The sequence below is a fragment of the Thalassophryne amazonica genome, chromosome 6, assembly GCF_902500255.1.
Source record: "Thalassophryne amazonica chromosome 6, fThaAma1.1, whole genome shotgun sequence".
In the NCBI taxonomy this organism is placed as follows: Eukaryota; Metazoa; Chordata; class Actinopteri; order Batrachoidiformes; family Batrachoididae; genus Thalassophryne; species Thalassophryne amazonica.
This window is the reverse complement of record NC_047108.1, coordinates 60,190,163-60,258,601: the sequence shown is the minus strand read 5'-3', so window position 1 is coordinate 60,258,601 and position 68,439 is coordinate 60,190,163. Positions and strand designations below refer to the sequence as shown.

Below are 68,439 nucleotides of genomic sequence, written 5' to 3'. Positions count from 1 at the left end.
ACATACACAATATCACCATTTCCCTCAAATATTGTTCACAAACCAGTCTAATCTGTGATAGTGAGCACTTCTCCTTTGCTGAGATAATCCATCCCACCTCACAGGTGTGCCATATCAAGATGCTGATTAGACACCATGATTAGTGCACAGGTGTGCCTTAGACTGCCCACAATAAAAGGCCACTCTGAAAGGTGCAGTTTATCACACAGCACAATGCCACAGATGTCGCAAGATTTGAGGGAGCGTGCAATTGGCATGCTGACAGCAGGAATGTCAACCACAGCTGTTGCTTGTGTATTGAATGTTAATTTCTCTACCATAAGCCATCTCCAAAGGCATTTCAGAGAATTTGGCAGTACATCCCAACCAGCCTCACAACCGCAGACCACGTGTAACCACACCAGCCCAGGACCTCCACATCCAGCATGTTCACCTCAAGATCGTCTGAGACCAGCCACTCGGACAGCTGCTGAAACAATCGGTTTGCATAACCAAAGAATTTCTGCAAAAACTCTCAGAAACCGTCTCAGGGAAGCTCATCTGCATGCTCGTCATCCTCATTGGGGTCTCGACCTGACTCCAGTTCAACGTCGTAACCGACTTGAGTGGGGCAAATGCTCACATTCGCTGGTGTTTGGCATGTTGGACAGGTGTTTTCTTCACGGATGAATCCCGGTTCACACTGTCCAGGGCAGAGATGGCAGACAGCGTGTGTGGCGTCGTGTGGGGTGAGCGGTTTTCTGATGTCAGTGTTGTGGATCGAGTGGCCCATGGTGGCGGTGGGGTTATGGTATGGGCAGGCGTCTGTTACGGACGAAGAACACAGGTGCATTTTATTGATGGCATTTTGAATGCACAGAGATACCGTGACGAGATCCTGAGGCCCATTGTTGTGCCATACATCCAAGAACATCACCTCATGTTGCAGCAGGATAATGCACGGCCCCATGTTGCAAGGATCTGTACACAATTCTTGGAAGCTGAAAATGTCCCAGTTCTTGCATGGCCGGCATACTCACCGGACATGTCACCCATTGAGCATGTTTGGGATGCTCTGGACCGGCGTATACGACAGCGTGTACCAGTTCCTGCCAATATCCAGCAACTTCGCACAGCCATTGAAGAGGAGTGGACCAACATTCCACAGGCCACAATTGACAACCTGATCAACTCTATGCGAAGGAGATGTGTTGCACTGCATGAGGCAAATGGTGGTCACACCAGATACTGACTGGTATCCCCCCCCAATAAAAACAAACTGCACCTTTCAGAGTGGCCTTTTATTGTGGACAGTCTAAGGCACACCTGTGCACTAATCATGGTGTCTAATCAGCATCTTGGTATGGCACACCTGTGAGGTGGGATGGATTATCTCAGCAAAGGAGAAGTGCTCACTATCACAGATTTAGACTGGTTTGTGAACAATATTTGAGGGAAATGGTGATATTTGTATGTGGAAAAAGTTTTAGATCTTTGAGTTCATCTCATACAAAATGGGAGCAAAACCAAAAGTGTTGTGTTTATATTTTTGTTGAGTGTAGAAAGAAATAGCACATCATTATTTGGAGATATTAATGAGTCTTCATTGTTCAAGATGATTTATCCTCCTGGTTCTCAAATAACACAGAGGTGCAGAAGAGGTGCCTGGGGTGAGTGTGAATGAAGCGTGTGACAACATCCTCAGTATTACGTTCCATCATCTTTGTGTGGTGTACTGCCATCATGATCAATCCTGCCAACCTGACCTCACACACGTTTGGTCACAGATGTGTTTTCACATGTCCCACTCATGTGCCACCAAATGCCACCAAAGACAGACTAAAATGCCAACACTGCCTCCAGGTGGATAACAGGAGGAATGACACCCCTCTTATGGGTCAGGACTGTGTGCACTCTGTCTTGTGTTGGACAGGAATTGTTTTTGTGTGGCACAAATAATTTGTGTGGCATCTTATTGTTTTGGAAAGAGTTGTACAAAAAACTAAAACAAAACAAAATAAAGCCTGAAGCATTTCCTGTAATTTAATGTAAATAGTTGTATATAACTTTGTTTGCTATATTTGTACATGTTTTTAGAATATACAATTTCTATTTGCATTCTAAGTTATAAAAAATTTTTTAAACATGTTTGTGTTTTTCACAGTAAAAAAATAAGTTTTTTCTATTTTGATTTGTGTGACTTTAGGTTCTTGTGTTAATAAAGTATGTCAGAATGAAAGGAAAAACTATAAAGTCACACAGGTGAGGTTGTGCTGAAAAAAAATGACACAAACAACAAACAAACAAGTCAAAGCAAAGAGTTTTTAAGGTAAATTATGACAGTAAAACCAAAATAAACTGCAAAGCAATGTTCACCAGTGTGCAGCAACGACTAGAAGACCAATGCACATCCACAAGCTGTACCTCCAGCAAGTCACAAACAACTGTGTTTCCAAGACGATCTGGCAGCTTGATCATTTCTTCTCCACGGATTGAAAACTGCTTCATTTGCAGCAAGAAATGCAATCCAAAGAGGCCAAAAGAGTGGTCTATGGTTGAGTCAGCCATAAATGCAAAGTCAGCAAACATTTACACATGGGTTTTGGAGGCAGCAGTTTTCAGTCCATGGAAAAGAAATGATTGAGCTGCCAGATGGAACCACAGTTGGTTGTGGCCACAGAGGTTAATATGAGTACTAAAGTCCACACTCCCAATGCTGCCTACGAAATGCAAATGTCCCTTCATGGACAGTAGCATGACACCTCCTAACCGGGCAAAATATTGACCAAGTGCCCAAATGTTAATGCATTTTCAATGCAGACATGCACGTGAACACACATGGAAAAAAGCTGTAAAAATACATGTTAAAATGCTATTAAGACTTGAATGAATTTACATTAAATTATGTAAGGAAAATATTAAACTTACTCTGACACTCACATATTCCCAAACATTAGTGCTGAAAGTTACATGGATCTGATCTGTTCCAGCTGTGATAAATTAGCAGCTCAGCTGCTGAAAGGAGACGTCCTGCTGCTGCTGCTGCTGCGTTCAGTGCTGCATGACACATCACACACTCACTCACCTCCAACCGCTTAGTCCAACTGAGGGTTGCGGGGGGCTGGAGCCTATCCCAGCAGTCATAGAGCACGAGGTGGGGTACGCCCTGGACAGGACGCCAGTCCATCGCAGGGCCACAAACAGACAAACAAACACATTCACATTCTACAGACAATTTAAAGAATCCAATCCACCTTGTATGTGGGAGGAAACCCATGCAAACACGGGGAGAACATGCAAACTCCACACAGAAAGGCCACAGGTGGGAATTGAACCCATGACCTTCTTGCTGTGAGGCAACTGTGCTAACCACTATGCCACTGTGCTGCCCCATGACACATCAATCATTACTATATATATACATATACAATTAATAATATATACTACATATATATATATATATAACTATCAATCAATCAATCAATCAATTTTTTTTTTATATAGCGCCAAATCACAACAAACAGTTGCCCCAACGGCGCTTTATATTGTAGGCAAGGCCATACAATAATGATGTAAAACCCCAACGGTCAAAACGACCCCCTGTGAGCAAGCACTTGGCTACAGTGGGAAGGAAAAACTCCCTTTTAACAGGAAGAAACCTCCAGCAGAACCAGGCTCAGGGAGGGGCAGTCTTCTGCTGGGACTGGTTGGGGCTGAGGGAGAGAACCAGGAAAAAGACATGCTGTGGAGGGGAGCAGAGATCGATCACTAATGATTAAATGCAGAGTGGTGCATACAGAGCAAAAAGAGAAAGAAACAGTGCATCATGGGAACCCCCCAGCAGTCTACGTCTATAGCAGCATAACTAAGGGATGGTTCAGGGTCACCTGATCCAGCCCTAACTATAAGCTTTAGCAAAAAGGAAAGTTTTAAGCCTAATCTTAAAAGTAGAGAGGGTGTCTGTCTCCCTGATCTGAATTGGGAGCTGGTTCCACAGGAGAGGAGCCTGAAAGCTGAAGGCTCTGCCTCCCATTCTACTCTTACAAACCCTAGGAACTACAAGTAAGCCTGCAGTCTGAGAGCGAAGCGCTCTATTGGGGTGATATGGTACTACGAGGTCCCTAAGATAAGATGGGACCTGATTATTCAAAACCTTATAAGTAAGAAGAAGAATTTTAAATTCTATTCTAGAATTAACAGGAAGCCAATGAAGAGAGGCCAATATGGGTGAGATATGCTCTCTCCTTCTAGTCCCCGTCAGCACTCTAGCTGCAGCATTTTGAATTAACTGAAGGCTTTTTAGGGAACTTTTAGGACAACCTGATAATAATGAATTACAATAGTCCAGCCTAGAGGAAATAAATGCATGAATTAGTTTTTTCAGCATCACTCTGAGACAAGACCTTTCTGATTTTAGAGATATTGCGTAAATGCAAAAAAGCAGTCCTACATATTTGTTTAATATGCGCTTTGAATGACATATCCTGATCAAAAATGACTCCAAGATTTCTCACAGTATTACTAGAGGTCAGGGTAATGCCATCCAGAGTAAGGATCTGGTTAGACACCATGTTTCTAAGATTTGTGGGGCCAAGTACAATAACTTCAGTTTTATCTGAGTTTAAAAGCAGGAAATTAGAGGTCATCCATGTCTTTATGTCTGTAAGACAATCCTGCAGTTTAGCTAATTGGTGTGTGTCGTCTGGCTTCATGGATAGATAAAGCTGGGTATCATCTGCGTAACAATGAAAATTTAAGCAATACCGTCTAATAATACTGCCTAAGGGAAGCATATATAAAGTGAATAAAATTGGTCCTAGCACAGAACCTTGTGGAACTCCATAATTAACTTTAGTCTGTGAAGAAGATTCCCCATTTACATGAACAAATTGTAATCTATTAGACAAATATGATTCAAACCACCGCAGCGCAGTGCCTTTAATACCTATGGCATGCTCTAATCTCTGTAATAAAATTTTATGGTCAACAGTATCAAAAGCAGCACTGAGGTCTAACAGAACAAGCACAGAGATGAGTCCACTGTCCGAGGCCATAAGAAGATCATTTGTAACCTTCACTAATGCTGTTTCTGTACTATGATGAATTCTAAAACCTGACTGAAACTCTTCAAATAGACCATTCCTCTGCAGATGATCAGTTAGCTGTTTTACAACTACCCTTTCAAGAATTTTTGAGAGAAAAGGAAGGTTGGAGATTGGCCTATAATTAGCTAAGATAGCTGGGTCAAGTGATGGCTTTTTAAGTAATGGTTTAATTACTGCCACCTTAAAAGCCTGTGGTACATAGCCAACTAACAAAGATAGATTGATCATATTTAAGATCGAAGCATTAAATAATGGTAGGGCTTCCTTGAGCAGCCTGGTAGGAATGGGGTCTAATAAACATGTTGATGGTTTGGATGAAGTAACTAATGAAAATAACTCAGACAGAACAATCGGAGAGAAAGAGTCTAACCAAATACCGGCATCACTGAAAGCAGCCAAAGATAACGATACGTCTTTGGGATGGTTATGAGTAATTTTTTCTCTAATAGTTAAAATTTTGTTAGCAAAGAAAGTCATGAACTCATTACTAGTTAAAGTTAATGGAATACTCAGCTCAATAGAGCTCTGACTCTTTGTCAGCCTGGCTACAGTGCTGAAAAGAAACCTGGGGTTGTTCTTATTTTCTTCAATTAGTGATGAGTAGAAAGATGTCCTAGCTTTACGGAGGGCTTTTTTATAGAGCAACAGACTCTTTTTCCAGGCTAAGTGAAGATCTTCTAAATTAGTGAGACGCCATTTCCTCTCCAACTTACGGGTTATCTGCTTTAAGCTACGAGTTTGAGAGTTATACCATGGAGTCAGACACTTCTGATTTAAAGCTCTCTTTTTCAGAGGAGCTACAGCATCCAAAGCTGTCTTCAATGAGGATGTAAAACTATTGACGAGATACTCTATCTCCCTTACAGAGTTTAGGTAGCTATTCTGCACTGTGTTGTTATATGGCATTAGAGAACATAAAGAAGGAATCATATCCTTAAACCTAGTTACAGCGCTTTCTGAAAGACTTCTAGTGTAATGAAACTTATTCCCTACTGCTGGGTAGTCCATCAGAGTAAATGTAAATGTTATTAAAAAATGATCAGACAGAAGGGAGTTTTCAGGGAATACTGTTAAGTCTTCTATTTACATATATATATATATACACACATATATATATATATATATACACACACATACATATATATATATATATACATATACACATACATATATATATATATATACACATACATATATATATATATACACACATACATATATATATATATATATATACATATACACATACATATATATATATATATACACATATACACATACATACATATACATATATATATATACACATACATATACATATATATATATACACATACATATATATATATATATATATATATATACACATACATATATATATATATATACACATATATATATATATATATATATATATATATATATATATGTATGTGTATATGTATATATATATATATATGTATGTATATATATATATATACACGAGGTCTATTAGAAAAGTATCCGACCTTATTTTTTTCAAAAACCATATGGATTTGAATCACGTGTGATTACATCAGACATGCTTGAACCCTCGTGGTATGCGAGAGTTTTTTCACGCCTGTCGGTTACGTCATTCGTCTGTGGACAGTCTTTGAGTGAGGAGTGGCCCACCCTCTCGTCGTTTTTTTCATTGTTTAGGAATGGCTCAGAGACTGCTGCTTTGTTTGATCAAAATTTTTTCAAAACTGTAAGCACAACTGAGTGGACACCATTCGATAAATTCAGCTGGTTTTCAGTAAAAATTTTAACGGCTGATGAGAGATTTTGGTCTGGTAGTGTCGCTTTAAGGACGGTCCACGGCGCCTGACGGCTATCTGCGCTTCGAGGCGGCAGCGTCTCGCCGTTTCAAGTTGAAAACTTCCACATTTCAGGCTCTGTTGACCCAGTAAGTCGTCAGAGAACAGAGAACTTTCAGAAGAAGTCGGCATGAAAGAATGTGCGGGCAGAGTCGCATGTCGGGCCGGACCCGACCGCGGGGGGTCGCGATAGGAAAAACACCTCCGTTGGAAACCTTAATGGGCAAGTTGGAACATGCCCAAACTATTAATCAATTTCTCAGTTACTCACTTGTTGAAAGCCATCAAAAGCCGCCTGAATTTTACAAATGGTTTTCAACACAGAGGTGTTTTTCCTGTCGCGGCGCACACAGATTTGCCGAGTCGTCACGGAAACGACTCAGCGAATTTGCGCGCACGTCTTTCATTAAAAAATGTCCTTAAACAATGAAATGTCCGCATAAAGTCCTCATGCCGGCCTCTTCTGCATCTTCTCTGTTCTCTCACGATGTCCTGGGTGAATTAAGCCTTAAATTAGGATGTTTTCAGGTCGAAACAGGCCGACGACGGCGCCTGGAAGCGCTGCAGGACGTCCCGCTCCGTGGGAAGTCCTTACAGCGACAGAAACACCCCATAATCTCTCATCAGCCATTAAACTTTTCACCGAAAACCAGCTTAATTTCTCGAATAGTGTCCATTCGGATATTCCTCACAGGTCCAGAAAAATTTTTGATAAAGCAACGCGCGCCGTCTGGAGCAGCGTGTGAAACAAAGGAATTCAGCCGAGAGGGCGGGACCACATCTCACTCAAGGCCTGCCCACAGGGAAATGACGTCACCGACACACATGAAAAACTCACGCATGCGCACGAGGGTTCAAGCATGATTGGTGTAATCGCATGTCATTCAAATCCATATAGTTAAAAAAAAAAATAAAAGGGTCGGTTTATTATCTAATAGACCTCGTATATATATATATATATATATATATATATATATATATATATATATAAAATAAATGATTAACTTTGACAAGATAACAAAAAAGTTCTCCACCGTGTGACGTGAATGAGACACCTGCAGCTGTAAACAATTTCTGATTCTATGAGCGAATGGTTTCATCAGCCAATAGTTCTGAAAGCAAATGCGTCATCAGCTACAAAACTATTATTTTATTTTATTTTAGTGTTGTAAGTTTAAGCAGATCCAATATGTTCCAGCTTCCAAATTCTGCAGACATGAACACACAATATCACACAATCCAGATGGGCACACAGAGTACATTAAATAATTCCACATGGTGCGCATAAATTAACAAATTCAGCTTTGAATAAAATTTCATTCAAGGTGATTTCAAATCCTCAAATTTCATACACAGGCATGGTGCTTTACACTAGTTTATTGCCCAAAAGTTACAGAAAAAGTAACAAGAATACCCAAAACTGTTTAATTATGGAAGGAATGTTTCCTTCTTTCCTCCGTTTGTGGCTTTGCCAACATGCGCAGCTTTCCAGCATTTTCCACCTGTTTCTTGATGAGACTGTGGTGTGGACTTCTGTGGTAAAGTAAGTTTACTTGCCCCGACAGTATGGCATCCTTGTTTTCCAAAATGACACGAGCTGCATCATTCATCTGTCTGATACATGCATCAAATAATGAGGCAATTTTGCTCAAGTCTGGCTTGGAAAGTTTTTTAATGTCAAAGCTGTTTCCACAGAAGACACATGATAATCCAGCCTGGATCATATGCTGGCTACCTGACTTTGGGACATAGAACTCTGTCATCCCTTCGGGTAATATTTTAGTTCCCGAGGCACAAGGCATCATGCTTGGGGGATACCTTTAGCACCTGAAATAAACCAAAATACTGTCAGCTATCCATGCAATACATCATACAAACGTACATAATGTTATGTGAGGTTGAGCCAAGATAACAGGTGATTGAATCCATCATCTTGTGACACCTACAAAATACTAAAGAAACATAATTCATATTACTAAACTCAAACAGGATAGTACATCTTGATCAAAAACAGCTGATGTGATTCGTACAACCTGGAAAGGCAGCTGAATTCTGATTCCAACTGTATGTATTATGAAATGACTGAAATATTCTGGACACAGTAACAACTGTCGGTGTAAGCATACCCTCCAAAGTAACAGTGACGGCGGTGAGCAACAAAAAAAATCTCATCAGATGACAATACGGCATTGTAAAAGAAAAATCAAGAGGAAGGTGAATGTTGATCAGAAATACGAGGTCTATTAAATAATAAACCGACCCTTTTATTTTTTTTTTAACTATATGGATTTGAATGACATGCGATTACACCAATCATGCTTGAACCCTCGTGCGCATGCGTGAGTTTTTTCACGCGTGTCGGTGACGTCATTACCCTGTGGGCAGGCCTTGAGTGAGACGCAAATTCGCCGAGTCGTTTCCGTGACGACTCGGCAAATCTGTGTGTGCCGCGACAGGAAAAACACCTCCGTGTTGAAAACCATTTGTAAAATTCAGGCGGCTTTTGATGGCTTTCAACAAGTGAGTAACTGAGAAATTGTTTAACAGTTTGGGCATGTTCCAACTTGCCCGTTAAGGTTTCCAACAGAGGTGTTTTTCCTGTCGCGACCCCCGCGGTCGGGTCCGGCCCGACACGCGACTCTGCCCGCACGTTCTTTCATTACAAAATGTCCGTTAACAATGGAATGTCCGAATAAACTCCTCATGCCGACTTCTTCGGAAAGTTCTCTGACGACTTACTGGGTCAACAGAGCCTGAAATGTGGAAGTTTTCAACTTGAAACGGCAAGACGCTGCCGCCTCAAAGCGCATATCGCCGTCAGGCGCCGTGGACCGTCCTTAAAGCAACACTACCAGACCAAAATTTCTCATCAGCCGTTAAAATTTTTACCGAAAACCAGCTGAATTTATCGAATGGTGTCCACTCAGTTGTGCCTTACAGTTTTGAAAAAATTTTGATCAAACAAAGCAGCAGTCTCTGAGCCATTCCTAAACAATGAAAAAATCGACGAGAGAGTGGACGACTCCTCACTCAAAGACTGCCCACAGGCGAATGACGTAACCGACAGGCGTGAAAAAACTCTCGCATGCCCACGAGGGTTCAAGCATGTCTGATGTAATCACACGTGATTCAAATCCATATGTTTTTTGAAAAAAATAATAAGGTCAGATACTTTTCTAATAGACCTCGTACACCATATACCAATAGAAAGGTAATTCAATTCTAATTCCAGTGGTGCATAACATGAAATGATCAGAGTATCATGGACAAAGAAAGATAATTTAGTGTAAGCATACCCTTCAAAATGCCATTTTTCAACCCAAAATCACATTAAGCAGCATGTCACTGACTGTGAAGGTAACTATGGCAATAGGAAAGTGAATCTTGGGTAAATACAAGACCCAGATATAATTAGGCAATTGCATTAGCTTTCTACTGGTGTACAAGATGTGATATGTTCAATAGTTCAGGAGCCACAGCTAGCTGAGCAGCCCTACCCCCAAAATTACGTTAACTGATTTATCACACAAAGTGTTAAACCCCCATCACATATAACCAGAATCATGCAGAATGGTGTCAGAATGACGAATCTGTACACATCCGAAAAGTGTCGGGTTTTAGTTCCAAAACATGCTGACAGTCATCTGCGAGAGTCCACATAGTTGGTCAAAATCAGCCGGCAGCCCCGAGTGTGATGCACATGTTCAAAACCCTCCGGGTGTTGTTGAGATGGGACACCTATCCAACGGCCGTCTGAGTGCCATCTGACCACAATTTACATACTGTATTCTGAAGGTGGCATAAACAGGATCCAAAATGATTTGAGCGTGTATGAGGGAACCTTGAGATGGATTGGGCATGGCAAAGCAGGGGATGTGAACACAGTGGGAATGAACTGAAAGCACCGTGTCCACTGTGGGTTAATGTGATCTGGACAGGCTGTTGTATCCATAATAAAACTTACAGTACAGATAATATTCCTCCCCACAGGCGATGTAAATAACGTGAAATATTGTGCCCATCAGATCTGCGACACCATGGTTGATGGCGGGCAGCTGCACATGCTGTCACCTCACGTCAGAGGCTCAGAGCTGAACGGATCTCACCGCAATTATTGCTTGATCACATTTAATTCTGTTGGACATATGACGTGGAACTGTTTCGCCATAACAACATATGAAACATGAATCTCAACTCCAGGAGCATTTCGCAGCTTAGTGCGTTAGGAGCCAGAACACAGCCTGTGGTGGAATGCTGGAAACATCGATGCCAAACATAAATCACATGTGATAATCCAACCAGAAATCATGATGTAGAGTTGCGTTGTGGGAAAAAAAAAAGAAATTAAAGTTTGCTGGAAAGGCTGTGTCTGGCGAATAGTGGGAGAGCTCACTGCAAACATTTAAGCAAAAGTGTCCTTTGACTCTCAGCAAAGTGTGCCTGCACGTGTATGTGCACACACATGCAGCAACCTTTGCTGAGAAGAGCCCTTTGACTTTCATCTAAACTTTGCACGCAGCAAAGTTTAGCTGGCAGTAAAATTCAGCATCAAAAGCTGTCAAGTGACAGCTGAGCACATGCGCACACACATGTGCTCCATGCACATGTAGCAGCTTATTATGAAAACACACACACTAGGCGGTCATTTCCTCATGTCAGCACTTCTATGCACACACATGCATGTGAGGTCAGTGAGCCTGGGGAAAAGAGGGCGAGCAAAGGAGTGATTGAATGGAAGTGCACGACCACACAGATGGACACATATGGCGTGAGTCTGGTCCATACATTGGTTGTTCTTTGAGGTCCAGTACAGGTCCTGTGCAAAGGGACAACAGAGCGCTCCCTCCCACTCCGTCCCGTGTTTGCCATCCAGACAATTTGACATTGGGCAGTCTTCATTGCCTTTTATGGCCACCTGACAGCAGTCTGTGTCATCTACATACACTTTGGATGTGATCTGACAGGTGTGCACAAGGCAGTCTGGCTGCGTTCTGAGATGGCTGACTGTGCCTCTTTTCCTCCCGACTGCATCCGGATTATGACCATTTTTGCCGTGTTGGGCTGCTTCCTGCACATTCTGGCTATGTGTGACGGGGGCTTTACATACGGCACCCTATTTCAAAAGCCCATAACTTTTTTCCCTTAATTTCTGGCTTGGCATCATCGAGTTTCATTGACTAGACATATATCCCTGCAGGAAAATCAATGAGGACAAAAATAGTACATTCATGATGGGTCCCTCAAAAATTAGGCCCCTTTTCAAGCTTTTTCTGCAGCACAAGTAGTCAAAACAGCCAATTATATCCTGGACCCCAGAGGGTTAAGCTTTTGGCTTGCAAGTTGTAACATAGCCATTTCATTTTGTGTGCAGCTCAAAGGGGGGTTAAACCCCCTACTCCCAATCCCCTTAGATCCGCCAGTGCTAAAGAGAATGCCTAAAATTATATACGTCTGATGAAAATTCCTTTCAGCTTCTCCATTTTTTCTACTCTGGCTCACAGCACATGATTGTTGATGATGATTTGGCACAAGTTTTATACCAAATGCCTTTCCTATCACAAAACCACATTACATGGACAATGGGCAGGGCTGACCCGGCTGACCTTCCACTCTGGAAACAAGCACACCAAGATTTATTGTTCCTAAACTTTTGAGCAATGCTCTCACTCAAAATAAATAAATAAATAAATAAATAAATAAATAAATCCACAATTGTTTAAAAAACTAACAACCAAACAACCCCCCCCCCCCAAAAAAAACAAACAGTGGCCCTAATGTTTGACAAATTAATAAACGAGTTTTCACACACACAAAAAGAAAATGTTAGAATTTTTTCTAATATTTTAGAAAAAATATTTATAAATAATTTAGAAATCGAAAATATTTTAGATTTCTAATATTTTATAAAATGAAACTCTTTCAGAAGTGACCTTTTAAAAATATTTTCGTTTTATTCGTGCATTTTTAACATAAATATTTTATTTAATTTTGCACATGGTTGTTGTGTTGTTACTGAATTTGCAAGTGTTCTGATAATAAATTAAGATTAAAATGAAATGTATCCGAATAATATTTTTGGCGTGCGCGACCTCGCAGATAAGCAGGTACGAGCTCGTGCAGGATGCGCGCTAACTTACTTAATGCTAGCTCGTGTGCGCGCAAGAGCAGCAATGGCCGCTGTGGATCGGCGAAATTCTAATCTCGACGATTTTGTCGGATTAAACTGGAGTTATTGGATAGATGGTGTGAATATTTTACCGTCTGATGGTGAGTCGTATTTGTTCGGCGGCACTTATTTTTTTAATCACATCATAATCTCACAGCTCTGTTTATTTTTGTTACACAATAAAATACATAGAGCGGCATAAAGCTCAACCCAAACAAAAGACCTGCTGGGTCTTAGTGCTGGGCATGTTTCTGTTCATGCTAACTGGCATCAAACAAAAACTAAATAAAGTTTTTATTTATGAAGTATAAATACAGCGATAGAAATAGAACACACTCAGTTGCGGGCAGGTGGAGTTCCTGTTGATGTTGGTTTGTTATCACACAAAAGTCGAGAAGGATTGGCTGACTGACAACAACACTGGCAACATTAGCTATGACAAACCGGAACCTCTTTTAAAAAGCATCTGTTTTCTCGGCTGTGACTTTTAAATCCACTATCCTGAGTTACGAACTGATGTTAAATGACCTCCCCTGGTGTTGCGCCACATTCTGTGACATGGCACATTCATAGCAGCTAATTTTTAATGATAAATGATTTCTTTGCTGGTGTAGATCAGTGATCATAACAGTATTAATCTCCATTTCGTCTGTCGTAGAGTTGGTTTTAAAATTTCAGTTCCTCCTCTGGAGGGTGAAATACAGGAAATGACTGATTGGTTGACCACATATGTGAAGTGTTTCTGCCTAAAAGTTTCTGCTGGTACATTTGTGAAGTCTTGTGATCTGATTTGCTCACTGTTTTTCTACTAGTTATGAAATGTCAGGTTAAGCCAAATCATATTTGTCTAAAACGGTGGTAAAACCAGCACATGTGGAAGTAAAGGCTGAGATATGGGCAGTGAAAGGAGTGCAGTAGAAGTGGTATAAATCAAGATACAGAAATGGATGTGTGGGCAAAGTTGGCCAGGCTAAGAATGGGGCAATCAGAGGTGCAACAAAAGCTGAAAAATGTATATGAATATAGGCTGAGGTGGCTTGGGCATGTAATGAGAAGAGATGATGTAAATGTCAAAAGTGCAGTGAGAATGTAAGAAGACAGGAAGACCAAAGTGGTGGTGAAACGATACTGTGAAAGAAAGCTGAGGAGGTGCAGGTCCTGGCTGTGTGGAGGTTGATCATCAGACACACGTCCCAACGAAGTGAGAAAAGCTTAAGAGAAAGAAGAAAACAGTTTACAGCATCTGCTGCAATACCTGGTTTTCAATAGGAAAGGTATCCTAGTTGTGTCTGGAGTATTACTTTTTCAAGAAAAATGTGGTCTGTGCCATTTCATGTTTTCATGTGGTGTTTTTTCCTTTTGTATACAGCTGGCTTGACCATTGATGAAAGTACTAAGTATGGGAAGAGCTGCACTGAGACCATGACCCTCAGGAAAGAAGGTCAGCTAACTGAAACTTGACAAATGTCAGTATTACCTAATGTATCAAGAAATGCATTTCACTGTCATTATTATTATATTTTGTATTTTCTTTTACAGATATGCCCATCTATGGCCACTGTCCAGCGTATGATGATTTCTATCTGGTTGTATGCAGCCATTGTGGTCAAGTGGTGAAGCCTCAAGCCTTTGAGAACCACTGTGAGAGACGCCATGGTTCTCTCACTAAAATGTGTGGCAAGTCGTCCACTTCAGCTCCACAGCAGCGACCTCGACCTGGCCGTCCAGCTCCCAGTCTCTCTTCCTCTTTTACTAGAGAGAGACGTCATGAGTCTGGTGCCCCATTGGCAGCGCTGCCCGTTCATCAGCACAGGCCTATAAAGGCCCAGAAGGAGGCGGTCAGGTAGCATCTGAAGTTGTTTATACTGGATTTGTTTTGATGAGCTTCCTGATTACATCCTTTTATTTCTTTGTATGTTGACTGCTCATTTGTTGAGTTGTTCAGGTTCAGGTTCAGGTAACTTTATTTGTACCCGTAGGTAGATTTGGTTTGCAGCAAACAGAAAACAGAAAAAAGGCATCCATGTTAGTCAACACAACAACAACAATAAAAAAAACACTAAAAATACTAACAAAGAACATACACAAAACAAGTTAACAAACACCACCAAGGACTCACAACCTTAAAACCACTAAAAAGATGGTCAGCTTAAAACTAGTGTGCAAAGGGCAAATAAATAAATAAGTATATAAATATCTAAATATAACCATATGCAAACCTACTAAGATTTGTTCAGTTGCACAATTGCTGCTGGGACAAAACTACTCCTGTAGCGTTTTGTTCTACACCTTGGGACTCTAAACCTACGGCCAGAAGGTAAAAGCTGAAATTCTTTAGCCAGGGGGTGGGAGTCATCAACTATAATGCAGTTGGTTATCCGCTGTAATTGTTTAGTGTACAGGGACTCTAAACTCAGCTGCGATTCACCAATCAACCGACTGGACCATTTAATGATCTGACTCAGTCTGTTCCTATCCTTCAATGTCAAACTCCCAAACCATGCCACCAAAGAAAAAGCTAAAACAGATTAAATAAAAGCACGATAAAATAGTGTTAACATGGTTTGGCCAATATGAAAATACGACAGTTTCCTGAGACAGAACAAGCGCTGATGTCCCTTCCTACACACCGCCTCACAGTTTGCCTCAAACTTCAGCGAGTCATCAATAATAGTCCCAAGGTATTTATAAGTTTTAACAATTCCAACTGGTTGACCATTCATTGTTGTGTTGCCAGGTGTGCTACCATTCTTCCTAAAATCAATGACCATATCTTTAGTTTTAGATATATTAATCTGAAGATATGAGTCCTCACACCATTTAACAAAATGGTCAACTACAGGACCGTGGCTACTCTCGTTATCCCGCAGCAGACTGACAATCACTGTATCATCCACGTATTTTAAAATAAACCTGTTTTTAAAAGTCCTCTGACACATACTGGTATAGAGAATAAATAACAGAGGTGAGAGCACACGCCCTTGTGGCGAGCCAGTAGAAGAACACAGTGTTTGATAAAATCCCGTTCATTCTAACTTTCTGTGTTCTGTTTGTTAAAAAGTCTAAAATCCAACCCACGAGATTACTACTTAATTTAAAATGTTCTAAAAGCCTTTGGGTTAAAATACAGGGTTGAATTGTATTAAAAGCTGAAGAGAAGTCAACAAATAAAAGCCGGGCATGACACCCGCTGCCCTCCAAATGCCTGAGAAGCAGATTAAGCAAAGTGAGTGTGGCGTCCTCCACTCCTCTATTAGGCCTGTAAGCAAATTGTAACGGATCGAGTGCATGCATAGTATTTTTTAGCATTACCGACCATACCAATTTCTCAAAAATCTTCATCAAAATTGATGTTAGAGCAACAGGCCTAAAATCATTCAAGGATGTAGGATTACTAGATTTAGGAACTGGGACCCCATTTGTTGAGTTGTTCAAACAGTAACAGGAAATGTGAGATAACTTGAGCTGACTGTACTGTATATTGTGATGCAGATGTGCATTACTGTAAATCAGACATAAATAGCATTGTGTATGGAGCAATTCCAGAAGAAATGTGTGTGTTGTGGGCATGTGGAGATTAATCGATACAAATTGGTATCTAGATACGAATGTGCGCGATGTAAGTGTATCGATTCATTCAGTGTGAATCGATTCAATTGACGGGTGAAATCACGATCGCATCGTTCGCTGCATGTTTGCATCAATTTTTTTTTTTTTCCCGAGGCACATTGAATGCACCATCCCTGCTTCGTGTTTTGTTTTGAACACGGGCGGAAGCCAGAAAGCATAAGGGCCTTTGGGCAAGGTCTTTAATCCCCTACTTGCTCCCAGTGTGTAGTGAGCACCTTGTATGGCAGCACCCTGACATCGGGTGAATATGAGGCATTATTTGTAAAGCGCTTTGAGCGTCTGATGCAGATGGAAAAGTGCTATATAAATGCAGTCCATTTAAAGCACATTTCTACCACAACAAAATGGAGGTCCATGAGTGGTTGGAGATTTTTGACGCACCTACAACATTTAAATCAGGCATTTGGAGATACTTCAGCTGTTTTAAAGACGATGGGAAACTTCACAAGACGCAGCTCATTTGTAAAGAATGCCGTGCTGCTAAACCATATGGCTGCCGCTGCTCCACTTGGATATTCCTCAGATTGTAAATCTCCAGCAAAACTCTGGTGAGAAAAGTATTTCAGATTACTTTTGCCAAGGCGGTAGTCTCTCAATGAGTGACTTACTTTAAGTCACTCATTGAGAGTGATGTTGTCTTACTGTTTACTGTTTAAGTTCTGACAATGTGATGAAGCAGGTTCCACATATGAGGGAACTGATTCCTGTTCCATAATGTTGAATCTGGTAAATTTGCTGATAAGGAGTAAAACAAGTCCTCTGCTTCTAGTAGAATCAGAAGAAGAATACCTTAGTACCATACTGAATTGCAGCTTCTTATTTCCTATTAAAATTTTTGGTATAATTTCTTTGCATCATGTTGAATCACATCGTATTGCACCAAATCGCTTCACATCGTATCACATTGTGAGGAATTGAATCGCCATCAAATACGTATGAAATCGCATCGAATCGGGAACAGGGGTGAATCGTATAGTCAGTATTGTCATGTATTGCTATATGTATTGTATCGCTGGTAGTGTATCGAGATGCGCATCGAATCATTGTCATTGATGAGCTTCACATGCCTGTTGAAGTAAAACCGCATCGCAGCAATTTAGAGCATGCTCAAAGCTTGAAAGCTTGTGCTATGCGAGCGGTGTTACGCCATAATGTGCATTGTGTGATAATGTGCACATACAGAGCGAGTGTGCACAGGAAATGATGATATCCTTTGGGGGATGAATAAACAACTGGACTGCATTTATATAGCGCTTTTCCGTCTGCTCGAAGTGCTTTACACAACTAGGGGATTAAGGACCTTTAGCCCAAGGGCCCTTAGTGATTTTCCGGTCAAGCTGGGATTTGAACTGAGGATCCTCTGGTTTCAAGCGCAATGCTTAACCACTAGAAATGACATCACCTCCCCTACTTTTCCTCCCCCTACTTTTCTTTCACTCAAGCCCGCATCGGCCACAGATGAAACATCCTATCCAGTGCTGATCAGCTCCTTCTCTGCACTGATAGAGCTGCATACCATAACATGTATTCTGTGGTTTGCTGTCCCTCTGCAGTATGTTCCTGCCTTACATTGATGAGGCGCTATTACATTGTATCATTGTGTAGTGTACGACCAGTGTCGCACACCGAACGGTCCGCCCTAAAAATCGGTCTGCCCTGCCTTCACTGCGCATGTCAATCAATCAATCAATTTTTTTATATAGCGCCAAATCACAACAAACAGTTGCCCCAAGGCGCTTTATATTGTAAGGCAAGGCCATACAATAATTATGTAAAACCCCAACGGTCAAAACGACCCCCTGTGAGCAAGCACTTGGCTACAGTGGGAAGGAAAAACTCCCTTTTAACAGGAAGAAACCTCCAGCAGAACCAGGCTCAGGGAGGGGCAGTCTTCTGCTGGGACTGGTTGGGGCTGAGGGAGAGAACCAGGAAAAAGACTGCTGTGGAGGGGAGCAGAGATCGATCACTAATGATTAAATGCAGAGTGGTGCATACAGAGCAAAAAGAGAAAGAAACAGTGCATCATGGGAACCCCCCAGCAGTCTACGTCTATAGCAGCATAACTAAGGGATGGTTCAGGGTCACCTGATCCAGCCCTAACTATAAGGTTTAGCAAAAAGGAAAGTTTTAAGCCTAATCTTAAAAGTAGAGAGGGTGTCTGTCTCCCTGATCTGAATTGGGAGCTGGTTCCACAGGAGAGGAGCCTGAAAGCTGAAGGCTCTGCCTCCCATTCTACTCTTACAAACCCTAGGAACTACAAGTAAGCCTGCAGTCTGAGAGCGAAGCGCTCTATTGGGGTGATATGGTACTACGAGGTCCCTAAGATAAGATGGGACCTGATTATTCAAAACCTTATAAGTAAGAAGAAGAATTTTAAATTCTATTCTAGAATTAACAGGAAGCCAATGAAGAGAGGCCAATATGGGTGAGATATGCTCTCTCCTTCTAGTCCCCGTCAGTACTCTAGCTGCAGCATTTTGAATTAACTGAAGCCTTTTTAGGGAACTTTTAGGACAACCTGATAATAATGAATTACAATAGTCCAGCCTAGAGGAAATAAATGCATGAATTAGTTTTTCAGCATCACTCTGAGACAAGACCTTTCTGATTTTAGAGATATTGCGTAAATGCAAAAAAGCAGTCCTACATATTTGTTTAATATGCGCTTTGAATGACATATCCTGATCAAAAATGACTCCAAGATTTCTCACAGTATTACTAGAGGTCAGGGTAATGCCATCCAGAGTAAGGATCTGGTTAGACACCATGTTTCTAAGATTTGTGGGGCCAAGTACAATAACTTCAGTTTTATCTGAGTTTAAAAGCAGGAAATTAGAGGTCATCCATGTCTTTATGTCTGTAAGACAATCCTGCAGTTTAGCTAATTGGTGTGTGTCCTCTGGCTTCATGGATAGATAAAGCTGGGTATCATCTGCGTAACAATGAAAATTTAAGCAATACCGTCTAATAATACTGCCTAAGGGAAGCATGTATAAAGTGAATAAAATTGGTCCTAGCACAGAACCTTGTGGAACTCCATAATTAACTTTAGTCTGTGAAGAAGATTCCCCATTTACATGAACAAATTGTAATCTATTAGACAAATATGATTCAAACCACCGCAGCGCAGTGCCTTTAATACCTATGGCATGCTCTAATCTCTGTAATAAAATTTTATGGTCAACAGTATCAAAAGCAGCACTGAGGTCCAACAGAACAAGCACAGAGACGAGTCCACTGTCCGAGGCCATAAGAAGATCATTTGTAACCTTCACTAATGCTGTTTCTGTACTATGATGAATTCTAAAACCTGACTGAAACTCTTCAAATAGACCATTCCTCTGCAGATGATCAGTTAGCTGTTTTACAACTACCCTTTCAAGAATTTTTGAGAGAAAAGGAAGGTTGGAGATTGGCCTATAATTAGCTAAGATAGCTGGGTCAAGTGATGGCTTTTTAAGTAATGGTTTAATTACTGCCACCTTAAAAGCCTGTGGTACATAGCCAACTAACAAAGATAGATTGATCATATTTAAGATCGAAGCATTAAATAATGGTAGGGCTTCCTTGAGCAGCCTGGTAGGAATGGGGTCTAATAAACATGTTGATGGTTTGGATGAAGTAACTAATGAAAATAACTCAGACAGAACAATCGGAGAGAAAGAGTCTAACCAAATACCGACATCACTGAAAGCAGCCAAAGATAACGATACGTCTTTGGGATGTTTATGAGTAATTTTTTCTCTAATAGTTAAAATTTTGTTAGCAATGAAAGTCATGAAGTCATTACTAGTTAAAGTTAATGGAATACTCAGCTCAATAGAGCTCTGACTCTTTGTCAGCCTGGCTACAGTGCTGAAAAGAAACCTGGGGTTGTTCTTATTTTCTTCAATTAGTGATGAGTAGAAAGATGTCCTAGCTTTACGGAGGGCTTTTTTATAGAGCAACAGACTCTTTTTCCAGGCTAAGTGAAGATCTTCTAAATTAGTGAGACGCCATTTCCTCTCCAACTTACGGGTTATCTGCTTTAAGCTGCGAGTTTGTTAGTTATACCACGGAGTCAGGCACTTCTGATTTAAAGCTCTCTTTTTCAGAGGAGCTACAGCATCCAAAGTTGTCTTCAATGAGGATGTAAAACTATTGACGAGATACTTTATCTCCCTTACAGAGTTTAGGTAGCTACTCTGCACTGTGTTGGTATATGGCATTAGAGAACATAAAGAAGGAATCATATCCTTAAACCTAGTTACAGCGCTTTCTGAAAGACTTCTAGTGTAATGAAACTTATTCCCCACTGCTGGGTAGTCCATCAGAGTAAATGTAAATGTTATTAAGAAATGATCAGACAGAAGGGAGTTTTCAGGGAATACTGTTAAGTCTTCTATTTCCATACCATAAGTCAGAACAAGATCTAAGATATGATTAAAGTGGTGGGTGGACTCATTTACTTTTTGAGCAAAGCCAATAGAGTCTAATAATAGATTAAATGCAGTGTTGAGGCTGTCATTCTCAGCATCTGTGTGGATGTTAAAATCGCCCACTATAATTATCTTATCTGAGCTAAGCACTAAGTCAGACAAAAGGTCTGAAAATTCACAGAGAAACTCACAGTAACGACCAGGTAGACGATAGATAATAACAAATAAAACTGGTTTTTGGGACTTCCAATTTGGATGGACAAGACTAAGAGACAAGCTTTCAAATGAATTAAAGCTCTGTCTGGGTTTTTGATTAATTAATAAGCTGGAATGGAAGATTGCTGCTAATCCTCCTCCTCGGCCCGTGCTACGAGCATTCTGACAGTTAGTGTGACTCGGGGGTGTTGACTCATTTAAACTAACATATTCATCCTGCTGTAACCAGGTTTCTGTTAGGCAGAATAAATCAATATGTTGATCAATTATTATATCATTTACCAACAGGGACTTAGAAGAGAGAGACCTAATGTTTAATAGACCACATTTAACTGTTTTAGTCTGTGGTGCAGTTGAAGGTGCTATATTATTTTTTCTTTTTGAATTTTTATGCTTAAATAGATTTTTGCTGGTTGTTGGTGGTCTGGGAGCAGGCACCGTCTCTACGGGGATGGGGTAATGAGGGGATGGCAGGGGGAGAGAAGCTGCAGAGAGGTGTGTAAGACTACAACTCTGCTTCCTGGTCCCAACCCTGGATAGTCACGGTTTGGAGGATTTAAGAAAATTGGCCAGATTTCTAGAAATGAGAGCTGCTCCATCCAAAGTGGGATGGATGCCGTCTCTCCTAACAAGACCAGGTTTTCCCCAGAAGCTTTGCCAATTATCTATGAAGCCCACCTCATTTTTTGGACACCACTCAGACAGCCAGCAATTCAAGGAGAACAGGCGGCTAAACATGTCACTCCCGGTCCGATTGGGGAGGGGCCCAGAGAAAACTACAGAGTCCGACATTGTTTTTGCAAAGTTACACACCGATTTAATGTTAATTTTAGTGACCTCCGATTGGCGTAACCGGGTGTCATTACTGCCGACGTGAATTACAATCTTACCAAATTTACGCTTAGCCTTAGCCAGCAGTTTCAAATTTCCTTCAATGTCGCCTGCTCTGGCCCCCGGAAGACAATTGACTATGGTTGCTGGTGTCGCTAACTTCACATTTCTCAAAATAGAGTCGCCAATAACCAGAGTTTGATCCTCGGCGGGTGTGTCGTCGAGTGGGGAAAAACGGTTAGAAATGTGAACGGGTTGGCGGTGTACACGGGGCTTCTGTTTAGAACTACGCTTCCTCCTCACAGTCACCCAGTCAGCCTGCTTGGGATCTGCCAGGGGGGAACTAATGTGTCATCTGCCGCCCGTGGGACACCAATTATCACCTCGTTTCTGCTTAAAACTGCACTCCACTCATCATCTATCTCAGCGACAGATATCTGAAGCTTTTGTACAACAATCATTTCCACATAAATAAATTCAGCAGTATTTCATCATAAAAGACGGCGTAAGTGATCAGAGCACCTCAGCTATACAAGCTGCTAGCTGATGCATTCACTGCGAGCCTGTCATTTCAAAGACTCACCAAGTTTCCCTTGTTTCTGCTTAAAACTGACTTTAGAATGATGTAAGAGGTTTTACCTTGTCATTTGATGTTTAATAATACCGTTCATTCATTTGATCACTTTGGGTGAAGAGACTCCATCTCAGCGCTCTGAAATGACGCAATGCGCAGTGGAGCCATGGCGGACCAATTTTTAGGGGTGGATCGTTCGGTCTGCGACACAGGCTTTACGGAGTTGTTGCACACTGGCACAAAGCAGTAAGCAGCACAAGTGTCATTTTTACTTTCTAGCTGGCATAATTGTCATTTTCATGGCCAACGTCCATGTTGTCTAAATAGCAAGATTACGTGCAAGATTCTTGCACTTTTAAACAAGGTGTGGTCAGATGCAGTGCTGGTGTGTTGCTGTAATGAGGCATGACTGTAAAGTGTTTTGAACATAAAAGCGCTATATACATAAATGCAGTCTGTTTAATATTTGGCATTTCCCTGAGGGAGCTTTGGTTCCTGGTTCTGTAAGTAATCCACTTGTGCCCTTTGGTGCTTTGCAGATGTTTCCTCACTGAAAAAGCTCTCACTTGAGTCTGACATCTAAATAGCATTGCATCAGGTTCCAACACATCCAGCTCTCCAAAGAAATTACAGTGTGTTTGCTTGGTTTCATTATGCTCCAAACACACCCATGATTAATGAAGAGACTAAACACAGCACCTTTCCACCCTCCACCTTAGTTTGTTGAAAAATGATGCACTGTATAAATGGCAAAATGGAGTTGGTCCAGGTGAACTTGTGTTATGTATTTTAGACAAAGAGAATGTAGTACCAAGAGGTGAAGCTCAATAGAACGCCCCATAGCAACAGATAACCCCCATGGCTCCATTCTTCCGCCGCCATGTTGGACTGTTTTAAACTTGTCAGACCCACACAGTCTGTGGTCAGACCACATGATGTGGCTGATGAAAGAAACCAAGGTCACCACAGCTGCTGCAAAAGTTAACATTTTTCTTTTGTCTTTTCCACATACTTTGATACTTTGAATAAGTAAAATAAGTACATTAATGCATGGGCAGGCTGAACACGTTCATAACATGTAATGATTCCACAACGTCACAGTCAAACTAAACTGTCAGTGCAAACTGGTCACATCCATAAAATTTTATGATTTGATGTATTGACGGCACTGTGAAACTTCCTTAGGAATCAAAGCTGACATTGGAATATTATGCTTTATTTTGCATTTGCGTTGCTTCACGTTGGTCATTAGAGTGGAACTTTTTGAACTGTGGTTCAGATTTCTCTCCATATCTGAACCTGACGCTGTTAACATTTGAAGCAGACGTGTTGGCTGCACACAGAGTAAATGAAGGTTTTTAATTTTACCTGTTGGTGTTCTTTCTCCTGGAGTCAGAATCAAAGCCTGATGAAAACTTGTCCACAGAGTATGTCTAGAAATACTTTAATTCCTTATTATGGGAATTGCTTGTGAATAACCGCAGTGCTTTTAAAGAAGTAGTATGTGACACCGGGTGCATTTCTCAGCCACCAACATGAAGAAAAACAAATCACTTAGTTTAAGAGCTGAAACTCTTTTTGTAATTATTTTATTAGTCACAATGGTCCCAGCATTCACCACGGCGATCCATCGTTTTTTCAGTGTTCTACTCGTGATGAAAATAAATCCTATTAATGATCCATCAATACAAAAATGTATCTTAAACTACTGTCCGGAATGCTGATGTTATTATCAGCCATTCAAGATGGTGACCGCTCTTCCACAGTGCCGCCAGTGGCTGTTGTGTAAAATGCATCGGAGCGTCGCCTCGTGGTATTGCATTCGCTTTACTTTAGACTGTCGCAGAGCATCAGGGAATACATGTATATCATATATGAACTTATTCTTTGCACAGAGAATTTTGTGAAAAGTTAGGGCAGGCACGATCCTTAATTTCTGTACTTGATGCATCTTTATTGCAAATGTGAATTGCATGGATTTTTCCATTTGTAATTTTAGCTGTCTATTTATTCAGTTTATCTTCAGCAGAGAAGTTCCCTCAGGAGAACCCTCACCTTCCACATTCCTCCTCTACACCTCGCCCCAGGATTTCTCTGTGGCAGTCAGGACCCCTGCCCCCTGGCGATTGTTCTACCTCGTCAGCTTCCTCTGCTTCTTCTCCTTCAGAGAGACCGTCTGTGCAGAAGCCCACGGCTGGACATTTCAGTGAATCAGCAAGTCCTGTGAGGAGCACAAAAACCTACAGCCGGAGTTACAAAAACAGCAACAGTAAGTTGTGGTGTTTCCCTGAGAATTTTTTCCAGACTTGGTGATACCCACTGAAAAATGTGAGGTGCTCAGAAACACAAAAGCCCCCCACTTTACAAAAACAGCAACAGTAAGTTGTGGTGTTTCCCTGAGAATTTTTTCCAGACTTGGTGATACCCACTGAAAAATGTGAGGTGCTGAGAAACACAAAAGCCCCCCACTTTTCAGAGAAAAATAAATATGTATTTTTCATATTAAACAATACCTAAAGATAACATCACGACCCTTCCCACTACTGGGTGCTAACAATATATTTGGCTATAATGAAAATTTAATATGCTTATTCATTGTCTGAATCCTTCCAGTCACCACTGACAGATCTCAGGGTGCATGTGCATCCACTTTTTATTCAAAATTGAAGTCCAGGCACTCTGGTAAAGCAGGCCCGCACAAAAGGAGGCTGGGCTGAGCGTGGCCTGTGGGCTGCAAATTAGCAGCTCTGATTCAGGTGCTGCGCAATGGCTGACTTAACAAGCTGCTCTCTGACAAACCTTCACACAGAGCTCAAGTTTTTATACTTCATTTATTTTTGTACTCTTTGCTTTGAATTATGTGATATCCTACTTTTGTGCTGATTAAAGTCACTCACTGGGACTCTTGTCTTGTTGCAGGCAAGAAACGCGAATCGTTCTCCGTTCCGTTTGCACAGCTCCAAATGGTGTGTGGCTCTCTGCCGAGACAGAGTCTGGCCGGAATTAATAACTTCAAAGAAAATCGCTGTTTCAAATCAAATGACTCCTCTTTCCAAATGTTGTAATACAAAAAATAAGCTACAATCGACTAAAACGTTTTTTTTTTCTCCCAAAATGACACGTCCTGCATTCTTTATGAATTACATTGATGCTGACGTGCAGCCGGCTGAGCTCAGCTCAGCGGTATGGAGTGACATTCGTGCCATTAATGTCTGAAAGGAAATACTTTTGACAAAAACTACAGATTTTGTTTATTTCTATTTAGAGGTCAAGGATCCACTATGTAGAGTTTATTTAAGTCCAGAGATCAAGGATCCAGTGACCATTTTCATATTTATTTACTTTAAGACTCAGTAAAATGTTGTTGACATAGAAAACCTGTAAAGCCTACTTTTTGTACACCGAAAATTCATAAGGGGTATTGATAAGGGAATCGATAAGGAATCGGATCAATAAGCGGAATCGATAATGGCATCAATATCGATAAAATCTTATCAGTACCCATCCCTACTTGTGATGATTGCAAGAGCACATAAATGTAATAAGACAAAAGTGACTGGAAGTTGGAGTTTTACACAAAGGCCGTGGCAGTCAGAGGCGTACCAATTTTTTTTTTTTTTAGGGTATTACGGGCACAGTGACAGGAGATGACTGAAACCCCTGTGCTGGGTGTGTGTGTTTTGTCATTTGTCCAGTAAAATAAAAAAAAAAAAACATGAAACGTGATGCCAACTGGTCTGGGACTCCAGGGAAACCAAGAATCAAAGCTCTGCCTATGTGCAGAAATGATTGCCATCTAAATTAATGGATAGCAATAATTTACATTGGCGTTACTAAAAAGAAAAAAAGTCTGGCCTGGCAGTGGTTCCTGCTGGGCTGGTGGCCTAACAGTCCTATAACACTATCGGGGGAAATACTGTGTTGAGTCAAGGTTTTAGTTTTTAGACTGTAGTCTTGACCATGTAACATGTATAGGTAGTCTGTGTGGTAACACGGTGAATTAGTGGTTAGCACTGTTACCTCACAACAAGAAGATCATGCGATCGATTCCCCCCTGTGGCCTTTCTGTGTGGAGTTTGCATGTTCTCCTCGTGTTTGCATGGGTTCCTTCTGGGTGCTCCAGCTTCTTCCCACATCCAAAGACATGCAGGTTAGGTGGATTGGACACTTTAAATTGTGTGTGGGTCTGAATGTGCTTGCTTGTCTATATATGACCCTGCGACAGACTGGCTTCCTGTCCAAGGTGTACCCTGCCCTCTGACTCAAGCCCTATGACTGCTGGGATAGGCTCCAGCTCCCCTGCGACCCGTAATTGGAGTAAGCAGTTGAAGATGAGTGAGTGAGATAGTCTGTATATAGCAATGTTTGTGGACAAAATAAAAATGCAATGTTATCTGTTTTGTCTTTCAGTAGTATGCAGTAGGCACAGACAAGCTTTCCAGGCCCTACTGCAAAAAATGGCACACTCACCCAAATTTTACGCAGCATTGATCTTCATTACTGTCTGTGTGCTGTTGTTGCTGATGGTTACTATGTTTTCTGTCTTTTCCTAGAGAAAGAATGTGACCTGAACAAACACAGTGGGGTTGTGGATCCAGAAAGGAAGAAGCAGTGCACCGGACAGCTCATATGCAATGTAAACTCTTGTTTGCCTTGTCATGTTTCTTTGAACTCCTGTACTTACCAATATCATTATATTCAGTACAAGCAGCAGTGGTCAGTAGATCTAGGCTTTGAAAATGAAGGGAAAAAAAAGAGTGTCATTTCAAACTATATGCAACTTCAAAACCACACATATGTTGAGAGAGCGAAGGAAGAAGTGTCTGGTTCACACATCCTTTTCATGTGGCTGTGTGGACTTGTTAGTGTGTTATTTGTGCTTTAGAACTTAACTGCTGTGAAACATTCACAAATAGTGTTTAAATTCTCTGATTTGGTACATTTCTGTGTAGAAATGGTATCTCTTGCTCACTGATGACCACACCATCTCCAATAACAATCCAGCTTCCACTAATCATCCAGAATTTTTTTTTTTTTTTTTTTTGATCTGGCATATCAAATTTCAGCAGTTGGAATGAATTTCCATCCATCCATCCATCTTCTTCCGCTTTATCCGGAGTTGGGTCGCGGGGGCAGCAGCTCAAGCAAAGCCGCCCAGAACTCCCGATCCACACACACCTCCCCCAGCTCCTCCGGGGGAACCCCAAGGCGTTCCCAAGCCAGCCGAGAGATGTAGTCCCTCCAGCGTGTCCTGGGTCTTCCCCGGGGCCTCCTCCCAGTGGGAGGTGCCCGGAACACCTCTCCAGCAAGGCGTCCAGGGGGCATCCAGAAAAGATGCCCGAGCCATCTCAACTGACTCCTTTCGACGTGGAGGAGCAGCGGCTCGACTCCGAGCTCCTCCCGGGTGACCGAGCTCCTCACCCTATCTCTAAGTGAGTGCCCAGCCACCCTGCGGAGGAAACTCATCTTGGCCGCTTGTACTCGCGACCTCGTTCTTTCGGTCATGAGCCGAATCTCATGACCATAGGTGAGGATTGGAACGCAGATCGATCGGTAAATCGAGAGCCTTGCCCCCCTACTCAGCTCTCTCTTCACCACGACGGTCCGATACAGCGACCGCATCACTGCAGACGCTGCACCGATCCGTCTATCGGTCTCACGCTCCACTGTCCCTCACTCATGAACAAGACCCCGAGATACTTAAACTCCTCCACTTGAGGCAAGGACACTCCACCGACCTGAAGAGGGCAAAGCACCTTTTTCCGGTTGAGAACCATGGCCTCGGATTTGGAGCTTCTGATTTTCATCCCGGACGCTTCACACTCGGCTGCAAACCGCCCCAGTGCACGCTGAAGGTCCTGATTTGACGAAGCCATGGAATGAATTTGGCTTATTTATATGCTTTTTTTTTAATTTTGTGAGTTATGATAACATATATTGTTTTTTGAGATACTGTCAGTGGTGGGCACAGTTCCGCTAATCCCCTAACCGCTAATTATCAAAGCTAACGTTTTCATTAGCGGATTAGCTTTTCAGTTAACTTTGAAAACCATCAGTGGACCAATTAGCTTCTGATAAATTGAGTTCAGATAACATTTATACCACTAACATATTTTTTGCGGGCATAGTGAATAAAGCTTAACATTTAAAAACATTTGTAAAGTCTGAAATCAGAGATTTTAGTGCCTACCTGTTACATGTTTTGTAGCAGACAGACAGCCATGAATGGTAGAGCTTTATCCTCTTCAGACAGAGGAGAGCTGACTACCAGAAAGAAAATGAAGAGGGGAAAAAAAGATAATTTATTTTCCACACCATACGGACGTCCTGGCGTATTAGTGGAGTCTTGCACAGGCAGACAGTTTTGACTTAGGTTTAAATTTTAAGCAAACTAATTCCGGACAAGTTATTGGAATTAACATCACGTCTGTCATTTTACAAAGTGAAAATATCAGCTATATGTTTTAGTTTTAAAGTAATGCACTAATTTTGAAGGTTTTAGCGTTTAGACATCTAACTGAATGACTGGCATCATCAGTTGTACAGCTTCATGATGAAGTGGTATAGAGGAGGATTTTCTTAAAAAAAGAAGACCTGAAAGTTCAGCTACAGTTTGCCAAAAGGTACATCTGAGATGCAAGCCTGAGATGTTTTGGTGTGTTATGCGTGTGTATAATGAATACTGGTTTTATCATTTAAGTGTACTGAAAAAGCTCCACCTTTTATGTTTTGTGCTCCTGTTATGAAACAGACTGAGCCCATCCACCAGCAGCAGAGTGCGCTGAGCAGGAGCAAGACTTTTGATCAGCTGGCAAGAGAACCGAGATCTTCGTCAGCCGGAGGAGAACAGGATCAACACTGCGTGAAACTAAAAATTGCTGAGCCATCCCTGGAAGCTTTTGAAAAGAAATCAGCAACTCCGTCCAGCAAATACAACATTCACAGCAACTGCAATATTCTCAGGTGTGAAATAAGAATTTTTAAGATTCCTTAGAAAGTTTTTCAGGAGTAACCATGCTGCTGTTTACTATGATAACTTAGGTCTCTTGCAGGTGCAGGTATTGTGACTACACAAAGACAAAGATAGAACCTGGTGTTAATGTTGTTGATCTGTTTTCTAATATAGTAGATTTTGTCTGGTTTTAACTCCAACATAGGTCCAGTGATCCAACAGAAAGCTTACCAGAGGACAATAACAGCCACACTGTAGAAATGGATGTACACCCTCCCTATCCCTTCAACCAGAGCCTGTTGTCGAGTGAGGAGAGTGAAGATGAGGAGGAGGAGGACTCAGCAGACCTGCCTGCCACACCTTGGCACCCCAAACCCCTTGGGGTGAGCACAGATACCTACAGAACCACAGCAGCCAGGACAACAGGATTTGTGCCATCAATTCAGATATACTTCTTTTTTTTGTTGTTGTTGCTTTAAAGCAGTGGTTCTCAAACTATGAGGTCAACATCAGCCCCTCTGGGGGTGCTGAGCCATTGTAGGAAGGGCCCAGACAACTGTTGCACTGTAAAATGCAAATAAGTTCAAATGAAGCAAAATCACATTGTCAAAAGTTAGGCACACAAAAAGGATGATGTTTAGCAGCTGAACTAAACAGATAAGATTTAATCCACGGAGATGACATTTCATGTATAAACACAGAATTTTTTTTTTTTTTTTTTTTTTTTTTTTTTTTTTGCACATAAGAAAAAACAAAGCAAATTCAATTGCGCAATTACTATTACTATTGCACAATTACTTCATTTATTTATTTTCTATGTCTGCTTATTCTAAGTCAGGGTCCTGGTGAGAGGTGGAGTACACCCTGGACAGGACACCAGTCCATCAGAGCCATACAAACACATTCACATGTGCACACACGCCTGCAGTCAATTTAGAGGCACCAATTTGCCTAGACTGCATGTCTTTGAAAGTGCGAGGAAGCTGGAGCACCCAGGAATCGATCCCAGGACCTCCTTTAAAAAAAATAAAATGGGCTGTTTTGTTGCCATTGTCCTTCATAATATGTACGAGGTCTATTAGATAAGTATCCGACCTTATTATTTTTTTCAAAAACCATATGGATTTGAATCACGTGTGATTATATCAGACATGCTTGAACCCTCGTGGGCATGCAAGAGTTTTTTTCACGCCTGTCGGTTACGTCATTCGCCTGTGGGCAGTCTTTGAGTGAGGAGTGGCCCACCCTCTCGTCGTTTTTTTCATTGTTTAGGAATGGCTCAGAGACTGCTGCTTTGTTTGATAAAAATTTTTTCAAAACTGTAAGGCACAACTGAGTGGACACCATTCGATAAATTCAGCTGGTTTTCGGTAAAAAATTTTAACGGCTGATGAGAGATTTTGGTCTGGTAGTGTCGCTTTAAGGACGGCCCACGGCGCCTGACGGCGATCTGCGCTCCGAGGTGGCAACGTCTCGCCGTTTCAAGTTGAAAACTTCCGCATTTCAGGCTCTGTTGACCCAGTAAGTCGTCAGAGAACAGAGAACTTTCAGAAGAAGTCGGCATGAGGAGTTTATTCGGACATTCCATTGTTAAGGGACATTTTGTAATGAAAGAACGTGCGGGCAGAGTCGCATGTCGGGCCAGACCCGACCGCGGGGGGTCGCGACAGGAAAAACACCTCTGTTGGAAACCTTAACGGGCAAGTTGGAACATGCCCAAGCTGTTAAACAATTTCTCAGTTACTCACTTGTTGAAAGCCATCAAAAGCCGCCTGAATTTTACAAATGGTTTTCAACACGGAGGTGTTTTTCCTGTTGCGGCGCACACAGATTCGCAGAGTCGTCACGGAAACGACTCGGCAAATTTGCGCGCACGTCTTTCATTAAAAAGTGTCCTTAAACAGTGGAATGTCCGCATAAAGTCTTCATGCCGGCCTCTTCTGAATCTTCTCTGTTCTCTCACGACGTCCTGGGTGAATTAAGCCTTAAATTAGGATGTTTTCAGGTCGAAACAGGCCGACGACGGCGCCTGGAAGCGCTGCGCGACGTCCCGCTCCGTGGGAAGTCCTTACAGCGACAGAAACACCCCATAATCTCTCATCAGCCGTTAAACTTTTCACCGAAAACCAGCTAAATTTCTCGAATAGTGTCCACTCGGATATTCCTCACAGGTCCAGAAAAAATTTTGATAAAGCAACGTGCGCCGTCTCGAGCAGCGTGTGAAACAAAGGAATTCAGCCGAGAGGGCTGGACCACATCTCACTCAAGGCCTGCCCACAGGGAAATGACGTCACTGACACGCGTGAAAAAACTCACGCATGCGCACGAGGGTTCAAGCATGATTGGTGTAATCGCACGTCATTCAAATCCATATAGTTAAAAAATAAAAAATAAAAGTGTCGGTTTCTTATCTAATAGACCTCGTATATGTCACGGACATGACAAGCGAAGCGCTTCAGCATCTCTCTGTCATTTATGTCCTTATGAGTAAATGCTTCGGTGGAGCATGGCTAAAACCTTTCAGCCCTTTTAACCACCTGCCACTTTAAGCATTTTTTAAATGTAGATGTAAATTAATATTCAAAGTTTTCAGCTAGTTGACAGTAGGGCTGTAGAGTATGGCCAAATTATCATATCTTAATATTGTCATATCAATATGATATACGATATGACTGATTTCACACAAAGTGCAGCAACAGTGAAAATTAAACATTCTTAAAATGGTAATAATACCACACTCATTTTGCATTCATCATAAGGTTAGGATACAGTGCCCTCCAAAAGTATTGGAACACGTGGTATTTCACACATTATATGTTTGTTGTCGCTGACATTAAAGAGCAAAGGTCTTCAGTATCTGTGTTTATATATCATCAAACAATAATTCAAAATTGAATAATTCTTGCAGAACCTACCATCGATTTGTGGCTTTTGACGAAAATGTTGTCCAGTTTGCGGCTGCGTCGTCTATCATGAGCAGATTTTTTTGTGCCATTTGCGGTTTGTGGATTTGTCTACCATCAGTTTGTGGCTTTTTACTGCTTTTTATGACAATGTTGTCCAGCTTGTCGCTTTTTCCCCTATGGGCAGATTTTTTTTTTGTGCCATTTCCGGATTGTTTTGTGTCATTTCCGGTTTGTGCCTTCATCTGCCATAAGAGCGAGCTTCGCGCTGCTGTGCAGCGCTTCGCTTGTATTAATAGTGTTTGATAAATACCAAGTTGTTAGTTTGGAAATTAATTTTTGGCTTTAAAGGGAAAGGAGGGGTTGGAGCTTTGGATAAAGAGAGTTTAAGAACCACTGCTTTAAGGGTAAAAGTTGACTTTTATACATGTGCATAATGAATCGATCATGACACATGAACCTAACAGCAGACAACTCCATTTCTATGCATTGTCCTCTGTCTTGTTTAGCTGTGTACTTTTGGATGTCGCTTATTGGGCTGTAGCATCTTCACCTTTGACCGGCGTTTGCACCACCTACGGGTTGCCCTAAGTGCCATGGTGGAGAACCACATTAGCACCCACGTGTGGAAGTGAGTATTTGTGCCTCTTCCAAACCACATATCTCACACATTTAATGTTTGTAAGAAGAACAAATTGGTTGCTCACTGAGATGACACACGTCAATCAATGACAGGATTTATCCCGAAAAACCTGCATTCTAATTTACAAACTAGGGTGGTTCAAAAAATAAAAGTTGGAAATTCATTACTCTCACCCCTTCATTTTATGATGCTTTGGGAAAAAAGAAAGCCTGCCAAATATTTTTGTCATACATTAATATTTAGAGGTAGCACATCATAGCTGAAGGTTGTAAATATATCAGTTATCGCTGCCCGAGTGCCCGTGCAATAGGTTATCCATTATCCAGTATCTAATCACATCACTTATAAAGAGGATAGAAGTTAACCACCTGAGTGTAACTAAAGTATAATTTTATATTCAATTTAAAACTATACCTGGGTTTAAATATTTCTCACAAACAACATACTTTCAAAAATGTTATTTTAGGCTACAAGCTGAAAATTTTGCTTCAATTCACAGCTTCTTTTCTTTCAGATCTTTGGTGATGGTGAATCTAACATGAGATAAATGTAAAAAGAGACACTTGCTGACTTAACATGCTTAACCATTAACTGGAAACTTCAGTAAAACATGTCAGCTACTAGAAGTAGAACATTTGTATACCTTATTGGTTCCACCGACTGAAATAAAGGGAAACAAATTGCCCTCAAATGGGCAAATACTCAAGGTATTTTTCTTCAAACACACTGATTTGAAGAAAACTGTCCATGATGCTGCTGTGACCTCTATAGACATGGCAATTCCTTTTTGGGAGAGAGCTAGAATCCCACTGAGGGCAAAGCAGCATCTGATCACAAAGTTAGAAAAGGTGTTCGGAAAATGGACAACATTGAATAAGACCAAGAATCGCAATACAGACAAGCAGAAGAAAAATTAAACAGTGTTTTGTGAATCTTTGGAGGACTTGTTTGACATGGCACATCAGGATGTCCTAACAATGATAAAGTTTGAAGATGACAGACAGTTCCTACTTGCTCAGTGAGAGAAAGGTAGAAGGGGATGCATGGCAGGCATAGATAAAATACAAACTGCCAAAGAACAAAGAGCAGAAAAAAGGAAAGTTGCAGAAGCAAAATACAAAGAGAAACTGGAGGAGCCTGGACCATCTAATGTCTCACTACCTGACACTGTCTCCAGCCAGAGTGAAGAGAACACAGAAAGTCCAGATGAAGAATTTGTTATGCCAGTGCCACAAAAAGCCAGTAAAATTAAAGCTGTTGTAACACCAGGACTTGCAGCAGCATTGGATAGGACCAAAACAACAGACAGAAGTGCCACCTATATTCTGACTGAAACGGCAGCAAGTCTTGGTCATGATGCAAGCAACTTAAATATCATTATCATGTAAAGGATGTTCTCTTATGTTACACAGCTGTATAATTGGTTCTTGTGCTGATTCATACATTTTTGAATATTAAGTACTGCAAGGCATAAAGAATATTATTGTTTGGAGCTAGATCAAAATATATGTGGAAATATATAAAGCATAGACTTATTTAAATTTATCAATAATGAAACAGTATTTCATCAATAAAATGAAAATGCAATGTTTGATTGTTACAAAATCTTTGCTACCCCAGTATGTAGGTATTGTAGGAGCATGATACATGTACGAGAAGAACTGTATCTCACAATTCATGTTTTAGTGTTAACTATTTTATGGGATATGAAAAGATTTGATTTTCCAGTGTATTGCCATAATTTCTGTCCCGACATATCAATATTAAACAGACAGAAATAATTTTGAAATATCTGGAAATGACCATACTATATGACAAAGTTATTGCCAGCAAAATCTTTAAGGGCTGTGTGCTACCAGTAAAAATTAGAGTTTTATGAAATTGTACATGATGTGTTTTTATGTTAGGTACAACAAATTTAGAGGGTGAGACTTGATGTTTTTTGAAAAAAAAATTTTGACCATTTTTATGGACCACCCTATTACAAACGTATACACTTATAAAGGGAACTTTGTCTATAGGTATTTCCTGCAGGGATTATGAAGTCACCATAACTTATCAAATGTATTTTAAGCATTTATAGTATAACATAAGCAAGGTTGGGTAGGATTACTTTGAAAGAATACATGTGGATTACATGTATGTATGTACATACATTTGAATTACTTGTAATCTGATTATAGTTGGGAGCAGGATTGCCTACCATTGCTGCAGTTCTTGAATATGTCCATCCATCCATCCGTTTTCTTCCGCTTTATCCGGAGTCGGGTCGCGGGGGCAGCAGCTCAAGCAAAGCCGCCCAGACCTCCCGATCCACACACACCTCCTCCGGGGAAACCCCAAGGCGTTCCCAAGCCAGCCGAGAGATGTAGTCCCTCCAGTGTGTCCTGGGTCTTCCCCTGGGCCTCCTCCCAGTGGGACGTGCCCGGAACACCTCTCCAGCGAGGCGTCCAGGGGGCATCCGGAAAAGATGCCCGAGCCACCTCAACTGACTCCTTTCAACGTGGAGGAGCAGCGGCTCGACTCCGAGCTCCTCCCCAGTGACCCGAGCTCCTCACCCTATCTCTAAGGGAGTGCCCAGCCACCCTGCGGAGGAAACTCATCTCGGCCGCTTGTACTCGCGATCTCGTTCTTTCGGTCATGAGCCAAATCTCATGACCATAGGTGAGGATCGGAACGTAGATCAATCGGTAAATCGAGAGCTTTGCCCCCCTACTCGGGGGGGCAAAGCTCCCCTGAGCTTGAATATGTGTGTGTTTAATTGACTGTCGGGATCAGAATGCACAGCCTTTTGAGTGGCGATCATGTGTCTGCCACAAGAGGGAGAGCGCAAGAGCAGTACTAGGTAGTGTAAGTTTGTGGAGCATAGTATAAACCACAAGCTAAGAGGGGAACATTGCCGGGAGGAGACATGTTGGTAAAACTGTATGAAGCTTAGACAACACATTTTATTAGCATCATTAGTTATGCAGCGCGCCTCCCAGCACACTCTTCATTTGTCAATGTGTTTGATGAAATGGTTTGTCGACGTTATTGTAGAACAAATGGTCACATATAAAGTAGTTTTCTGTAAATGCTCTTGTAGGGCCATTCTGTCTTTGCTGTATTCACATTCTCATTGTGAAACATTCAACCATATCATCTGAGAATATTTGAATTCTTTGTATCTGTAAGGCTCTCAGTCCTTGGTAGTCAGTGTGTTCCTGTGGATTCAGATTAGGGAGTGAGGAAGAAGTGTTCACTCTTCAGGTCACTTGTTCTCAGAAAAATGAACATCTTCTTCCTGTGTCATCATTTGTTCTTTCTCTATAATGTTTGCTAAGGTGGAAGAGTTAAATAGGAGTTTGAATCAGTGTGTTGTCAGACTTGTAATTGCTGCTCCTTCAAAGGTGCATTAATTCACATTTTACCCATTAATATAGCAGCCAACAACCAGTTTCTAACTATAGATTTAGTGCTTAATGGCATCATGTGCAGAGAATGAAGCAGCAAACCCTGTGAGTTTTTCTGTCACTCTATTTCAATTCTTTGTCTGACCATGCCTACATGGGCAGACAGAGAATTTAAATTGATTTTCCTGTGTGCACATTTAGTGCATGTGTCCATCCCTGTGAAAGCACGGCCCCTTGCCACGTTTATGAAGAGACAGTAGTATGTGCTACTTGCTGCATAGCCCTTGAATATTTTCAAAGTGGTGGATGGCAGCTACATAAATTTCTCCAGAATCCACATTCAGAGACTGAAAATGCCTCTGACCAAGAAAGCGGTCACAGTAGAATTCACATACACTGGTGCTCGAAAGTTTGTGAACCCTTGAGCTGTTACACATCTGAATTTTGTTATGACAACAGATTATAAAAACATAATTCAGGCTTCTTTATATTAAAATTTCTAAAATGATGCCCTTTATGCTCACAATGAAAACTAATCTCTGCAACATGGCATTGATAAAATAAAACATAATGTGCAAAAGTATACAGACTCTTAATTAATATGCAACCATATCATGACTTTTGCAGTCATTTTTCTTAAGACAAGCCAGGGAAAGGATACATGAACATTTTCAAGTCAGTATCAGGCTTGGTGTTGACATCTGGCGGAACACAAATGCAGAACACAAACTCACAGCTCTGTAGGCTTAACTCTTTTACTGGGTCGGTTAGCTGGGGTCGGTACACGGTAAGACAGTCAGACAAGGGCAAAAGTATAAAAATCATCAGGCTAGAGGCGTGGTCGTCAAAAACACAATGAGGCAAAATGAAGCAAGGTAAAGATACAAGAAAGGGCTGGAAGGAAGACTCAAGGCACATCGATCTGGCGAAGGACCAACATCACACAAAAATAAGACAAACGTACAATAAAACAGAGCACAAACCAAAACTTGACAGTCACTGAATATGTCCTGAACTTCATTTACATGGATCTTTTAGCCATACAACCAGCAAAGTACTGTATGGTAAAACTGCCTGGAGGAGGCCGTTCTTAAAAACCAAGCATGCATAGACACTAGTGAGGAAGGCCACCAACACACCCATGGAAAATCGGTAGGAGTCAGCTTCTGTGGTAGTGATTGGAGAAACTGTGATGCAACTTTTATTTGTTGCATCACCTCACATGTTCATAGTCAAGTGGAGCAGGGAAGGATTTTCATACAACAGAACAGATTTTATTATTTTTTAATTGTATTTTATTTTTAAAGGAAAGCCTCCTCTGTGCCAGTCCACCATGAATCTGCATAAATGCTGCCGATATGACACAGATTTACCAGACAGAACCATATTGGTTGTATTTCTTAAAGATTGATGTAAATGAAGTTCAGGACATACTCAATTTGGAAATACTCATGTAACCATGCCTTGATTTGTCTAAAGAAAACTGGCTGTAAAAGTGATTGTGTCACACCTAAGGGTGTGTATACGGTGCATCTCGAAAGTATTCACAGCGCTTTACTTTTTCCACATTTTGTTATTTTGCAGCCTTATTCCAAAATGGATGAAATTCATTTTTTTCCCCTCAAAATTCTACAACCCAAATTCCAATAAAGTTGGGACGTTGTGAAAAATGTAAATAAAAACAGAATACAATGATTTGCAAATCCTCTTCAACCTAGATTCAATTGAATACAGCACAAAAGACAAGATATTTAATGTTCAAAATGATAGACTTTATTGTTTTTGTGCAAATATTTGCTCATTTTTAAATGGATGCCTGCAACACGTTTCAAAAAAGCTGGGACAGTGGAATGTTTACCACTGTGTTACATCACCTTTCCTTCCTTTATCCTTTACACAATGATGTCAATTTTTAATGCAGTGCCGCCTGGAGGGATCGAAGGTCACGGGCATTCAGTGTTGGCATTCAGTTTTAAGGTCCCACAGTTGACAGTGCATGTCAAAGCACAAACCAAGCATGAAGTCAAAGGAATTGTCTGTAGACCTCTGAGACAGGATTGCCTCGAGGCACAAATCTGGAGAAGGGTACAGAAACATTTCTACTGTTTGGAGGTCCCATTGAACACAGTGGCCTCCATCATCTGTAAATGGAAGAAGTTCAGATCCACCACGACTCTTCCTAGCGCTGGCTGTCCATCTAAACTGAACAATTGGTTCAAAATCACCCCTGCTGATGCACCATGTCATGTGGAGTTGCATCAGGACAGGCATCCAGTGTAAAACCTATGCCAATTCATAATGCACATCTATGTCTGATCTGCTTTGGCGACCCCAAGGGAAAAGGGAGAAGCCGAAAGAACTTATTTACTGATGTCATAACAAAATTCTGGCATGTAAAAGCTCAAGGGTTCACAAACCTTTGAGCACCACTGTACATGTGGCTTTTCCCACATAGAGATATTAGACCTGTTAAAAAAAATTCCAACTGCTGTCCTGTTCACTTGATCCAGAGGAGTCCCACAAAAAGAGCTGTTAGTCCTTTGAAAAGGACCCAACTGTCATTCCTTCTGCACAATACAGAGTAGGAGGGGGCATAGGGAACTTTGAAGGGGAGTGGCCAAGGAGGTAAGCTTTGTATACAACCTGAAATGTGTTGCACAACATCTGGTCATAAAAATAATTCATAGCAGCTTAAACAATTAGCGTGTTATACACCTGCCAGTGTGTTGATCATTCTGGATATGTTCTGGTCTGCTGCATTTTAAATCAGACAATTTCATACCAGATCCCATGAACATTGAGTGCCTTTCAGACCTGAGCCTGTATCCACAAAGCAGCCTGAGGCTGAAAATAGCTCCTAGTGACGTTATTCCAAGAAAAATCTTTGAATTCCTTGAATTCTTAGACATTTCTTAGAATTTCCCTTGGAAAGATGAAAGTTGTCTGCAAAGTCCCTTAGGCCTTAAGACAGCTCCTAAGGTGCCAAACTGGTAAGAGGGGGAAGGAGGACTTTTAAGAAGCCTAAGAGTGTCTTAAGCAGGGGAGATGGCAGAAAAGACAGAGGAAGCAGAGATATTCTCCGTATGTAGGGTGACAGTGAGTCAGTAACACTCTACCTGCTTGATCTACATAATTATTTTATGTTAATTTGCTGTCTTAATGTATTTATAAATTGTTTAGGTTCTTGTTATACACACTGTTAATATTACCATTATTTTTTATTATTATCTGCAGTGGTGGGCACAGTTCCACTAATCCGCTAATTATTGAAGCTAATGTTTTCATTATTGGATTAGCTTTTCACATGACTTTGAAAACCGTCATCCGACCAATTATCTTCCGATAAATTTTGGTCTGATAATTTTTAGATCACTAACATGTTTTTGCAGGTCTTGTGAATAAAGCTTTAACAGTCAAAAACATTTAAGTCTGACATCAAAGATTTTAGAGCTTATCTGTTAAATATTTTGTACCAGGAGAAACTGCTCTATCCTCTGCAGTCAGAGGAGAACTGGTCACAAGATAATTGCTCTTGACACCATACTAACTCAATAGCAATATCGCCCAAGTCATCCAGAGGCATACAGTTTTAACTTATGGTTAAAATTTTAACCAAACTAATTTCAGACATGTTATTTAAATTAAATCTCTTCTGAAGTTTTATAAAGTGAAAATATCAGCTATATGTTTTAGTTTTAAACTATTGCACTAATTTTGAAGGTTTTAGTGTGGACATGCCTCAACAGTGCAAGTGCATTATGGGTAGAAGTTCACGACAGGAGAAATGCATTTGAGATGCTCTGATCAGGCTCCATACGGACAACAGCATTAAACTCTTTGTATATTGTGCCTAAAACTCTAGTGAATATATTCTCTGGTTTTATAGATGTTGTTATTGTGCTTGTTTTATGTAAAAATGCCAGATTATTTGGAATATTTGTTTTGGCAAGTTTTCATGGTCTCTACTGCCATCTACTGGCCAGTAGTGTTCGTGGCAGTATTCGCTTAAAGTTCTGAGTGTCTGGGCGCCAGTAGATGGCAGTGTTCTATGTCAAGTGTCAAGTTGTGATTCGACGTCTGGTATAACCGGGGTCAAAATCCTGTTAAGGAATAATGGCTTGTTTTGTGTGTGTGTGTGTGTGTGTGTGTGTGTGTGTGTGTGTGTGTGTGTGTGTGTGTGTGTGTGTGTGTGTGTGTGTGTGTGTGCGTGTGTATAGAGTTGAGCTTAGCTCCTCTCAGCTGCTTCACTGCTGCAAGATATGTAATAAACAGGTGATTCCAGCAGTGGGGAGGGTGCACAAAGACAGAAGTGCTGCCTCATCGTTTGGGTTTGTGGTTGCCTTTGACGCTACCAGAAGCGATCGTGTTAAAACTCAAAATCAGCTTGTTGGTAGTTGCAAGTGTACTGGAGACAATACTGAAAGTTATTGGTTATCGGTTAGCTTCCGATAAATTTTTGTGTGGTTTATTGGTTTAGCTTTTTCTTGGGATATTTCACACTCATATGTAACAATATATTTTTAGCTCAATAAAAGATAATATTATGATGATACTGAATGGGGGGAAAAAAAGCACAAAAGAGTAATGCATATTTAAGCACATTTAGGATATATTCCTTCACTTTATAAAAGATAACTTTTCAGTTAGCTGATTATCTGTTATCGAAGCTAACTTTTTGGTTAGCTGTGCCCACCACTGATTATTTGTATTATTAATATTGTTATTTTCTTTTTATTATTACATCTGTTATTTTATTTTAAATGGACCACAATGGAAATGTGTTTTTACTTTCTTGTGTCATGCATGTATTTTTAATGTATTTACAATTATATTATGTATTCAACTAAATAAACTTGTGCACGCTTTTAATATATCGATCATCACCATGTGAATGAGATATGTTCAAACGTGTTATCCACACAATTATACGTCTTGATCAAGTTCAGGTTATATGATCGGTTGATTTCACTGTCCATTTGTGACTGGGAGGGCAGAGCACATTTGTTTTTTTAATTTTTCCTCCCCTTTCTGTGACAACCAATCACAGTTCTTAGAGGACTATGTCATACTTAGCAACGCGGTCAGCCCCGCCTCCTCACAAAGATAAGAGTTTCTGTCTCCTCCTTGCTCAGAGTTGCTCTCAGATACCTGCTGGCTCACTCTTAGTCTAAGATTCCTTCCCAGGAAATTTTAGGCTAAGTTGGGAGCTCTTTGAGAGGACTTTGAGTTGCTTCATGGATACAGGTCCTGATCTCTCATTTTACAAATTATGTCATCTATGTCTGAGTTCAGAGTTGAGCTGTGTAGGTCAGCTTTTGGTCAGTTCTAGACTTTCGGACAAATGAAGACCTCTATTTAAAGGTTTATATGTAAGAAAATATGGGACAAAATAAGGTTGCAGGTGATGTGCCAGAACCACATCATAGTATATGAAAATATGTCAGAGATGTTCTGCTTTCAGTTTAGTGTTATGATCTAATCAGCTACTTTTTTGTATAGGAAATTGCCCCAGGTATCAACAAATCTCAGGTCACATCATGTCACACCTGCTGCGGGATCACCTGTTCGGACCGGGGCCAGAATTTCCCAGCCCACTGGCTCCCTCAGCCTCGAGTCGACCCCGCTGGAACAGTTTGAGCCCACGAACAGTCAGCACAAATCACACAGTACGAAAGTTCTTCCCCCAACCAGCTATGCTAGCTTTGGGCGACTGAGCAAGATGCATGTGAAGGAGATGGAGCTAACGCGAGATTCAAGGGCAAAGAAAGCTACTAGGTTGTTCCCCAGTGATGAGGACTGTGTCTCCAGATACGCTGGGGATCGCACACTCCATGCGAAGGACCAGCCACACCTACCGTCTCCCCAGACACCAGTCAATGGTGCCTTCTCATCAGGAAAGAAGCCACTACAGCCCACAGACAGAGACTCAGCCTCATCTTTGTACAGTCTGGAGAAATGTTCTCCTTTACCGGCACATCACCATCTGGCCCACAGTTCCCCACAGAGCAAAGGCAGATCCTCGGGAATTCAGCGTAAAGCAGTGGGCTGTGACAGCAGGGATCTTCTCCAGAAACGCAAGAGCAGCAGTGAGTCATTGCTCCATCACACCTCACCATCCAGGACATCCAAGGTCCAGCGGTCCTCCTCTCCTCCTCGTTCTATCCGCCCCTCCTGGAAGGGAGTGGGCATCAGGGAAGTACTGGCTTGCAGCCTGGAGAAGAGTTCAGATCCCTGAAGGGTGAGTAGACGTGTGCATCGACTGCTCGCCGTACGTAACGCACACTTAAAAAAAAGAGAAGAAAAACCCCATTGTAAATACTTCTATAAGCACTGAGTTTATCTTTAAAGTGTTATTTTGTCAGCAGTGAATACATGTGTGACACTGGTTGTCTCTTCTTTTCGCAGCCAAGAGTCCAGCCTTAAAACTACCGCTTGGAGGAGAAACCTGCTGCAGGTCACAGCTGCTACCAGCACACAGTTTTTGAATGTGTGGTGTACAAGGGGAGGGAATAAGTCATGCTTTTTCCCCCTGTACATTTGCAAGTGTGTATGTATTATTGTAAGATGTTTATTATATATTTTTTCTATGTGACAAAATTAGAAATACCTCAGTCCACTCGTCATGCTGCTGAAATTAAAGGTCACGTTTTACCAAAAGCAGTTAACATTTTTGGACTCCTCCTGGTGCTGTGTCATCTTTATTTTTGCTGTTTCACGTTGGTCAGTTTAGTTTAAATGCCGATACTCGAAAGAAGAATTTCTGTTGCAGAGGATTGTGTTAGGAACTAAAAAGATATTCAGACAGCATGTATCTTTCTCAGGGTAATATCTTTATTTGTATAGCACATTAAGATTATACATTTCAACGTGCAGCTGTATATCACACAAACCATAAGTTTACAAATTTACAATTAAAAACAAAATGACAATAAACACACATTATAAAACAATAAAACTTAAAATGTACCACACACATATACAACCGCAGATCCTCATTGATTGATGATACTGAATCCTTTCCCATGAGTAATGTAACCAATCAAAATGACAGATGACAGTGTTGCATTCGATTCCTCTAATTGTAAGTTGAACCCCGGTCACACGGCACTAATGAAGGACACCAATGCCAAAATGAAACAAGAAATCTGGACTTATGTTGACTTTCAGAGACATCGTTTAATCGTCATCCAGCTTCATTCCTACAGCTGGTGCGTCGTCAGAATTTTGAAACTGTTGAAAAATGTGAGCGAATCGCAACAACAACGTCAGTTCATCCGTATTCCATATTGCTTTCTCTCTTGACGGTTGCACAGTTCCCGTACCATCAGCGTTCTGTTTGATTGTCGTCCAACTTCGTCTAACCTCCCAAGTCCGACGTCTTGCACGAACATTGAGGATATCTGAACGCATCAATAACTAAAGATCTGACAAGCTAAACGTGACTTGTCTATGTGTGGGATGAAAAGCAAGGCTGTCATACAGAAACAATGGTGGCAAAAACATTGTATCAGCTACTTTAACTATTAACACACGTTCGCATGCTGTATGTGGCTAGAGAGGCTGTACACACACACAAACGGCTGTGCGCGCACATTTTTGTGAAGACAAACCTGTTGTCAAGACAACTGTCACACCTTTTTTCAAGTCCAGACTTAAGACGCAGTTATTTTCCCTTTCATATGGCTAGCATACTGGTACAGTTTTGTTTTACGCTTTTTACTCTTTTAATTCATTTATTAGTAATTGGAGCGTGCCGCGGCCTCAACTTTACCTAAATTCTGGGTCTTTTATTGAAGTTTAGGGCTAGTGGCTGGCGATCACCTTAGTATTTCTGTTTTTCTTGTTGTTTAATGCTGACAAATTATACAATATTTTTTGTATTTCTGATGCCTGATTGTTTTTTCTCTCTGTTTAAGGTGCAGCTCCATCCAGAGATGGGAGTTGTATTCGTGTTGGCGATCCTCCTGTCCTGTACGCCAATAGCATTTCTTGTATATTCGTCCGTGAATTGTTCTGTGAATTGTTCTGTAATTTATGTCTGTAGCATAGCCCAAGCAGAGGGTCACCCCTTTGAGTTTGGTCTGCTTGAGGTTTCTTCCTCAGAGGGAGTTTTTCCTTACCACTGTTGCTGTGGGGGTTGGTAAGGTTAGACCTTACCTGTGTGAAGCGCTTTGAGGCAACTCTGTTGTGATTTGGTGCTATATAAATGAAAATAAATTGAAATTGAAACCTGTAGGTGCTGTGGAGAGCGCACGTTGGCTGCAGAAATGATCACAAGCTGGCGCTCGGTCTGATACCCACTGTCAAGTCACGTCATCATGAATGTTTTGATTTTGTTCAAAAGTGTTAACGTCGCCATTGGCTTTGTTTTTCGTTTGTTTTGGTCTTGTTTCGTTCTTTTATTTGCTCTTGACTCGCAGGCTTTTCAGTGATGGCAGAAGTGCCGGCTCAATCGTCCACTTTTTCCTCAATGATTTGTGACTTTGGGGCTTTTTTTCCTTTGTTCAGCGATCGCTTTGTGCCATGTGATTGGGCCTTTAGAGATTTAAAGGACTCCACATTGCTGGGTTGTCTTATCTCAGCTGGTAGACTGTTCCATAGAACAGACACACAGAAAATCCCTGTGACTCGCTGACTTCTTCTTTACTGTTGGTACACACAGTAACCCTGCACTGTGAAAATGATGGTACATAATGCTTAAAGTGGATATGACACTTAAAGACAACATAGTCTTATTACATGTAACAAAGGTTATATAATTCGGTCAACCTAAGCGTTTTGGGAAAATGGACACGGTTCTCCCACTGAATACAACATTTGAACATCCTGCCACTGAAAAATCTGCACGCCCCATGACCAGCTTCCCGCTAAGCACCAAACATGCAATACGTCACTGCCTGTAGACCATATCGGCTTTGATTAAACACAGCTCTCAGGGACTTGTTTGTTGATATGCCTGATCAGTGTGTCACAGCATATTGCACAAACACAAGGGCAAAAGGTTTTAGCCTTTTCAAGTCCAGGCAGATTGATCGAAAGCTGCAGTGTTGTGCGATGCACGAAATGTCCGGCTCCGCTGGCACACCCGCATTTGCTGCCTACAGCAGACACTTTCCTCTACCGTCTTCATATTCTCACAGGAACACCTAAAATGTCAACCCCAAATAATACGAGGGCTGTCCGTAAAGTATAGGTCCTTTTTATTTTTTTCAAAAACTATATGGATTTCATTCATATGTTTTTACGTCAGACATGCATGAACCCTCGTGCGCATGCGTGAGTTTTTCCATGCCTGTCGGTGACGTCATTCGCCTGTGAGCACTCCTTGTGGGAGGAGTCGTCCAGCCCCTCGTCGGAATTCCTTTGTCTGAGAAGTTGCTGAGAGACTGGCGCTTTGTTTGATCAAAATTTTTTCTAAACCTGTGAGACACATCGAAGTGGACATGGTTCGAAAAATTAAGCTGGTCTTCAGTGAAAATTTTAACAGCTGATGAGAGATTTTGAGGTGATTCTGTCGCTTTAAGGACTTTTCACGGTGCGAGACGTCGCTCAGCGCTCTCAGGCGGCGTCATCAGCCTGTTTCAAGCTTAAAATCTCCACATTTCAGGCTCTGTTGATCCAGGACGTCGTGAGAGAACAGAGAAGTTTCAGAAAAAGTCGGTTTCAGCATTTTATCCGGATATTCCACTGTTACAGGAGATTTTTTTAATGAAAGACGTGCGGACTACCTCATCCTTCTTTGAATTATCACGTGGGGCCCGCCAAGGCTGCTCACTGAGCCCCCTCTTGTTCCTCATTTTTATACAAACTTTAGCTGTGAGCATTAGAGCAAATGAGAATATTAAGGGTGTGTTTTGTGGGCAACAGGAAAACAAGTTGCTTCTCTACGCTGATGATATTTTAGCTATCATCGCTGAACCTCTTTCTTCCTTACCATATCTGATGAGCACCATAGAGTCTTTCTCAAGGGTATCGGGATATACAGTTAATTGAGACAAGTCCGAGGCAATGCCTTTGTCTTTCGTCTGTCACCCATACATGGTAGAGAGATTTAAATTCAAATGGGTACCAAAGGGAATGAAGTATTTGGGAATCCATCTCTGTCAAAATATGGAGGACATGCCTCAGTTTAACTTTGATCCAGTGTTGCTTAAAATTAGGACAAATTTAGAAAAATGGGAAAAACTACCAATTTCACTCTGGGGTAAGATTAATATAATTAAAATGATTATATCCCCTCAGTTCAACTACCTATTAATGATGCTGCCCATTGTAATACCATTGACTATCTTTAAACAGTATGAAAACTTACTTAAACAGTTTTTATGGGAGGGTAAAAAAGCCAGAATTAAAATGGCCAAACTGTATGCACCAAGGGAGAAGGGTGGCCTGGGACTGCCTGACCCAATTTTATACTACTTATCATTTGAAATGGTCAAACTAGTGAAATACTGGGAGCAGACTGGGGGAGGACTAGATTGGTTGAAGTTGGAAGCTGATATCTGCACTCCTTTTGAGCCAAAACATAAATTATCACAAAAAAATGACTCCACAAACCCAGTTCTTATACATTCTGGTCAGGTTTGGTTGAAAGTACATAAAATAATTAAACAATCCCATTCTGTTCAAAAATATGCATCACTTTGGAACAATCCTTCTCTTTGTACGAGGTCTGTCAATAAAGTATAGGTCCTTTTTATTTTTTTCAAAAACTATATGGATTTCATTCATATGTTTTTACGTCAGACATGCTTGAACCCTCGTGCGCATGCGTGAGTTTTTCCACGCCTGTCGGTGACGTCATTCGCCTGTGAGCACTCCTTGTGGGAGGAGTCGTCCAGCCCCTCGTCGGAATTCCTTTGTCTGAGAAGTTGCTGAGAGACTGGCGCTTTGTTTGATCAAAATTTTTTCTAAACCTGTGAGGCACATCGAAGTGGACACGGTTCGAAAAATTAAGCTGGTTTTCCGTGAAAATTTTAACGGCTGATGAGAGATTTTGAGGTGATACTGTCGCTTTAAGGACTTCCCACGGAGCAAGACGTCGCGCAGCGGTCCCAGGCGCCGTCGTCAGCCTGTTTCAAGCTGAAAACCTCCACATTTCAGGCTCTATTGATCCAGGACGTCGTGAGAGAACAGAGAAGTTTCAGAAGAAGTCGGTTTCAGCATTTTATCCGGATATTCCACTGTTAAAGGAGATTTTTTTAATGAAAGACGTGCGGGCGGATTGCAGCGTCGGCTCGCAGCCGCCGCGACGCTCCGTCACAGGAAAAACACCTCTGTTGGAAGCCTTGAGGACAAGTTGGAACATCTCCAGCTGATAAACAATTTCTCATATACTCACTCCACTGAAAGCCATCAAAAGCCAACTGGATTTTAACAAATGGTTATCAACACGGAGGTGTTTTTCCTGTGCCGCCGCGCCGTGTCGGCTGCGTCCCGACGCGCGGACCCGTCCGCACGTCTTTCATTAAAAAAATCTCCTTTAACAGTGGAATATCCGGATAAAATGCTGAAACCAACTTCTTCTGAAACGTCTCTGTTCTCTCACGACGTCCTGGATCAATAGAGCCTGAAATGTGGAGGTTTTAAGCTTGAAACAGGCTGATGACGCCGCCTGAGAGCGCAGCGCGACGTCTCGCACCGTGAAAAGTCCTTAAAGCGACAATCACCTCAAAATCTCTCATCAGCTGTTAAAATTTTCACTGAAAACCAGCTTAATTTTTCGAACCATGTCCACTTCGATGTGTCTCACAGGTTTAGAAAAAATTTTGATCAAACAAAGCGCCAGTCTCTCAGCAACTTCTCAGACAAAGGAATTCCGACGAGGGGCTGGACGACTCCTCCCACAAGGAGTGCTCACAGGCGAATGACGTCTCCGACAGGCATGGAAAAACTCACGCATGCGCACGAGGGTTCAAGCATGTCTGACGTAAAAACATATGAATGAAATCCATATAGTTTTTGAAAAAACTAAAAAGGACCTATACTTTACGTACAGCCCTCGTATGTTCACAATAATCTTGAAATGGTCAAGGAACTTGTAAAAATATCAGTGCAATACGGAGTAAACACGGCCGCGGCATATTCACTGTTGTTTTCAGACTTTAGACGTTTATTTCCCATTCTTTTGTGAAAATAACGTAACTAAACACGGATGAATGCAATACCTGGCACTCGAAAATGGCAAAAACCCGAAAGTAATGACGGTGGTCCACAAGTAGTAGCTACACTATCGCGGCTGTGGAAAAATAACAAAGGCAGATGCTAGAATCGAAAATGCTATAATTATAGTGTTATAAACAGCAACAACAAAAATCAAAGCCTCCCTTGCCATTCCGTATTTTGCAGCCTTTCAAAATCCATCGTTATTGGCATGTATCTTGCCTCTGCTTTGGCTCCGCCATAAGCACCGTCAGCATTATTTTCACTGCTAGAATGCTCCTGGTTTGAATGTTCATCCGAAAGATACGGCTCGAATCTGTAGGGTCTGATCACTGCTGCAACATCCTCAGGATCCGAGTGAGTCTCGATTTCCTCACAGAAATAATCCACACCTGAAGAGGAGTCAGAAAAGTTCTCGATCTTGTCACTGTCCATGTTGAGGTCTGTCTGTTCCTGTTGTCAATCTAACAGACGACGGGACTCTACACGTTGTGACGTCATGGCATCACGTGACCGCTGATGGAACGCTGCCAGCGCGCTTTCCAAGAAACACACTTTTGAGAAGCTGTACAAACTTTATTTCTCAGTGATAATGATTAAAACCACTTTCAACTTACTATACTGTATGTATATTTTTAATATTTATATCAGTTTTACCTAATTTTTTAGGTGTCATATCCACTTTAATAAGCTCAACCAGATAAGATAGTGCTCATCCATGTACATTTTATGTTGACAGCAGAACCTTAAAATCTGACCTGGCATGCACAGGAAGCCAATGTAATGATACTAAATTTGGGGTGATATGATAAAATTTTCTTTTGGTTGATACTGTCGCATGTGTGGACTTCTAATACTAGTTTGTAGCAAGCCAGAACACAAGACATTACAGTAATCAATTCTATGATGCAAGACATCCTCAGATGTGCTGGGACACATCATCAGTGATGTTCCTGAGGTCATTGAGGGTTTGGAGTTTTTCAACACATTGCCCTCTCACTCAGGTGCCCCAACCAGGGTAGATCAGATTCTGGCTTAAGTCCCATTAACATTGACCCACAGCTCTCTTCTCCTAATCCCAGGCAATCAGGAGGCCCTCTCTGCAGGCTCCATGGTAGACTACTAGACTACTACTGGACTAGATTAAACAAAAGCATGAACCAGTGCCTCTCCATCATCCATGGCTAGAATTGGCTGAATCTTTGCCATAGTACACAAATGGAAAGAGATATTCTTTGTAATGGCTCTGTGTGAACCAAAGGGGGATGTGGGATCAAAGGTCACCTTGAGGTTTTTAAAGCTTTGTGGCTATGCTTAATGACACATTCATCCAGTGATGAACAGTGGTGTCAAAAGTACACACATTTGTTACTTAAGTATAAGTATAGATACTGCAGTTTAAAAACACTCTGGTAAAAGCTGAAGTATCAACTTGACCTCTTTACTCAAGTAAAAGTGAAAAAGTATGTGCTCCAAAACCTACTTAAAGTATAAAAGTATAAAGTAACCTTTAAAAAAAAAAAAAGGTAGATGCCACTATATGAACTGGAAGCTTAATTTAAAAACTGATTCGTTCTACATGTGGCCCAAGACCCAAAACCCCAAATTACCCCCCAACACCACCTGCATGCAAATGTTTCAATTCTAGAAGCTCTGAAATGCAATCTGGGACTATTCCAGACAATAAACTGCAGTGAGTGCAGCATCCATTTAGTGAAGGAAAAACAAACAAACAAAAAAAAAACCCCACAACTTTCCTTATTCAAATTCATTCCAGTAGTATTCTGCTCTTGCTAGGATGCAGCAGTTTTCTAGTTTTGCAGATAGTTCTGGAGGAAATCACAACACATTGAAAATATGGTCTGACCGAAACAAACTGTCATTAAACTTAAATAAGACAGCGATGAAGTGGGGTGTAAGAGTCACTAGGTGTTCACAGGAAACATTATGTATGTATGTATGTATGTATTTATTTATTCATGTTCATTGTTAGTTGCTTTTATATTTTCTGTTGTGTTTCTATTCAGGTTCTTTTTGTCTCTTTCTCTAAAATTGTATATAATAATCATTAGATTATTAATATATAAACAAAAATAAATTTAAGAAATATTACAATTTGAAAACAAATGCACCCGAACGTGATGACAGCTGTAATTTCTTAATGCTAAGTTTTAACATTGAAAATGCCAGACATGCTAATGCATTAGCATCGCTCCCGTTTTTAAGTTATAAAATACATCTATCAACTGTTAACATAGAAAAGGTGAATAATACTCATAGAAGTATGCTCTTTAGGGTTTTAGCGGGGGAAAATTAAGCGAAAGAAAGAAAGAATAAACGAAGCAATAGGTCGAAGCATTGCTTCAATCTGCGAACCACGGCTTCGATTGGTTCACGATTCAAAGCAAAGCCGCGCAGCAGAAAAGTTGATTACAGTCGCACATGACGTGAAATATATATATAAACATTAAACTGAAGCCAAGAGTAATGAGGCTGTTAGTTTTAAAAATGTAAGGAATAGAAAGTACAGATACTTGTGTGAAAAAGTAATGAGTAGAAGTCAGAAGTAGGCAGAAAAATAAGTAATGGAGTAAAGTATAGATACCTAAAAAGTGTACTTAAGTACAGTAACAAAGTATTTGTACTTCGTTACTTGACACCTCTGGTGATGAAGTTATCTGATCATACTGCATACTTGTGTCTAGATCTCACAGGATTAATGCCCATCATCTGAGTTTATAAGCAAGAAATTACGTACATGACATCCAGTGTTTTATTGAAGATGGACAACACTCTAAGACACTTAGGAAAAGGATTATTCCATATGCTATACCGCTCTGGGCACGTGATTGTGTCTGATCTAAGAAGTGAAGCATAGCAGGTCCTGATTAGGACTTGGGTGAGCCTGGAACATCAGGAGCTCTGAGCATGTTTCTCTGTGAAGGACTGGAGTTGTGGCAGCAAGGGTATACCCACTGGGCCTAAAACGTTTACCACATCCCAATGTGGATCTGGTACCAATGTGAATGTGACTGCTCTGAGCAACCAGGGGAAGACAAAAAAATAAAAACCTGTAGCCGGTAAGTGTTTGTTCAGCAAAAATGTACGTAAATGAGTGGATGCATGTCCACGCCAGCCAGCTTGTTTAAACAATAACTCAAACACAATAATGCTGTCATTTTGCAACTCACCATATTAAAAAGCAGATCAGGATGACAAACTAACTGGTGTTAGTGAAATTTGTACTAGATCAACTGAAAATGCAACCTTGTTTTTACTGTGCAATTATCCTATAGGGTATCAAATCATCAAATTTTCAAACTTTCCGTCACCCTGTCTTGAAAAATTCTGAAAAAGATATATGCCACTGTAGCTGTTTTAAACACACAAAAAAGTATATCCTGAAAATTTCAGAATAATTGGAATTTTATTTTTTTCAGTTTTTAACAGGGGTTTGAAATTTTGCAAAAAATGTACTGATTTTGTGCTGTGAGATGAAATACCATGTTTGGAGCTCCATTAAAGAAAATTTTATTGATAGTAAACCCTTGAAACGTTGTATATAGACTAATTCATGTATGGAGAATTATGTTTTTTGGCCATTTTTTTAGTGTATGGTGATCAGAAGATGAGCTACAGTCCCTGGAAAACAGGTTTTCATGAAATATTACAAATTTATATGAGGCAATTTGTAGTTAAACAGGCTTCAAAATAGCAACTAATATATATATATATATATATATATATATATATATATATTTTTTTTTTTTTTTTTTTCAGTTCTTACGGTGGCCTGAATGCCATTTTTTGGCATATGAGAACACTAACATAGTATATTAGTTATATACATCACTTACAAAAAGATAAATTTGACAATTTTAAGGTTTAATGTGTGAAATTTAATTGTATGCAGGTTCGTTCCATTTCAGATCATCAGATGGCTTCTCGTACATGCTCATTACATCAGTATCTGGTTTGGTCCTTGAAATCCCAAATCAAAGTTCTTACCAGTTTGCATTGTATAATAGTTCATGTTTTACTCATTATGTTTCTAAACCTGATTCAGAAAATTGTTCCAGAGTTCCATCAAATAAAGACAGGCTGTGCATCCACAGCAAATCATGACATTAAGTTTTAAAGTGCAAATGACATGATTGTTTTTATTTTGTGATTGTATGCGTTTTGTTCTGCAGAAAAACAAAATATTGAATCATTGGATTGTGATCCCAATGTAACTGTGGCCAGCAGGTGGTGCTGTGCAGTGAGAAAAACTCCACTCGCCATGACATTCCATCTAGTGACATAAGCTGTGGTGGGAGCGCCCAGGTTACACTTAAACACATTATGGCAAAATATTACCCCTGCAGCAGCACTGTTTGGTCAAAGTAGCTGAAGCGGAGTAAACTCTGTGTGATAGGGGCTCTGCTCTGAAGTCAATGTCAATCTCCACAAGCAGCTCAGAGGAAAATATTACACTGTTGGTGCCTGTCAGCTCATAAGAGACAGACACTTCTAACACTAACAGAAGATAATGTATATGGAACAGTGCACCTGGAAAGTATTCACAGTACTTCATGTTTTCCACATTGTCTTATGATACAGCCTTATTCCAAAATAAATAATTTTTTTCCATCAAATTCTACTCCCAACAACCTATAATGACAAAATGATTATTATTTTACTTATTTACATTTTTGCAAGTTTATCAAACATAAAAATTAAGAAACCACATGTCCATAAGTATTCAGAGTGACGCGATGGCCACTCTGTCAAAGTTCTAGCATTGCTCTTGGTCACCTCCCTGACTAAGGCCCTTCTCCACTGATTGCTCAGTTTACATGGGCGGCCAGCTCTAGGAAGGCTCTTGGTGGATCTGAACTTCTTCCATTTATGGATGATGGAGGACACTTTGCTCATTGGGACCTTCAAAGCAGCAGAAATGTTTCTGTACCCTTCCTCAGATTTGTGTATTGAGACAATCTTGTCTTGGAGGTCTACAGACAATTTCTTTGACTTCGTGCTTGATTTGTCCTATGACATGCACTGTCAACTGAGATTGAGAAATCATGTTCAATCAACTGAATTTACCCCAGGTGGACTTCAATTAAGCTGTAGAAACATCTCAAGGATGATCAGTGGAAACAGGATGCATTTGGGCTCAGTTTTGAGCTTCATGGCTGTGAAGAGTTGTGTACATGTAATTACTTTGTGTTTTTATTTTTTAATAAATTTGCAAAAAAAAAAAAATCACATTGTCATTATGGGGTATTGTGTGTAGACTTTTGAGGGGAGTTTTTAAAATCCATTTTGGAATAAGGCTGTGACATGACAAAATGTGGAAAAAGTGAAGTGCTGTGAATACTTTCCAGATACACTGTATTTGGTGTGAAGTTATATTTGGTCATCAGCTTGACAGGTTCAAGCCAAATGAATCTGAAAGACATGAATGTAATTCCCCACAATTTACAACAGCCTAATAATATTAAATTGTCATTTATATTCATTAAATATATATGAAATCCCAGAATTGTGACAAACTAAATAGTGAGGCTCTGCCAGCCCAAGTAGCACACTCCAGTTCTCCACATGGACAGCTCGGCCCCAGTGTTCAAAAGTGGTGCATCAGAGAGCCTGGTCTGGAGGACAAAGTCTGCTCCAAAGGCGGCAGCGGGAGTGGCGTACCACAGCACACAAAATGCAGCACACTGTGGCAGTGGCGATCCTAGAGTGATTTACTCCCCGGGCGAAACCCCCTGCGTGCGCCCCCCCGCGCACACTAACATGGTCACCACCCATGAAAACACTAATTTCGTCCAGAACACCCACAATCCCACAAATTAACTCACAACAGCTATTTTCAAGAACAAATTTCCGGTTTTAATGACTACTGCAATAACAAACACAAAGAAATTGGCACAGTCTAATGTGTCATCATCCATGGACTTATCTGCAATGATCATCTCAAAAGTTTGCAGGAGGGCATCATAACTGTTTGCCACAGTGCTCACTATCCGTGATGTGAAATTCCATCGAGTAGGAGCATTTCTGGGCAACCTTGAGCAGCCTGCAGACTCAAGAAAAGACATCCTCTTTGTGGATTTTGAGAAAAATGTGGCAAACCCAGAGAGTGATGCAAAAAATATTCTGCACTCAGATAAGCATTTAGCCCCCTGAGACAGAACCAGATTCAGTCTGTGTGCATAGCAATGCACAAACATTGCACTGGGGGCTATTGCTTTAACTTTGGCCTGCAAACCATTGAGAGCTAAAGCCATGACAGCAGCCATGGCTTCTTCGTAAGGAAGACTATCAAATGGCTTCACCAAAATCCGGTCCACAACATTCAAATTGTCTGCCATTATGTGCAGCTTGCTACCTAGCTAGCTCGCTAGCTGGGACTGGCGCGAGGCTAGTGTGAAGTTTGCCCGCCTGTGAGTGCTTTGTGACGGTGGAGGAGCTCAGCAGCACCCGCTGCTCGGTAGGGACAGAAACTGCGATAGAAGTCAGAAAGAGTGATAAAAGTCAGTCTCCAAACACAAGCAGCTACAAAAAAAACCCACCACAAATAGAAGCTCGATTTGTCGCTAGTCGTTTTTGACAAAGAAAATGCCGCTAAGACGATTAGGAAAGTCTCCGGTTCAACTCAGAACAGAATGAAAATTAAAAAATGCTCCCACGGATGTTTACACCAAAAGATCGCTGATTCGCTCATTTCGTTGTCAATCAAAAAGGGATTCAGCCTCAGACAGATCATCCAATCATCGTGCAGAAGCTGAGCGTCCGGGCCAGCCCACTGCCCCATAGACCCCCAGACATGCTGAGCGTCCGATGGGCGGGACAAAGCCCAGCATTTATCCAATGACTCGTCTCGTTTCGCTGCATGCTTTGTGTCGCTATTGAAGTCTGTGGACTGTTTAAAGCACTGTGAAGCTGCGGGAATGAGTGAGGGGAAAGCCGCGTCGTTACCAGTGATAAGAAGCTGATTCTGAACAAAAGTTGAGCGCGTTGTAACCACGAACCCACCCGTCAGGACACTCCCCCCCACCCCGGTTTTTTTTTTTTGGACAGGGTTTTTTTTTTGACCGTGTTTTTTTTTTTTTTTCCGCACGGTCGTGCCGCCCCCCCGCGATGCCCCCGCCTCAGGACCGCCCCTGCGCTGCGGACAAACTGCGGCCTGTGGGGACCAGCAGAGGTGACGGTCAGTCTGATCTTTATCAATGTGTAAATCACAGCTCAGCACACCTTTCTAAGGCAGATGGATGTGTGTGTGTACGTATGTCTGGACGTGACTTCAAAACTTTTTTCTTTTTTCTTACCTCTTTCCGTCAACAGAACACACACATACTAAAAATAAATAAATAAAATAAATGATTTGCCAGTCTCCAAGACGTGTCACCTCTGAGTTGTTGTTTCATTAGATTCATAAGGACACATTCCCTCTGGCTTTGGTTCAGGTGTTTTGGGGTCACATTTATTCCCTTTTCAGATGAAAGGAGGGACCCTTCAACGAAGCAATATCAGAAAACTGCAGGCTCCAGCTGATAGATCCCTTTTTGCAGTTCTCCCATGTTCCATGAAAATTCAGTAAGGTATATCTTATATTCCATTTCTGAGGTGGAACTATGCTAGTATACTAAGGTATATTTAAATATCTAAAAAGGAAGAGTAGAAAAGAGTAGCGTAGAGCCACTTAGGTGCCTGGTCTTGAGAACCAGGGATGGTAGGTTGAAAAGCTTTTTTATCCCATGGGAACTCTCCCTACCCACCCAAGCGGCTTAAGAAAAAAGTATATAATAATAATAAATAATAAGACATAAGAAAGATAAGACATCATATATATAACTATATTTAAATATTAAGGGTAAAAAACAACTTATACAATAAATATGGTACTATATAATATACAGGAGTAGTACAGAAGCTATGATGTAATGTGTATTGTTATCTATCTAAATTAACTCTGCTAGTGTACTATAGGAAAATGAAAAGCATAATCTATATGCTATCAAATGGAAACCTAAGAACTTAGGTACTATGTTGATATCTTTAAAAAGAACACGAAAAGTAGAAAGTAAGAATAGCTAGGAATAAGTATATAATATACAAACAGTATATGCAACATATATGAAGATTACCAGGCACGAATAAACGTGTCATATCAAAACTTAACCTAAACCAGTCTGCCGGGGTAATGGAACCACCAAGCACAGAACTGGAAGTTAAGTAGCTACATGAAAATTCAGTTAAGGTATATCTTATATATTATATTCCAATTCTAAGGTGGAACTATGCTAGTATACTAAGGTATATTTAAATATCTAAAAAGGAAGAGTAAAATAGAAGAGTAGAAAAGAGTACAGTAGAGCCACTTAGGTGCCTGGTCTTGAGAACCAGGGATGGTAGGTTGAAAAGCTTTTTTATTCCATGGGAACTCTCCATGTAATGCTCACATTTTGACTGTCTCTGACTCTCATTTGAGCACTCAGCCACAACACACCTACAACATATTACCACACTATAGCAATGCATTTTCATATGTGTCAGAGGTGCCATGTCTGTGCTTTCAAGGTGAAGCGAAGACTTTCTGGAGTGACATCAAAATGTGCCTTGCTGCTTCAATGGGATTCAGAAGGTCTAATTTTTGTGGGAAATTTGAAATCATCAAATTGCTTGTTTGTAGCATTTTTAGTCTATTATTTGGGACTCAGTACATTCTGTATAGTCTTATGTAATACATAACGAACTGTGTCAGTTGCACTTTAAATGCTACAGTCAGTGCAGGGTCTAGCATGAGCATGTATGTTGCTTGTTTGCATTAAGAGCCATGTAAATCCTGTTATCATCGGCAGTAAAAAGTATTTCCACATCTTTGCAGGGGTGGTGGCTAAGTGGTTAATGCGCTTGGTTTCAGTTCAGAAGGTTCCGGGTTCAAATCCCACCCCTGCCACATTTCTCCATGTAATGTGGAGTTGCGTCAGGAAGGGCATCCGGCGTAAAACTTGACCCATTCAACATGCAGATCCACCTTGGATTTGCTGTGGCGACCCCAAGTGCAAACAAGGGAGCAGCCGAAGGGACTTACTTTTTGCAGTATCTGTCCAAGACATAGTATACAAAGTGAAAATAACAGAGGATCTAAAACAGACCCCTGGGGTACGCTGTATTTCATTGCAGAAGATTTGGAAGCAGTGTTACTACACAAGACAACACTATAATAGGTTAGATAAATATGATGTCAACCAAGAATGAACCTGACCAGAAATGTCTTAATAGTTTTTAAGTCTAACAACTTGCAGTAAGCTCATATCAAAAGCTGCGCTAAGGTTTAGCACCAAAAGTATATGCGATATACAATAATTTACCATCTGAATCTAGTTTCTGTACAGAATTTAATCTGAATACTGAGTGGTTTAAAGAGATTATTACACTCAACAAAAATATAAATGCAACACTTTTGGTTTTGCTCCCATTTTGTATGAGATGAACTCAAAGATCTAAAACTTTTTCCACATACACAATATCACCATTTCCCTCAAATATTGTTCACAAACCAGTCTAAATCTGTGTTAGTGAGCACTTCTCCTTTGCTGAGATAATCCATCCCACCTCATGGGTGTGCCATATCAAGATGCTGATTAGACACCATGATTAGTGCACAGGTGTGCCTTAGACTGCCCACAATAAAAGGCCACTCTGAAAGGTGCAGTTTTGTTTTATTGGGGGGGGATACCAGTCAGTATCTGGTGTGACCACCATTTGCCTCATGCAGTGCAACACATCTCCTTCGCAGAGTTGATCAGGTTGTCAATTGTGGCCTGTGGAATGTTGGTCCACTCCTCTTCAATGGCTGTGCGAAGTTGCTGGATATTGGCAGGAACTGGTACACGCTGTCGTATACGCCGGTCCAGAGCATCCCAAACATGCTCAATGGGTGACATGTCCGGTGAGTATGCCGGCCATGCAAGAACTGGGACATTTTCAGCTTCCAAGAATTGTGTACAGATCCTTGCAACATGGGGCCGTGCATTATCCTGCTGCAACATGAGGTGATGTTCTTGGATGTTGGCACAACAATGGGCCTCAGGATCTCGTCACGGTATCTCTGTGCATTCAAAATGCCATCAATAAAATGCACCTGTGTTCTTCGTCCATAACAGACGCCTGCCCATACCATAACCCCACCGCCACCATGGGCCACTCGATCCACAACATTGACATCAGAAAACCGCTCACCCACACGACGCCACACATGCTGTCTGCCATCTGCCCTGGACAGTGTGAACCGGGATTCATCCGTGAAGAGAACACCTCTCCAACGTGCCAAACGCCAGCGAATGTGAGCATTTGCCCACTCAAGTTGGTTACGACGACGAACTGGAGTCAGGTCGAGACCCCGATGAGGACGACGAGCATGCAGATGAGCTTCCCTGAGACGGTTTCTGACAGTTTGTGCAGAAATTCTTTGGTTATGCAAACCGATTGTTTCAGCAGCTGTCCGAGTGGCTGGTCTCAGACGATCTTGGAGGTGAACATGCTGGATGTGGAGGTCCTGGGCTGGTGTGGTTACACGTGGTCTGCGGTTGTGAGGCTGGTTGGATGTACTGCCAAATTCTCTGAAACGACTTTGGAGACGGCTTATGGTAGAGACATGAACATTCAATACACGAGCAACAGCTCTGGTTGACATTCCTGCTGTCAGCATGCCAAGTGCACGCTCCCTCAAATCTTGCGACATCTGTGGCATTGTGCTGTGTGATAAAACTGCACCTTTCAGAGTGGCCTTTTATTGTGGACAGTCTAAGGCACACCTGTGCACTAATCATGGTGTCTAATCAGCATCTTGATATGGCACACCTGTGAGGTGGGATGGATTATCTCAGCAAAGGAGAAGTGCTCACTATCACAGATTTAGACTGGTTTGTGAACAACATTTGAGGGAAATGGTGATATTGTGTATGTGGAAAAGGTTTTAGATCTTTGAGTTCTTCTCATACAAAATGGGAGCAAAACCAAGTGTTGCGTTTATATTTTTGTTGAGTGTAGATAAATAAGCCATAAATTGTTGTGAAACAAGAATTTTCAAAAATAAATAAATAAATAAATAACAAATGCTGTTACCTTGACCAGCTGACAGAGGAAAGCAGTCAGACTTGACTTGCTGCCACTGGATCTCTGTGACATCACAAGACAAGAATGTTTGCAATAGAAGGAACCATTTGACGGAATTTTGAATTGTCTCACAATGTCACTGGAAAACAACTACCACTTTGTGACATGTCGCCTTTAGACAAACAACAGAAGGGGCAATCACATACTCTCCTCCACTGCTCTGTCAATTAGTGAAGGTAAATATTAGATGTGAGTACTGAGTACGGTAAACTGCATTGTTGCATTCCTCTTTAATGATGTTTTCGCTGTCAGATGAACACTTTTTAAAGTCCCTGCTACGTGTGCCAACATTATGAATGCAACATGAACATTTTTAGAGTTGTGAATGCCAACCCTGTTTCTGAATTTCAACAAAACATTGGAAAATTGCTTTTAATTTAAAATCAGTTAATGCAGTTATTTAGTAGGTTGCCCAAAAAGACCACTAGTTGGTAGTGTTTCCTCAGCTGTCCTCAGAAACAGCTGTTGTCCTTCTTTCCCAATCATATGAACATTTAGAGGAGATGGAGTACTGATTGAAAATGAAAATCTGTCTTCAATATAAAAATATGAATATTATGTTTCATAAATCTCACAGAAAACAAAACTCTCCAACATGATTAAAACAAAATTAAATGTAAACCCAAATTATGCACTCTAAGAAATGAAACGCAGGGGTTTTAAATGTTATCAATACTATTATTTTCAAAATACTTGCAATTGTTAATTTTAGTGATTTAAATAATAATGTTTCATTTGATTTAATTAATTTCAGCTACAACTAAAGTTTTGCACTTAACTGACAATGTGATGTGGAAAAAGGTACCTTAACCTTATCAATTAAATTCAATGTTTTATTTCTTAAGAGTGCAGCTTTCGAGTAAATCAAAGCACCTTTACAACTCAGGCTGAAAACAAGAACATTTCCAAGTCACTGGATAGGCCAGCCTAGTTCATTGAAAGTGCAAGATGTAAACCCATACATTTTATTAAATCAGGGGTTTTCAAAGTGTGGGAGAGTGAGCCCCCCCGAGATCAAATGAATAGCTGCCCCCCCACGACACGCATACACACAGTTTCAACGTCTTCGTGTGTTTCTTTTTATTCTTTTACACGTTAAACACATTTTAAATATATTTGTGTTTTTAAGGAACTGTCTATGCATTTACACATTTTACAGCCTTTGTAAACATTTTAATCATGTTTTTAAAGAACTTTCTATTCTTCTATTTTGACCTTTTGTCATATTTTATACATATATATAGTCTCTCATCTAGTCTCACTTCTTGTTTTGTTTTGACACTCACAGGAGGCTGATGTGGAGATGCTCTGTGGAGAGGAGCAAACAAAGATCGTCCTCTATTTGTTCTTTTTTTGGTTGCCCCAAACTCTGTCTTCTCACTGGTAGATTTACACACTAAAAATCTATCCATTTTGCTCCTGGCATGTTAGCTAATAATGTTTTGTTTTGTTTTTCCTTTTTTCCACCAATTTGAAAACCACTGCATTAAATGAAATGATATACCAGCATTCTTTATTAGTCCTCATTGTTGTGTTCTGCAGTCAGTGAAGCTCTTTTTAAGTGTAACCTCATACTAATACTCAAAAATACACAATAATACTCAGCAATGACACTTTCCTGACCTCATACCAAGCATGTCATATTGGATTTCTCTATTTTTGTAGTGTGCAGATAGTGTGCTTTTACCCATTATGAGATGTTTCTTCTATGACACCTTGGTAATGAGACACCTTTGTATAGGCCATCAATTTGGACTGAACCAGCTGATATTAATTTACACTGACAAGGGGCAGGACTGTTTTCTAATTACTGACAAATTTTAGCTGGTGTCTTGGCTTTCCACATCTTTTTGCACTTCCCTTTCTTCAGGTATTCAGTACTTTCCCCTGTGTTATTTCACATTATTGCACATAATTTAATTTATGGTCATCTGTGGTATTATTTGATTGTATGGGTGGATTATGCAGGTTGGTACCAACATCTGGTGAAAATTTCATGAAAATAGCACCTTTAGAAATATATTTACTGAGAAAATAGTGACGTGTTCAATACTTATTTTATCTATCTATCTATATCACCAGAGAGAGAGCGAGAGAGTGAGAGAGATCGAAATTTGTTCTGCATAAATCATATGGATGATTTATGATTCATCTGGTCACCATTTGCTGCGTGGACTCCAGTCAGATAAAGCACCATGCCTTCTCTTTTGCACAGTCTTATAAACAAAATCACATCATTGTCATCATAATCACATCATGGTCATTTATTTCTAAACTGCAACCCTGTCATACACCCTGTGTCTCACTATATGTTCTGTGTACCCATTATCTTCATCAGAATATGAATAAAACCACTCACACTACTTAAAAAATAAATATTTTCTCAAGATCTGAGGGTTAAAACATTTGTCAGGAGTACAGTGACAGACAGAATGCAAACTGATCAACAGCACTGATAATGCAAGAATCAAGTGAGTCGATCACAGCAACACACAATCATACTGAACACAAGATGTCTTAATACACTGTACATTCAAAAGAATGTAGTAGACATCAATATGCTCTACCAAACTGATGAGTTGACCATTAAAGGGTTAATATTTCTGTGTAAGAGTACGCAAAAGATGTGAAACCGCATTCCATCAACTGCACTGGATTAATTATTTTATTTTTATTTCTCTACCTGATGCTCCTGTGTGAGAGAGTATAATGACTCACACACAGCCTCTCTGATAAGTGTGACTTCCTTTACTCACCCACGCAGGAGACGCTGCTGTGCACACAGTAACTCTGATTATTCCAGTTTTTGTGTAAAAATTCAGTTCACCAGCAGCGTCGAGATTTTTTTTCACCTCTAACTGTCAAATACACTCTGCAACGCAGCAGAAGTTCAATGGTATCATCTATACTTACATTTTAGTCTCTGACCAGGTTCCCTCATGAAGAAATTAGTGCGTGCTCACAGGGCATGACACTCATTTGGTGGCTGCTTTTGAACTTGCCTTGTAATGACAGAGATATACACACACACAAAAGAAACATCTGGGCTGAACGGAGTCATTTGGGTAACACAGGGAGCAGTACGAGCGGCTTTGTGCTGTGGCTTTGTGAGTCATGATAACGGGCGATCCTCTGCTGCTCACAAAGATGTCGACAACACAACAAAGCTTCATCCCATCAAAACGTTGAATTAGCACTGAAGCCGGGCTCGCCCCGATGCATTGTGCCACAAACACACCATACACTTATTGAAATCACTCACTCTTGTTTATACCAAGACAGTCTGACATTTTAAGCATCTTTAATGAAATTATGCAGTTTACGAGGTGTCTGCATCCAGTTTTATTATAAATTCCACTTACAGTAGCTCCAGAGAGTGATGAGCTTCTGTGGTACAACAGGTTTGCTGACTGCAGAGTCTCGCCTGTCAGATATTACAGAGTCCCGACTGTGTAATTCATCAGCTTCATCTTCTGTTATTTGTCAGACTCACATATTTACATACATCACAGTCTACCTACAACATGGCAGAAGGCTACATTTGGAAACCGTTTTACACCAAGAATTTTTAATCTGACACACTGAAAAACCTGAGTTAGTGCAACTTAAATGAATTGAGGAAATTGATTAAATTCTTTATGTTTAGATCACTCAAATAATTCAAGTATGAAAAGTTATTCATAATGAAGTACAATAAACTTTCTGCTGAATTAACTTATTGCATTTGATGTATCAAACTTAGTTTGAAGTACTTTGCAATCACTCATAACATTCCTGCAACAGATTAGAAATGTTAAATGCATGAATAATAATAAAAAATTGCACTTCTACTTTTATTCAGTTCATCTTCACAGCCAAATATTTTGTCATAGTAATTCCATTCTTTTAAGAATGGGAGAAACCTTATGTTCAATCTCTTGCTCAGTGACACTGTAACATGCAGCAGGCAGGAATCGACCCCCTGACCTTTTAGTACACACAACAACCTGCTGTACCACCTGAACTACAGTTGCCAAACAGGACAACTTCAACACAAAAATGTTTATTGATGCCATTTTCTCTTTGTTGTTTACTTCCAGGATACATTATACCCTCTGATTCTGCCTTAGTAAGCAAGAAGAAGAAGAAGAAGAAAAAAGTAAATAACATTTAAAAACTCTCCAAAACAAGAGCAGTGTTATGAGAAAGGGGGTCTCAAAAAAACAAACAAAAAAAAAACAAACAAACAAAAAAAAACCTTCAACAAATAAACAAATAATTCCTTCCTTTACCAAATAAAATAGAAATAATGAAGAAAACTCAAAGTAGTAACATCTGACAACCGTGGCTCAAATAGTAGAACAGGTTGTACATAAAGTGATAGGATGATTCTCGAGGTGAAACAGGAAATGAAATGAATAAATAAAACCTTGCAACTCTGATATCAGAAAATGCACATAAACCCAACAGAGGTCAGAAAAATATGTAATTAATTAAGTTAGTGTTACTTAATTCAGGTAAATCTAATGTTTACATCTTCAGATGATTTGCAGGATACTGTGAATAAATGCAAAATACTTCAAATAGTTCAAGTTAATATTACTATACTCAAATAATTTTAAAGGGCATGTTGCACAGAATTCATAACAACACAGATCTCCGCTGTTAGAGGTCATGTGATGATATACCGGCATTAATTTTTGCACTTCTGTGAACAGTCTGTAAGCATACAGTGCATCCGGAAAGTGTTGCACTTCACTTTTTCCACATTTTATGTTGCAGCCTCATTCCAAAATGGAGCAAATTCTTCTTTTGTTTCCCTCAAAATTCTTCTCACACCTAGAGGTGGAAAACTACAGCTTTAGAAAGTAAAAGTCCAACCATATATTTGTTCCGTCTTCCCAATAAACCAGCTGATTGTAAAACTCTTCAGGCACGTGGATAAGCTCATTCTTGAGATCACCTGTTTTAGGTGCACAGTTAGAAGCAACACATGGTAGGGCTTTTACTTTCTGAATCTGGAGTTTTCCACTTCTGCTCACAACACCCCATAATGACAACATGAAAATACTTTTTTTTTTTGCAAAATTATAAAAAATAATAAACTAAGAAATCACATGTAAAAAAGTATTTACAGCCTTTTGCTCAACTCTCTACTTTGTTGATGCACTTTTGGCAGCAATTACAGCCCCAAGTCTTGTTGAATATGATGCCACAAGCTTGGTGCACCTATCTTTAGGCAGTTTTGCTCATTCCTCTTTGCAGCACCTCTGAAGCTCCATCAGGTTGAATGGGGAGCGTCGGTGCACAGCCATTTTCAGATCTCTCCAGAGACGTTGAATCAGATTCAGGTCTGGGCTCTGGCTGGACCACTCCAGGACATTCACAGAGTTGCCCTGAAGTCACTCCTTTGATATCTTGGCTGTGTGTTTAGAGTCACTGCCCTGCTGAAAGATGAACCGTCACCTCAGTCTGAGGTTAAAAGCGCTCTGGAGCAGGTTTTCATCCAGGATGTCTCTGTACATTGCTGTATTCATCTATCCCTCAATCCTGACTAGTCTCCCAGTTCCTGTCGCTGACAAACATCCCCACAGCATGATGCTGCCACCACCATGCTTCACTGTAGGGATGGTGTCTGTTTTCCTCCAAACATGACACCTGGCATTCACACCAAAGAGTTCAGTCTTTGTCTCATCAGACCAGAGAATTTTGTTTCTCATGGTCTGAGAGTCCTTCAGGTGCCTTTTGGCAAACTCCAGGTGGGCTGCCATGTGCCTTTTACCAAGGAGTGGCTTTCATCTGACCACTGTACCATACAGGCCTGATTGGTGAATTGCTGCAGAGATGGTTGTCCTTCTGGAAGGTTCTCCTCTCTCCACAGGCAAGGGCTGTGAAAACTTATGTACATGTGATTTCTTAAGTTTTTTTTTTAATTTTTAACAAATTTGCAAAAATCTCGAAGATGCATTTTTCACATTGTCATTAAGGGGTGTAGTGTGTAGAAATTTGAGGGAAAAAATGAATTTCATCCATTTTTGAATAAGGCTATAACATAACAAAATGTGTAAAAAGTGAAGCACTATGAATACTTTCCAGATGCACTGGATGCCAATCAAGACAAACAGCTAAGGAGGCTGCCACTCCTTCATACTCATTTTTCAGTGTTTCTGCACAAATGTCATGCCGCACTGTTGAATAGAATGTCGACAAACTGCTGCTAATGTTTACAACAGAGTCGCAGATTAATTGCAAAGTTTACATACGTGTTATGAGGATTCATTTTTAATGTGATAACTGTGTTAATTCTGATGCAGTCGCGGTAAAAAAAAATGAAAAGAGTTGGGGGTGAAGTGTGTCGTCTCCTTTGTAAAGAGCACTGAACTGGGTGGTGTGCATGATGCTAGTGCACATCCGTGAGCTGGTAGACAGTCCATATCTCTTGAAAATAATATATTCTTGACTTTTTTCAATGTAACAAATACATGGATGTTCAGGCAGCCTGTAAACACAGCGTTGTGGTGGAGTTTCAGCTACATGTCCAAACAGCTGGGTTGAAAGCATATCATGGACAGTTTCATGTTCACATTCATTGCAGCAGTTATAACGGGATGAAAACAGAGTCCTGCTCCGGTATGAGAAGCAGACTCAACACACATTTAGATCCTAAATCCAACAGACTCTGTCAAAAATTGTCTGTCTCCTCTCCATATGACGCTTGTGCACATCCGCAAGTTTGTGGAAGGACCGTATCTCCTGAAAATAACATATTCCCAACTTTTTCCAAGTGTCTGCTTAGCATGACCACTGATCTGACTGACTGCTGAGCCGTCACTTTCGTATAGTAGTTTCATGATCTGATGTTGCAACGTTCATTTCACTCTGTTCGCTACTGCGCTGTTTCTACTTTTGCTTGGCGTGACATCACCTGCCGAGAAATGCAGAATAAACCGTTTTCCGGAAATGTACCTCCTTACTCCTTGAGGGAGAGGTTTAATTAGCAATAAAGCACATGAGCGACCACTAATCATGACCACATGTGCACGGATAGACTTGCAATCACGAATACTTTGCTTTTGTGCTGTCAAACAGCACAATAGAATAACATGCGACATGTCCTTTAATGCTTGAATTATTTGAGTTAACTGAACATAAATGGTCTAGCAAAACACCTTCCTCAAATCATTTTCGTTGAACTAAGTTAGCAGGTTTTACTGTGTAAAATGCAAAGGTCACATGACATTATGTTTAAGAATACACTACAATTTATGCTTCTTTAACAATACATATTAAATACGTAGGAATGCACATTTTACATAGAAAAAAGAACATATGGTGGCAGTTTTTAGTATGGCTTGCTGTTTAAATGAGGATGTGGTGTTAAACTTTGCATTCAAGAGGTCACATTCTACACCTTTTCAGTAAGCTAACAGAGTTCACCAGGTGTCTTAAAAAGATATTTATATTTGTGGCCAAAAATACCACAAAGAAATCTTAAAATTAAAGTAATGTTGCAGCTTAAATTTGGAATATTCGGAAGTCTCTAAAATCCTGGTCCCACCGAATAATAAAACCATGAATAATGAGCTATGCATGGAATTGTCAGAAATTTCAGTGATTATTCAAATAATGAGCCACCTATATGAACATTGCACAAACAATTAAAAACACTGCATGCGAATCAATGCGTCAGCACGCCGTATCACAGCGCAGCTCATCTGATCAATTATAATGAGATGTTAAATCTATCATAAATATACTTTTAAAGCTGCTTATAAGAAGGAATGAACATGCAACTGTTTTACCAAGGCATTATAATATAAACATTACAAATAATTACCTTTTAATTACCTTTTTAATTACCAAATATGTTCTCCACCTCATAAAGTGCATGTGTGTGAGAGAGACAGAGAGAGATGAATTCCAGAAGAGATTCTGGATCTGTGATTCCAGAAGAGATTAGAGGTGTTTTCAACATTCAAACTCTGACAGAAAATGATGAATCCACTACGAAATAATTATTTTATATATCCTACACAGTGGCCAGCGCACAAAGCAGGTGGGATTGTCACGATGAGGTGCACAAGATTGCGGAGCCAAAATAGCCTGTCCTGTCCTCAGAGCCACCAGGTGCTCGGATAATGGGCTTCTAACAGCCTCATCCTCACCACAAACATGCCTCTAACATCCTCGCAGTACCCCATACACAAACTGCCCCACGCTTTTGAACTTCTCGAAATTAGCGCCATGCTCAGAGATGAGCCTCGTCAGCTGAATATTCTGCCTCTAAGAGCCATTATTTAGTACAGCAGATAACTAAGAATCATTCAAATCCGGTTACAAGCACCATAATTTGACTGTGTAATACCTTTTGGTATATATTGTAGAAAAATAACTTTAGCCATTTGAATTTTCAATAGGGGCCACGTAGGGGTTAATTGAAGAATTGCACAGGGTCAAAATTAAAAAATGTTCCAATTGAAAC

The 68,439-nt window shown here is 40.7% G+C and overlaps 1 protein-coding gene across 3 annotated transcripts; it reads left to right on the top strand.

The window, feature by feature from the left end:
- The first annotated feature begins 12,963 nt into the window (after positions 1-12,963).
- atxn7l2b (ataxin 7-like 2b) lies at positions 12,964-43,322 on the top strand. 3 transcript variants are annotated; one of them, XM_034172247.1, is made up of 11 exons: positions 14,006-14,273; positions 14,338-14,362; positions 14,458-14,529; positions 14,628-14,931; positions 24,773-25,026; positions 27,311-27,393; positions 29,509-29,720; positions 29,915-30,092; positions 33,122-33,243; positions 42,147-42,885; positions 43,050-43,322. In XM_034172247.1, exons 3-10 carry the CDS (start codon positions 14,511-14,513, stop codon positions 42,880-42,882), a joined length of 1,908 nt encoding a protein of 635 aa, XP_034028138.1. In that variant the 5' UTR covers positions 14,006-14,273; positions 14,338-14,362; positions 14,458-14,510; the 3' UTR covers positions 42,883-42,885; positions 43,050-43,322. The 3 variants fall into 3 exon arrangements, with proteins under 3 accessions (XP_034028137.1, XP_034028136.1, XP_034028138.1); XM_034172246.1 differs by lacking the exons at positions 14,006-14,273; positions 14,338-14,362 and adding an exon at positions 12,964-13,189 and having other exon boundaries at positions 43,053-43,322; XM_034172245.1 differs by lacking the exons at positions 14,006-14,273; positions 14,338-14,362 and adding an exon at positions 12,964-13,189.
- The last annotated feature ends 25,117 nt before the right edge of the window (positions 43,323-68,439 follow it).

Coding starts and splice junctions, on each gene's coding strand:
- atxn7l2b (XM_034172246.1), top strand. CDS start 12,979: ATGTATCCGAATAATATTTTTGGCGTGCGCGACCTCGCAGATAAGCAG. Junction 13,190..14,457: donor GAATATTTTACCGTCTGATG/GTGAGTCGTATT, acceptor TTTTGTATACAG/CTGGCTTGACCATTGATGAA. Junction 14,932..24,772: donor GCCCAGAAGGAGGCGGTCAG/GTAGCATCTGAA, acceptor CTATTTATTCAG/TTTATCTTCAGCAGAGAAGT.